Source organism: Triticum aestivum, chromosome 1D (assembly GCF_018294505.1).
Source record: "Triticum aestivum cultivar Chinese Spring chromosome 1D, IWGSC CS RefSeq v2.1, whole genome shotgun sequence".
NCBI classification, from domain to species: domain Eukaryota; kingdom Viridiplantae; phylum Streptophyta; class Magnoliopsida; order Poales; family Poaceae; genus Triticum; species Triticum aestivum.
Window position 1 is genome coordinate 287,372,907 of NC_057796.1, and position 72,089 is coordinate 287,444,995.

Consider the following 72,089-nt stretch of genomic DNA (forward strand, 5'->3'; position numbering starts at 1 on the left):
CAGAGCTCCCCCCGGCAGGGCCTGCTACCGGTAAGGCAAGGCCCCCGGCAGAGTCTGACGCTGGCGAAGCAGAAGTGACGCAACCAAATGAAATAGTGCAGAAGAAGAAGACGATGCAGCACCCGGTTTACTTTGTCAGCTCCCTCTTGCAGGGGGCTAGGTCAAGGTACTCCGGTGTGCAGACATTGCTCTTCGGCCTCCTTATGGCCTCGAGGAAGCTGCGTCATTACTTCCAAGCACACGAAATCACCGTCGTCACCCGCTTCCGGTTGCAAAGGATATTGCATAACCCAGACGCAACCGGGAGGATTGTGGTAACACCCTGGATGTTATTTTCCATTATCGTAACTCCAACTCTTGCCATTTTTGGCTATGTGATATGTTATTTCCTTCGTGGTTGGGTTTTGTCTTTTGTTTTGCATTTTGTTCATGTCATGCATCTCATCTCATAGCATCATGCGCATTGCATCTGCATGTTTTCATAAAGCTTGCATCCGCTCGTAGTTGCCGCTCCTCGCTACCCTCCGTTGCGTTCGTTGACCCTTTCGAGACCAACCGTGTTTTCGGTTCCCTCTTGTCAAACCACCTAACCTCTTGCAGACCCCCTCGCTTGCTCGTACGAAACCTCCCCAAACTCGATCCGGGCGGTCGTGACCAGTGCGTCCGGATCATCTCCAAACATCCCTAAAATATCTTCGGTTCTTTGTTAGACTCCCTTAAGCTATTTATTCTTGACCGCCCGATTATGATCGGACGGACCGATTAGCCACTGACCAAAATCCTCATGCTATATAAACAGATGAAACCCTAGCCCCTAGCTGTCTCATCCACCCTTTCCCTTCGTGCCGCCGCCAACCAACCAACCTCCCCCCTTCTTCCTCGGGATCCTCCCAGATCCATCCCCGACCAGCCTCCACCTTCCTCGGGTTCGTGCCTGATCCAAAATCCTCATCGTTTTCTCCACCCAACCAACCACCGCACCACCGCCCCGCTCCTCCCGTTGCTCGAACCCTCCAGCTGAGCGCCTCCTCCTCACCTCGTCTTCCTCAGGCCAGCTGTGACGCCCCTGATTTGACCGTACACTAATCATGCACGCAAATGTGTACGATCAAGATCAGGGACTCACGGGAAGATATCACAACACAACTCTAAAACATAAATAAGTCATACATGCATCATAATACAAGCTAGGGGCCTCGAGGGCTCGAATACAAGTGCTCGATCACAGACGAGTCAGCGGAAGCAACAATATCTGAGTACAGACATAAGTTAAATAAGTTTGCCTTAAGAAGGCTGGCACAAACTGGGATACAGATCGAACGAGGCGCAGGCCTCCTGCCTGGGATCCTCCTAACTACTCCTGGTCGTCGTCAGCGGACTGCACGTAGTAGTAGGCACCTCCAATGTCATAGGAGTCGTCGTCGACGGTGGCGTCTGGCTCCTAGACTGCAGCATCTGGTTGCGACAACCAGGTAGAAAGGAAAGGGGGAAAAGAGGGAGAGAAGCAACCGTGAGTACTCATCCAAAGTACTCGCAAGCAAGGAACTACACTACATATGCATGGGTATATATGTAAAGGGCCATATCAGTGGACTGAACTGCAGAATGCCAGAATAAGAGGGGGATAGCTAATCCTATCGAAGACTACGCTTCTGGCCACCTCCATCTTGCAGCATGTAGAAGAGAGTAGATGGTAAGTTCACCAAGTAGCATCGCATAGCATAATCCTACCAGGCGATCCCCTCCTCGTCGCCCTGTTAGAGAGCGATCACCGGGTTATATCTGGCACTTGGAAATGTGTATTATTAAGTATCCAGTTCTAGTTGTCATAAGGTCAAGGTACAACTCCGGGTCGTCCTTTTACCGAGGGACACGGCTATTCGAATAGATAAACTTCCCTGCAGGGGTGCACCACATAACCCAACACGCTCGATCCCATTTGGCCGGACACACTTTTCTGGGTCATGCCCGGCCTCGTAAGATCAACATGTCGCAGCCCCACCTAGGCACAACAGAGAGGTCAGCACGCCGATCTAAATCCTATGCGCGCAGGGGTCTGGGCCCATCGCCCATTGCACACCTGCACGTTGCGTACGCGGCCGGAAGCAGACCTAGCCTAGTGGCGTTCCAGTCCAATCCAGCGCGCGCCACTCAGTCGCTGACGTCACGAAGGCTTCAGCTGATACCACGACGCCGGGATACCCATAACTACTCCCGCGTAGATGGTTAGTGCGTATAGACCAAATGGCCAGACTCAGATCAAATACCCAGAACTCGTTAAGCGTGTTATTTGAAGTAACCGCGAATGCCGACCAGGGCCAGGCCCACCTCTCTCCTGGGTGGTCTCAACCTGCCCTGTCGCTCCGCCATAAAGTAACAGTTGGGGGCCGTCGGGAACCCAGGCCCACCTCTACCGGGATGGAGCCACCTGTCCTTTCAGCCCCCTCATCAGAATCACTTGCGGGTACTCAACGAGCCGACCCGACTTTAGTCACCACATGTGTCATGTATAATTGTATATAGTATATGCCCGTGATCACCTCCCGAAGTGATCACGGCCCAGTAGTATAGCATGGCAGACGGACAAGAGTGTAGGGCCACTGATGGAACACTAGCATCCTATACTAAGCAGTAGGATAGCAGGTAAGGGTAACAACTGTAGCAACAAGGATAGGCTATGCATCAGTATAGGATTAACCGAAAGCAATAACATGCTACACTACTCTAATGCAAGCAGTACAGAGAAGAATAGGCGATATCTAGTGATCAAGGGGGGGGGGGCTTGCCTGATTGCTCTGGCAAGAAGGACGTGTCGTCAACACCGTAGTCGAACTGGGGGTCGCCGGCAGTCTCAGGGTCTACCGGAAAGAAGTAACGGAGGGGGAACACAATAAATAATAGAGCAATCAAAGTATCACAAAGCGTAACATGGCAACGCGCGGTGCTAGAGATGACCTAACATAGTAGGAGGTGTTACGGGCGAAGGGGGGAAACATCCGGGAAAGTATCCCCGGTGTTTTGTGTTTTCGGACAGATGAACCGGAGGTGAAATGTTGCAGGTTCACTATGCTAGGGAAGCGTGCGGACGAACGGACTGTGTATTCGGATTTGTCTCGTCGTTCTGAGCAACTTTCATGTACAAAGTTTTTCCATCCGAGCTACGGTTTATTTTATATTAATTTTTAAAGATTTAAATCATTTTTAAAATTTAATAAATTAATTTAATTCGAAGTTTAATTAATGCAGCAACATGACGTCAGCAGTCCACGTTGACCGTTGACCTGGTCAACCTGACAGGTGGGTCCCACCTGTCAGGGGCTGTTAGCTAATTAACAGTAGTTAATTAGGTTAATTAATCTTAATTAGTTGATATTAACAGGATTAATTAAGTTAATTAATTATCTTTATTATTTATTTATTTATTTTTATTATTTATTTTTATTATTTATTTATTTATTTTTATTATTTATTTATTTACTTTTATTAATTATTTTCTTTTAAAACGTTCTAGGCCGTGGGGCCCCCAGGTCAGTGGCACAGGGGCTTTGCGGGTCGGGCGTGCTAGCGGGCGGGCCGTGGGCGCCCGATGGGCGCGAGCGCCAGGCGCGGCTTCACCTGAGCGGGAGCGCCGGCGAGCAGGGTGGCTGCGACGCGGGTGGAGTGCGGCGAGGGAGGCCGGGCGAGCGGTGGCCGGAGTAGCCAGGTTACGCGCGGGTGGGGGGTGGTGATGTGGGACGAGGCCACCGGCGGGCGGCCGCGGCTCGACTGCACCGGCGCGGGGTGGTGAGCGGAACGGGACGCGGGGAAGCAGTGGGGTTGCGGCGGCTGCGCCGGGGTGGCGTGGGTGAGGCACAGGCGAGCGTGGCCGGAGCGCGAGCTCCGTCGCTCGGCCACGGTGATCGGCAGAGGGAAGGGAAGGAGGAGGTCGAGGCTCACGGGGAGGTTGCAGGGCACGGGCAGTGGGGGTCGAGGAGGAGACGGAGTCGGCGCGTCGGCGGCGGGGAGGCAGTCCGGCAGGGACGGTTTGGCGAGGTGGCCGCGGCGGCAGCCGGCGGGGTCGAGCCCCCAAGCCCCGATCCGATCCAGACGAGGGAGGAGCGAGGCGTGCGACGGGGCGGCGCCGGCGACGCCGTCAGGTGAACGAGGACGAGGGCGGGGCCGGCGAGGGGGGCCCCGGCGTAGTGGCCGCGGGGATCGACAGCGGCGTCGGGTCGATGGGATCGGGGGGTTTGCCCCGATCCAGATCGGGCAGAGGAGGGAGAGAGAGGAGTGCGAGGGGGGAATGGGGATCGGGCTAGGGTTCCGGGGGGGGATATGGAGAGGGAGTGGGCCGGCCAGTTGGTTGGGCCAGGCCTGCTGGGCCGGAGCCCGGGGGTTCTTTTTTTTGTTAGTTATTTTTCTGTTTTGTTTCTTTCTTTTTATTTATCTTTCTTTTACTGTTTTACTTTTAGTTTTCTTTTATTTTAGTTTTATAAAAATTATCACTAGCACTTAAATTAATACTTTTAAATATACTATTGCCACATTAATCCTCAACCTAAATTAAAATAGTTTAATATTTTATAAAATTCAAAAGGCATTTATCTTAACATTTAAACCTCTATTTTAATTATTTTGAACACTTAAACATTTTATTAAATTTAGGTTTCTCCACCATTATTATCTATGCAATATTTGGTTCACTCCGAACATTTTAGTTTTAATATTTGAAAACTTTTATTGTTTGCTTGATTTTGAATCAGAATTTGAATCGGTTTCAAACTAACGCGAGATTAGTAACAGAAATCGAGGTGACGTGGCATCATTAACGTGGGATTACTGTAGCCTAATTACCCGGGCGTCACACCAGCCACCAGCAGCAGCTTCAGGCCAGCCCCGCCGCCAAGTCCCTCACGCGATCCCCTGCCTCGTCCTTGCGCTGCCTCCAGGAACCAACCGAGGAAAGAGCCTCGCGCTCGTGTGCGAGCACGCACATGAGCTTCTGCGCCCGTGCCTCGATCCCGCTGCCTCTCCCTCAATCGGACGTCGGCGCCTGCGACCAGCAGACCTAGGCCGGCCTCGCCTCCCTTCTCCTCCTATCCCCTTCCTCCCTTGGTTCCTCTTCTCTTTCTCACTCTAGTATCTCCCGCCCTCTCTGTTCTTCGCAGGAGTATGCCATGGAAGCTGCAAGGAGCTCCAGCCCGCCGGCCACCATCTTCAGTCAGATCCGCCTGGTCCCGGCCATCTTCGTCGACCGCCGGCCATCCCTGCCCGCCTTGCGCGTCGCTGTCGTCGCCTTCGTACCGCAGCCCAAGCCCTGCTCCGCGCCGTGCTACCTCCTTCTGTCGGGAGCAGATAGAGGAAGCTGCCCCTGCCCGTTGACTTCCCACGCCGGCATGTGCGCAAGGGCCGCAAGGCTAGGGGCGCCCAGCTCCTTCCGCTTACCCAGCCAACCAAGGGCCAGCATCGCCATGGCCGCCGGCCTTTGTTTTCCCGCTGTGAGCAACTTCCTCCATAACCGAAGCTTCGATCTTTTCCTAGATCCGTTCTAGCATCTAGAGGTTATTTAGAGTTGCCACTATGTTCCACCGCAAGCATATCAGCTAGCACAGTGGCTAGCGCAGCCTCTATCCATTCGAGGGGTCTGGGGTTCGAGTCCCAGCCACCCCCATTTTTGCTTAGTTTTCCTGTTATTTTGCACTCCCACATCTGCTTGGGGCCAGATCTGCTGCTGGGCTTGCACAGTGCGTTGCATTCGGCCCGTTGCTATTTTTTTGGCGTGCTGCGAATTTCATATTATCCAGTGACTGCCTGTTTTGCAGAAAACTCCCTGTTGTTCATGCATATAATAACTCCAGAACCATGCATCATATGTAAATAACTTTATATGTAAATGGGGTAGAAAAATGCCTAGTTTAACATGGTGTACTTTATTTTGCTGTTTAACAACATTAAAATTATGTTTAGGGCAGAATAGTAGCAAATTCGAAATATGCATATGAGGATTTTCCGGAATTGTTGTTTGTTGTTTCCGGCCTCATTTAAACTTGCCTAGATAGGTATCTTTGTTATGCTTCACCCCTTGCCATGTTTTACAACATTTAATATTGTTGGGTACATAATCGAGAGAGAACTAAATAACTCAATGTGCTGTTTCGTCAATATGCAACTCGTTGCATATTGAGCTCCACTTAATTTGTAGTATTGTTTGTTGCACTTTGCCATGCCATGCACCTTTAAACCGGACATGCATCATCCTTGGTTGTGCATCATGCCATGTTTATGCTTGTGTGTTTACCATGTTGTTTGCTTCTTTCCGATTGTGCTTCTCCTTGATAGTTCCGGTTACGTTGCGTTTGTGAGGATTCGTTCGACTACATTGGTTCGTCTACTTCATGGACTCGTTCTTCTTCCTAGCAGGATTTCAGGCAAGATGACCATACCCTCGAAATCAATTCTATATTTGCTTGCTAGTTGTCCGTTCTATTGCTATGCCGCGCTACCTACCACTTGCTATATCATGCCTCTCATATTGCCATGTCAAGCCTCTAACCATCCTTCCCTAGCAAACCGTTGTTTGGCTATGTTACCGCTTTTGCTCAGCCCCTCTTATAGCGTTGTTAGTTGCAGGTGAAGTTGAAGATTGCTCCATGTTGGAACATGTTTATGTTGGGATATCACAATATCTCTTATTTAATTAATGCATCTATATACTTCGTAAAGGGTGGAAGGCTCGGCCTTATGCCTGGTGTTTTGTTCCACTCTTGCCTCCCTAGGTTCCGTCATACCGGTGTTATGTTCCTTGATTTTGCGTTCCTTACGCGGTTGGGTGTTATGGGAACCCCTTGACAGTTCGCCTTGAATAAAACTCCTCCACCAAGGCCCAACATTGGTTTTACCATTTGCCTAACAACCTATTACCTTTCCCTTGGGAGTAATTAACCCGAGGGTCATCTTTATTTTAGCCCCCCCGGGCCAATGCTTCTCTAAGTGTTGGTCCGAACTAGAGCACCGTGCGGGACCGTCCCTTGGCAACTTGGGTTATGTTGGTCCTGTATGCTTAGCTCATCCGGTTGTGGCCTGAGACAAGATACGCGCGGCTACTATCAGGGTGTCGGCACGTCGGGAGGTCTTGCTGGTCTTGTTTTACCATTGTCAAAATGTCTTGTAAACCGGGATTTCGAGACTGATCGGGTCTTCCCGGGTGAAGGAATATCCTTCGTTGGCCGTGAGAGCTTATAATGGGCTAACTTGGGACACCCCTACAGGGTATAAAGTTTCGAGAGCCGTGCCCGCTGTTATGTGGCAGATGGGAATTTGTTAATGTCCGGTTGTAGAGAATTTGACACTTGACTTAATTAAAATACATCAACCGCGTGTGTAGCCATGATGGTCTCTTCTCGGCGGAGTCCGGGAAGTGAACACGGTTCTTGTGTTATGGTTGTGCGTAAGTAGTTTCAGGATCACTTCTTGATCACTTCTAGCTTCACGCCCGTTGCGTTGCTTCTCTTCTCGCTCTTATTTGCGTATGTTAGCCACCATATTTGCTTAGTGCTTGCTGCAGCTCCACCTCATTACCCCATCCTTCCTATAAGCTTAAATAGTCTTGATCTCGCGGGTGTGAGATTGCTGAGTCCTGGTGACTCATAGATTCTACCAAAACAGTTGCAGGTGCCGACGATATCAGTGCAGGTGACGCAACCGAGCTCAAGTGGGAGTTCGATGAGGAACTTGGTCGTTACTATGTTTCGTTTCCTGATGATCAGTAGTGGAGCCCAGTTGGGACGATTGGGGATCTAGCATTTGGGGTTGTCTTCTTTTATTTCGGTTCCGTACTCGGACCTTGATTGTACTCTGAATGATGTATGTTTAATTTATGTATTGTGTGAAGTGGCGATTGTAAGCCAACTCTTTATCCCATTCTTGTTCATTACATGGGATTGTGTGAAGATGACCCTTCTTGCGACAAAACCACCATGCGGTTATGCCTCCGAGTCTTGCCTCGGCAGGTGGGAGATATAGCCGCATCGTGGGCGTTACAAGTTGGTAATCAGAACCATCCCCGACTTAGGAGCCCCCTGCTTGATCGAATCGCTGGCGTTGTTGAGTCTAGAAAAAAATGTTTTGAGTCTTAGGATTATATATATCAGAGAGTAGGATTCTTTTACTCCTCAGTCCCTTCGTCGCTCTGGTGAGGCCCCCTGACGTAGAAATTTTGACTCTCCTCTCCTCAAATTTCACTAATTTTTTTAGGATCACGCGGGTATCTTGGAATCGTTCCGATGGTTTTGTGACGAGAACATTGTTCTTGGTGCCTCCTGACATTTAGAGGTTGTTGCAGTGTCCCGGGGAGTTGAGCTCCGAGGTGTTGTCGTCACAATTTTATCGTTGCAGTTCTGGAATACCTGAGTTTTTTCGCCGATATCGAAAATCTCTTTTATGCAGTTGTTGGTGAGATTACTTTGACGCCACCCAGTACTGGGGCGGGAGTTCGGGAGTATTGCCATAACTCGTATAATGGATGCTTTCGAAGGTTGAGGTACACGATTTCCGGAGTTTTCTTGGTTATGTGTTGACTGGTGGATACAGCTGGATCTAGGGATTGTTAGTTTGGGTGAGATATATTGCGTCCCGTGTATCCCCAAAACCTGATTGCATAACCAGAAAGTTTCGGGAGTTTATAAGTGGGAATTCAAGTAGCTCCTAGAATATCTTTTCGACGGATGTATGATTTGAGATTGGGGTCCAACATCTAGTGGTTCGCTTTTCACGGTCGATTTACAGTGGTCGCGAGATGTCTTAAAGAATCCTTGGCTATGCCGATTCGGGGACGTCTTGTTTGTCATTCGTGACGTCCGCTGTACGTCGTGCCCGTGGGGCGTCATCACGAACACTTTGGGCGAAATCTCTATCATATGTTTGTTTCCGGCTTATTCTGCGAGCCAATCCTTTGTTTTGTTTTAAGTTGTGGTATTCGAGTTGCTTCATTGTCAGGTGTTGATTCCTTACCTTTCCTAAGCGGTGTTCTCATACTTCTATGTGAATACCAATCCTTCTTGATCATCGAGATTGTCATGCCAATTCTTTTCCAACCGATGTGCTCTTTTTCAAGTGGATCCGATCATTTCAACATTCGCGTGATCAATTCTAAGTTTTCTCAACAGTGTTTGTTTCATCCGTCCCAAGTTGCCTTTGTTTTTCCCGCCCTCCCACCCTTTTCCTTCAGGGACTCCTATTTCTTAATCAAGTATCATTTTATTGATGGGAAGTCTCTCCATTCTTTTCCGTCAATGTTCTTATCCGGTGATTCTCAGGAAGATACTAACGAAGCTTCAAGTGTATCATTCTTCATTCTCGTATTATTTTCCGGTGGATTCAATCCAAGTTGCAGGTGTTGATCTTATCCCCTTCCCTGTTTCAAGTGCTTTCGTATGACGGTGTATCTCTTAATCTTTCACCTCTCGCTATTCATTTGTTCCGGAGTGTTGAAGATATCTCAGGAGATTCGTGTTTTCATTCAAGATCCATTCAAGCTATTTCGAGGTTGTTATCTCATTCAAGCCATTTAATTCAACCGGTGCAATCTCTCTTTTAAATTGTTCAACGGTGTATCTTTTGAGTGGGTCCTAACCCACAGGTCTTTTCCCAGGATCTTACCTGACTCTTCTATTTTTCCAGAGTTATTCTCAAATGCATTTCAAAGTTTGACGTAAGAATGAATTACCATCAGTCAAATGTCTTTCTCCAAGATCTTTCAAATTCTTTTCATCGTTGGTCCAACCTTTATATTTCTCATCCCGGAGTATCTCAACAATTCATGGTGGTGTTTCTCGTCGTCATTCTCGGATCACCGAAGAAGAGTTCCTCTTAAATCCTTACCCGTTCTTCCAAAGATTCATGGTTCTAGCTTGATGCCATCCTCTCAAGTATCTTCGTTCATTTTTTTAATTCTTCCCGGCGTTTCTTTATCTTTTCTTCGTTCATTTTCAATTCTTACAGCGGTTTGTTCAAGATTCCTCTTCCTATGTTCTCATATTAATTTATTCATTGTTTTCAATCCTACCGGTGGTTCGTTGAAGACCTTCTCAAGTTTGCGCTATATCTCTCTCAATCCTTTCTACGAGAATAAGTAGTATGCCAAATCCGTTGCTTGTCATCAATTTAAATTGGTGAAGGATATGCATAACATAATTCTTATTCTTGTTTCATCCAAGTGATTAATTCCTTCTTCCGGAGTTCGTAATGGTATCAATTTCTCAGTTCTAAGTTGTTCATCTCTTCTTTCCGGAGTTTGTTCATCATATCACATTCTCGGTTCGAGATCCTTCATTTTTTTCTTTTCCGGAGTTCCAAGTTTTCTGCATTATCTCATCGCGAAGCTCCATCTATATCATCGCAAGGCTTCACCTTGTGTTCTCAACTTCTCTTCCTTTTATCATCCTTTTATTACCGGAGTTCTTCATCGAGGCTCTACATGGTGGTTCATCAAGGATTCTTTTCATTCTTCAATTTCTCTTCAAGATTTCTCTCGAAGTTATGATCTGCCAAGCTATACTCAAAAATAAACATGGTGCTTAACACATGTTTTGTTTTGGGGAGTTCAAGTATTCTTCATCTTGCATTCCAAAGTGCAATTCTCCTACCTTATCTTTTGAGATGGTGTTATGTCATTGGTGATAATTTCCCTTCGCGTTTCATGAATCACAACTTTTCAAGAGTGAGATATTTAAATCCATCATTTTCTCTTCGCTACAGAGATCTTTTCAACCAATTAATCTCCTTGTTGGAGTTATGTTGGGTTATATTTCACATAAAGCCTTCCATTGGGAATGTTGCTAATTGTGGTGCTTATCAATGATCCAAGTTTTCTCCTATCCTCTCGATGAAAGAAGTTTTCATCCCTTCGTTGATCTCAACCTATCATTGTTTTGTTAGTGGCAGAATTTCACCTCAAGTTTTGAGATGTTTTCCATAAGCCCACAACAAGCTTGTGCTTTCGTTGTTGGTTTTCCAACAACTCCGTTATAACCTTCTTGGAAGGGTGCTTTCCAAGTTCTTTTGTGGCAGAAGTTGGCATTTTCTTCTCCATTCTGTTATTCCAATGATCTATCTTCTATTCTTTCTTCCAGAGGCATTGTGATGTTGCTCTCTTCACTCATCATCTCGAATTTAACCGGAGTGTTGTGTCATCTCTTCCGGAGGCATTGTGACGATCGGGGATCTAGCATTTGGGGTTGTCTTCTTTTATTTCGGTTCCGTACTCGGACCTTGATTGTACTCTGAATGATGTATGTTTAATTTATGTATTGTGGGAAGTGGCGGTTGTAAGCCAACTCTTTATCCCATTCTTGTTCATTACATGGGATTGTGTGAAGATGACCCTTCTTGCGACAAAACCACCATGCGGTTATGCCTCCAAGTCGTGCCTCGACACATGGGAGATATAGCCGCATCGTGGGCGTTACAATTGTGGAATGGGCTTTGGAACTGTCGAGCTTTGGTTTGAAGTTTGAAAGCACTTCGACAATTCAGAGTAGGGTCTTGGCGGAGTTCATTGCGGAATGGACCTCAACGCCCGACGAAGAGATTCAGGAGACCGCTCTCCCCGACAAGGAAACAAGTCGCGACTAGATTATGTACTTTGACGGGGCTTTCTCGCTGCAAGGCGCCGATGCTGGTGTGCTTCTTGTCGCACCCACCGGAGAGCACCTGAAGTATCTACTCCAGATGCACTTTCCCAGGGAGATGTCAACAAACAACACCGCTGAATACGAGGGGTTGCTTGCCGGTCTCAGGATCGCGGCAGACCTCGGAATCAAGAAGATCATCGTCAGGGGTGATTCACAGCTTGTCGTCAAGCAAGTTAACAAAGATTATCAAAGCCCATTGATGGAGGCCTACGTAGATGAAGTGAGGAAGCTGGAAGAGCGTTTTGACGGTATACAAGCGGAGCACGTTCCCCGAGTGGAGAACGGCATCGCCGACTACTTGTCGAAACGCGCTGCCTTCAAATTGCCTGTGGAACCAGGTACTTTTGTGCTTCGATTAACTCAACCATCCGTTGAACCATCGGCAGGGCAGAACAAGCGGAGGAAATCAGGCCCCGGCAAGTACTTTCCCGCCGAGCTCCCAGGAGCCGCCGGCAAAGATGTTGCCGTGGACACTAAGCCTGCCGTGGGGCAGCAGACTCCGGCAGGGCGTCAAGCCCTGGCCGTAGAGACAGCTGCTCCCATGGCAGAGGAAATGCCTTTGGTCCTTGCCGTCGAGCCCCAGGCTCCGGCATGGGCACAACATACCGTCCGATTCCTCCAAACAGGGGAACTCCCTGAGGAGCAGGAAGAAGCGGAGAAAGTAGCCCGTCAGTCTGCCATGTATCAGTTCGTCGACGATGTTCTGTACAGAAAAAGACCAAACGGTGTGAAATTGAAGTGCATTCCCCGGGAGGAAGGACTGGAGCTGTTGGCAGAGATACACGGAGGCATATGTGGCTCCCACATAGGGTCGAGGGCCCTTGCCGGCAAGGCATTCCGCAAGGTTTCTTCTGGCCCACAACCCTCCAGGATGCAACGACACTAGTAACCAAGTGTGAAGCGTGCCAGTTCCATTCGAAGAAACTTCATCAACCAGCTCAAGCTCTCCAAACAACCCCTCTTTCCTGGCCATTCTCGGTCTGGGGGCTCGACATACTCGGCCCCTTTCCCCGTGCTGTCGGGGGCTTTGAGTACTTGTACGTCGCAATCGACAAGTTCACAAAGTGGCCGGAGGTGGAGGCAGTGAGAAAGGTGACAGCACAGTCGGCCGTCAAATTCTTCAAGGGACTAGTCTGCCGTTTGGTGTGCCAAATAGAGTCATCACCGACAACAGCACGCAGTTCACAAGCCGCGCCTTCATGTAGTACATCCAGGACCTCGACAGCAAGGTCTGTTTTGCTTCTGTTGCACACCCACGAAGCAACGGCCAGGCTGAGAGGGCGAATGCTGAAGTATTGCGAGGCCTTCGGACAAGAACTTTTGACAGGCTACACAAGTGCGGACGTCGCTGGATTGATGAATTGCCAGCGGTTCTTTGGTCAATCCGAACGACACCAAATCGTGCCACCGGCCAGACACCTTTCTCCCTCGTTTACAGGGCAGAAGCAGTTCTCCCCACGGAACTCATGTACGGGTCACCTCGAGTGCTCGCTTATGATGAGCTTGAGAAAGAGCAGTTGCGGCAAGATGATGCAACGCTCCTTGAGGAAGATCGTCTTTGGGCGGCTGTGCGAACAGCACGCTACCAGCAAGCCTTGCGCCGCTATCATAGCCACAAGGTTCATGCCAGAATCTTTGAGGAAGGCGACCTTGTTCTTCGGCATGTTCAGTCGGCCAAGAATTCCAACAAGTTGACGCCAAAGTGGGAAGGCCCTTATCGGGTAATACGAGTCACCAGGCCCGACACAGTCTGCTACCTCTTGAGCACTACGTTGGTTTTCCCTTGAAGAGGAAAGGGTGATGCAGTAAAGTAGCATAAGTATTTCCCCCAGTTTTTGAGAACCAAGGTATCAATCCAGTAGGAGACTACGCTCGAGTCCCACACACCTACACAAACAAATAAGAACCTCGCAACCAACGCGATAAAGGGGTTGTCAATCCCTTCATGGTCACTTACGAGAGTGAGATCTGATAGAGATGATAAGATAATATTTTTGGTATTTTTATGATAAAGACTAAAAGTAAAGAAAGCAAAATAAACGGTAATAGAAATAACTTGTTGACAGGAGATTAATATGATGGAAAATAGACCCGGGGGCCATTGGTTTCACTAGTGGCTTCTCTCAAGATAGCATAAGTATTACGGTGGGTAAACGAATTACTGTCGAGCAATTGATAGAATTGAGCATAGTTATGAGAATATCTAGGTATGATCATGTATATAGGCATCACGTCCGTGACAAGTAGACCGAAACGATTCTGCATCTACTACTATTACTCCACACATCGACCGCTATCTAGCATGCATCTAGAGTATTAAGTTCATAAGAACAGAGTAACGCTTTAAGCAAGATGACATGATGTAGAGGGATAAACTCATGAAATATGATATAAACCCCATCTTTTATCCTCGATGGCAACAATACAATACGTGCCTTGCTGCCCCTGCTGTCACTGGGAAAGGACACCGCAAGATTGAACCCAAAGCTAAGCACTTCTCCCATTGCAAGAAAGATAATTCTAGTAGGCCAAACCAGACTGATAATTCGAAGAGACTTGCAAAGATAACCAATCATACATAAAAGAATTCAGAGAAGATTCAAATATTGTTCATAGATAATCTTGATCATAAACCCACAATTCATCGGATCTCAACAAACACACCACAAAAAGAAGAGTTACATCAAATAGGTCTCCAAGAGAATCGAGGAGAACTTTGTATTGAGATCCAAAGAGAGAGAAGAAGCCATCTAGCTAATAACTATGGACCCGAAGGTCTGAGGTAAACTACTCACACATCATCGGAGAGACTATGGTGTTGATGTAGAAGCCCTCCGTGATCAATGCCCCCTATGTCAGGACGCCGGAAAAGGCCCCAAGATGGGATCTCACGGGTACAGAAGTTTGCGGTGGTGGAATTAGGTTTTCGTGGTCGCTTCTGATGGTTTGGGGGTACGTAGGTATATATAGGAGGAAGAAGTAGGTCGGTGGAGCCACGAGGGGCCCAAGGCGCGCCCCCTGCCTCGTGGCCTCCTTGGTGATTTCTTGATGTCCACTCCAAGTCCTCTGGATCACGTTTGTTCCGAAAATCACGTTCCCGAAGGTTTCATTCCGTTTGGACTCCGTTTGATATTCTTTTTCTGCGAAACACTGAAATAGGCAAAAAAACAACAATTTGGGCTGGGCCTCCGGTTAATAGGTTAGTCCCAAAAATAATATAAAAGTATATAATAAAGCCCATTAAACATCCAAAACATAATATATAATAGCATGGAGCAATCAAAAATTATAGATACGTTGGAGACGTATCAAGCATCCCCAAGCTTAATTCCTGCTCGTCCTCGAGTAGGTAAATGATAAAAACAGAATTTTTGATGTGGAATGCGACCTAACATATTCCTTAATGTAATTCTCTTATTTGTGGTATGAATATTCAGATCCAAAAGATTCAATATAAAAGTTTAGTATTGACATAAAAATAATAATACTTCAAGCATACTAACTAAGTAATCATGTCTTCTCAAAATAACATGGCCAAAGAAAGTTATCCCTACAAAATCATATAGTCTGGCTATGCTCTATCTCCATCACACAAAGTATTTTAATTATGCACAACCCCGATGACAAGCCAAGCAATTGTTTCATACTTTTGATGTTCTCAAACTTTTTCAATCTTCACGCAATACATGAGCGTGAGCCATGGACATAGCACTATATGTGGAATAGAATGGTGGTTGTGGAGAAGACAAAAAACGAAGAAGATAGTCTCACATCAACTAGGCGTATCAACGTGCTATGGAGATGCCAATCAATAGATATCAATGTGAGTGAGTAGGGATTGCATGCAATGGATGCACTAGAGCTATAAGTGTATGAAAGCTCAACAAAAGAAACTAAGTGGGTGTGCATCCAACTCGCTTGCTCACGAAGACCTAGGGCATTTTGAGGAAGCCCATCATTGGAATATACAAGCCAAGTTCTATAATGTAAAATTCCCACTAGTATATGAAAATGACAACATAGGAGACTCTCTATCGTGAAGATCATGGTGCTACTTTTGAAGCACAAGTGTGGTAAAAGGATAGTAACATTGTCCCTTCTCTCTTTTTCTCTCATTTTTTATTTATTTGGGCCTTTTCTCTTTTTATGGCCTCTTTTTTATTATTTTTCCTCCGGAGTCTCATCCCGACTTGTGGGGGAATCATAGTCTCCATCATCCTTTCCTCACTTGGGACAATGCTCTAATAATGATGATCATCACACTTTTATTTACTTACAACTCAAGAATTACAACTCAATACTTAGAACAAAAATATGACTCTATGTGAATGCCTCCGGCGGAGTACCGGGATATGCAATGAATCAGGAGTGACATGTATAAAAATTATGAACGGTGGCTTTGCCACAAATACGATGTCAACTACATGATCATGCAAAGCAATATGACAATGATGAAGCGTGTCATAGCAAACGGAACGGTGGTAAGTTGCATGGCAATATATCTCGGAATGGCTATGGAAATGCCATAATAGGTAGGTATGGTGGCTGTTTTGAGGAAGGTATATGGTGGGTGTATGATACCGGCGAAAAGTGCGCGGTATTAGAGAGGCTAGCAATGGTGGAAGGGTGAGAGTGCGTATAATCCATGGACTCAACATTAGTCATAAAGAACTCATATACTTGTTGCAAAAATCTATTAGTTATCGAAACAAAGTATTACTCGCATGCTCCTAGGGGGATTGATTGGTAGTAAAAGACCATCGCTCGTCCCCGACCGCCACTCATAAGGAGGACAATCAATAAATAAATCATGCTCCGACTTCATCACATAACGGTTCACCATACATGCATGCTACGGGAATCACAAACTTTAACACAAGTATTTCTCAAATTCACAACTACTCAACTAGCATGACTCTAATATCACCATCTTCATATCTCGAAACAATTATCAAGCATCAAACTTCTCTTAATATTCAACGCACTTATAAGAAAGTTTTTACTAATCTTGGATGCCTATCATATTAGGCCTACCTTCTCAATTTAAGCAAATTACCATGCTGTTTTGTAGGACTCTCAAAATAATATAAGTGAAGCATGAGAGAACAATAGTTTCTATAAAACAAAACCACCACCATGCTCTAAAAGATATAAGTGAAGCACTAGAGCAAAAACTATATAGCTCAAAAGATATAAGTGAAGCACATAGAGTATTCTAATAAATTCCGAATCATGTGTGTCTCTCTCAAAAAGGTGTGCACAGCAAGGATGATTTTGGTAAACTAAAAAGCAAAGACTCAAATCATACAAGACGCTCCAAGCAAAACACTTATCATGTGGTGAATAAAAATATAGCTCCAAGTAAAGTTACCGATGGACGAGGACAAAAGAGGGGATGCCTTCCGGGGCATCCCCAAGCTTTGTTTTTTTGGTGTCCTTGGATTTAACTTGGGGTGCCTTGGGAATCCCCAAGCTTAGCCTCTTGCCACTCCTTGTTCCATAATCCATCAAATCCTTACCCAAAACTTGAAAACTTCACAACAGAAAACTTAACAGAAAATCTCATGAGCTCCGTTAGCGAAAGAAAACAAAACACCACTTCAAGGTACTGTATTGAACTCATTATTTATTTATATTGGTGTTAAACCTACTGTATTCCAACTTCTCTATGGTTTATAAACTATTTTACTAGCCATATATTCATCAAAATAAGCAAACAACACACGAAAAACAGAATCTGTCAAAAACAGAACAGTCTGTAGTAATCTGTAACTAACGCAAACTTCTGGAACTCAGAAAAATCCAGCAAAATAGTAAGACCTAGATAATTTGTTTATTGATCTACTGCAATTGGAATCAGTATTGCATCACGTTCTGGTGATTTTTAACAATTGTTTTTGTGAACAGAAAGTTTCTGGAATTTTCAGCAAGATCAAGTAACTATCATCCAAGAAGATCCTATATAGGTTTAACTTGGCACAAACACTAATTAAAACATAAAAACAAATCTAACAAGAGGCTAGATGGATTATTTATTCAAAAACATAAAGGAAATATATTGGGTTGTCTCCCAACAAGCGCTTTTCTTTAAAGCCTTTTAGCTAGGCATTAATAATTTTAATGATGCTCGCATAAAAGACAAGAATTGAAGCGCGAAGAGAGCTTCATGAAACACATGAAAAACACATGTAAGTCTAACATACTTCCTATGCATAGGCATCTTATAGAAAAACAAATTATCATAGCAAGAAAAAACTAGCATATGCAAGGAAGCGGAAAGGAACAATAGCAATCTCAACATAATGAGAGGTAATTTAGTAACATGAAAATTTCTATAACCATATTTTCCTCTCTCATAATAATTACATGTAGGATCATAAGAAAATTCAACAATATAGCTATCACATAACATATTCTCAACACGATCCACATGCATGCGAAGTTGACACTCTTCCAAAATAGCGGGATTATCATTAACTAAAGTCATGACCTCTTCAAGCCCACTTTAATCAAAAATACCATAAGATTGAACATTCTCCAAATATGTGGGATCAAAAGTTGACACTCTTCCAAAACCACTTTCAATATTATTGGAATCATTATTATCAATCTCATATTCATCATGGGGCTTAAATAAATTTTCAAGATCATAAGAAGAATCATCCCAATCATGATCATTGCAACAAGTAGTAGACATAGCAAAACTAGCATCCCCAAGCTTAGGGTTTTGCATGTTATTAGCACAATTGACATCAAGAGAATTTATAGTAAAATCATTGCAATCATGCTTTTTATTCAAGGAGCTATCGTGAATCTCTTCGTAAATTTCTTCATCACAATTTTCAGGTTCACGAATTTCAAGCAAAACTTCATAAAGATAATCTAGTGCACAAAACTCACTAGCAATTGGTTCATCATAATTGGATCTCTTAAAAAGATTAGCAAGCGGATGAGGATCCATAGATCTTTTAGCAAGCCAAGATGCAAGCAAAAAGAAGGCACATGGTAACACAAGCGAACAAAAGATCAAACGGAAGAAGGGCGAATAAAACGGCAAAGGTGAAGTGGGGGAGAGGAAAACGAGAGGCAAATGGCAAATAATGTAATGCGAGGGATAAGAGTTTGTGATAGGTACTTGGTATGTCTTGACTTGTGCGTAGAGTCCCCGACAATGGTGCCAGAAATCTTTCTTGCTACCTCTTGAGCACTGCGTTGGTTTTCCCTTGAAGAGGAAAGGGTGATGCAGTAAAGTAGCGTAAGTATTTCCCTCAGTTTTTGAGAACCAAGGTATCAATCCAGTAGGAGACTACGCTCGAGTCCCACACACCTACACAAACAAATAAGAACCTCGCAACCAACGCAATAAAGGGGTTGTCAATCCCTTCACGGTCACTTACGAGAGTGAGATCTGATAGAGATGATAAGATAATATTTTTGGTATTTTTATGATAAAGACTAAAAGTAAAGAAAGCAAAATAAACGGTAATAGAAATAACATGTTGACGGGAGATTAATATGATGGAAAATAGACCCGGGGGCGATAGGTTTCACTAGTGGCTTCTCTCAAGATAGCATAAGTATTACGGTGGGTAAACGAATTACTGTCGAGCAATTGATAGAATTGAGCATAGTTATGAGAATATCTAGGTATGATCATGTATATAGGCATCACGTCCGTGACAAGTAGACCGAAATGATTCTGCATCTACTACTATACTCCACACATCGACCGCTATCCAGCATGCATCTAGAGTATAAAGTTCATAAGAACAGAGTAACGCTTTAAGCAAGATGACATGATGTAGAGGGATAAACTCATGCAATATGATATAAACCCTATCTTTTTATCCTCGATGGCAACAATACAATACATGCCTTGCTGCCCCTGCTGTCACTGGGAAGGGACACCGCAAGATTGAACCCAAAGCTAAGCACTTCTCCCATTGCAAGAAAGATCAATCTAGTAGGCCAAACCAAACTGATAATTCGAAGAGACTTGCAAAAAGATAACCAATCATACATAAAAGAATTCAGAGAAGATTCAAATATTGTTCATAGATAATCTTGATCATAAACCCACAATTCATCGGATCTCGACAAACACACCGCAAAAAGAAGAGTTACATCAAATAGATCTCCAAGAGAATTGAGCAGAACTTTGTATTGAGATCCAAAAGAGAGAAGAAGCCATCTAGCTAATAACTATGGACCCGAAGGTTTGAGGTAAACTACTCACACATCATCGGAGAGACTATGGTGTTGATGTAGAAACCCTGTGTTATCAATGCCCCCTCCGGCAGGACGCCGGAAAAGGCCCCAAGATGGGATCTCATGGGTACAGAAGGTTGCGGTGGTGGAATTAGGTTTTCGTGGTCGCTTCTGATGGTTTGGGGTACGTAGGTATATATAGGAGGAAGAAGTAGGTCGGTGGAGCCACGAGGGGCCCAAGGCGCGCGCCCCTGCCTCGTGGCCTCCTTGGTGATTTCTTGACGTCCACTCCAAGTCCTCTGGATCACGTTTGTTCCGAAAATCACGTTCCCGAAGGTTTCATTCCGTTTGGACTCCGTTTGATATTCTTTTTCTGCGAAACACTGAAATAGGCAAAAAAACAACAATTTGGGCTGGGCCTCCGGTTAATAGGTTAGTCCCAAAAATAATATAAAAGTATATAATAAAGCCCATTAAACATCCACATAATATATAATAGCATGGAGCAATCAAAAATTATAGATACGTTGGAGACGTATCACAGTCCGCCTGGAGACCGAAGATGGTATTCCAGTGAGCAACTCCTGGAACATCGAACATCTTCACAAGTTTTACCCATAAGGCACGTTTGCCGGGCTCCCCGGCAAACCACCTTTTGTGCAAGTCTTGCCGGCAAGGCATGTAACCCTTTGTACAAAGCCAGGCGCAGACCCTGAGCATAAATAAATGAAGCACTGGCGCCCTAAGTTTTAGCATGCATGCTAGGTTGAGTATCTCTCTGTGTTAGGGTTGATAGTGCTTGGCTAACCCTTAGCATAGAGGTCGAGTATGCATCTCTCTGTTCCTTCCCGTCCTTTTTGGTTTGCAGGGTTCGTGGACATTTTCTGCTGAGCTATTTTGGAAGAAAGAGAACAGGCCGACGCCCCGACCCCGACAGGCCAAGGTTGCCGGGGGCTGCGGGTCCAAGGATCCGATCACGACAAGCCAAGGTTGCCGGGGGCTGCGACATCGGATAATTCTTCCCCCCCCCCACTTTGTGCCTCCATATGAAACTTGAACGTACGAGACTTCACTCGCTCTCATACCATCTTGCTCCCTCTGTCCCGTGTCCGAAAACCTCACTTTTGGGCCGGAACTTGGTTGTAGTGCGATGGGAAGGGGACGAGCGAAGGGCCTAATCCTACTCGGCCCCTACCTCCACCAAGGGCGTGAGTGTAGCCGAGCTATAGAGCAGGAAGATGGCAAGGCCTGTTGCCGGGGTATAGTGTTTATCTTAAGATAACGAGGACTCGTTCCTTGGTGTGGCCCTCGCCCACGAGCAAACAAAACCCGGCAAACACCCTTCTCCTCATTAATACGTTGCTAACAAGTACAATTCGTACGGAATGCATACATGAGCAAGGGGGTTACAAGATTTAAATCTTACAAAGGCCCGTAGGCTTAAAAACTAAAAAGAGATAAGATACCCATAATCCCTTTCTTGTCCCTCTCCTCAGGAAACGGAACAAGATGGCGGAAGGGCAAAAGGAGTGCCTAGGCGAGGTACGAGCAGCAGAAGACACCAAAAGAGCATCCCGGCGGCCGTCCAGAAGAGGGCTGGTGATGATGGTGCCAGGAGAAGAGCTGAAAGATGAGGCAGCGGGCCGGCAATACGCGATGAAGGTGTCGGTGCCCGCGTACTCCGACTTGACGGCCCGCCGACCGCCTTCTTCGTCTTCCCCGGCCTTCCCATGCCAACCGCCCAAGGAGGCGACCCCGAGAAGTTCAAGCAGCTGGCGATGTAGATGATGGTGCTGCCGGAGTCTCCCGGGGACGGTGTGTCCGACGCCTTGTCGGACCCGTCATCCTCCCGCCTGCTACCCTCGTCGTCGCTGTCCTCCTCGTCACTCTCGCCCGAAGAGGAGCTTTCGCCATCAGTCGAGCTCTCTGCACAGCACCCTAGCATGTGCCCCGAGCGCCCGAAGACCTTGACGGAGAGCAGGTCGTTCTCTGCTAGCTTGAAGTAGAGGACGTGCCCATCCATCAAGCAATGGGCGCGTGCGAAGGTTTTCGAGCCCCGGCGAAGGAGCATCACTTGAGGGGCGGTGAACCCTGTGTTCACCCACATGTCGCCATGGCAGCACCCCTTCATGTGAAGCCTCAGCCGCGGTGGCTGGTCGATCTCCAGCACCCTCGCGAACGCCCGGGGAAGACGAAGGCGGCGGTGCAGCGGCCCATGCAGCTGCAGGATAAACTCGAGCGCCGGGTCCCCGACGTGACCACTCGGCGAAGCAGGAGGAGTTGGCGGGGGAGATGGCGACGGAGATGGAGACGACGCAGGCATCCCCCTTCCACGGCCACCTCTGCCTCGGCCACCTCTGCCTCGACCGCCTCACCGACCGCGGCCCCGTCCAGCGGCCCCGCCTCGAGCATGGCCTTCACCTTGAGCATCTAGCTCTTCCTTGACCGCCGCAGCTCTCTGGCGGGAGGAGGACCTGGTCGCCTCCACAGAAGAACGGCCACGACCACTCCCTCTCGCCATGACCGTGGGTGGGGATGGAGACAAAGGGGAGACGCAGGGAGATGCTCTTCCTCCTACCCCTGATTTCCCTTTTTTATAGTTGGGAAGGAGAGGCCGAAAGACTAGCCTTACGCCCCTGAAGAGCCCGCTCGAATCCGGCTCATTAAAGTGGCAGCAGGCGAGGCCATCGACCGCCCTCCCCGCCCAATCGAAGACACATGAGTATCGGCCCCCGCGCGCCTTCCCATATTCTATGCGTCTGTCACCTACCCGCGCTGTGCATGCGGCGTACGTGGCGTAAGGAGCAGGCATAGTGGGAAACGTGGAACGACGGTTCCAAGAAGGAAAGAGTAAATGAGCGGCGGCTCCATCGTTTCGAGGGAACACGCAAGCCGCCTCTTTACTATTCGCCATGGATGACGCAAGCATGCTGCGGTCATTCCGCACATGATCCCCACGTCACGCACGACCCCCACGTCGCGCATTCAATGCGGGTCGTGGGGAAGCGTGACGGGCGAGGGAATTACCGCAGTAAAACTCTGCCCCGCGTGCCTGCGCACCATTCTGGGCCCGGCCCAACAACGCATTGCGCTTATGTGTGGCCCAGGCCCGGGGGCTCCTGTCGGTGTACAAAAGTAGGGGCTCTCCTTTTGTACCCCTTTACTTGTGCACAGGCAATCAGAGCCACACCTGCGGCCACACTAAGGAGGGCAGAGGAGGGAAGCAAAACCACAAGACAACCAGAGCAACGCCAAGACCAGAGACACAAAGAGCAAGAGGGCGAGGTGGACTCTCCCGGCAAAATCCTTGCCGGGGCGGCCTCCGCAGCCCTGGCAAGAGCCTTGCCGGGGCAACTTGCCCAACGCCATCAGAGCGCGCCACCCTTGAGCCCAAGGGTTCCAACACCCTCAACCACATTGGAACCAAGGCTCGGGAGGCACCTCCATGGTGACATGCAGATCTTTATGAAGGTCATAAGCACACAAGATCAGATGAGGGCCAAAAGACGATGATCCTCGGCAAGATCCTTGCCGAGGAAATCCACGAGACCCCCGGCAAGATCCTTGCCGGGGACGACCGCAATGCCACGGCAAGACCCTTGCCGAGGACACCTGCGGGGCTACTGCCAGGCCCACATCTGCCAAGACTCCACCACCGTTCCCATACAGCTGCCAGCTCAACCAGCTGGGCAGACACCTGTGTGGCGACGCGCGGCCTCCAGGCCAACTTAGCAAGCACCTGCGTGGTGGCATGCAGATCTTCACGAAGACTCTGCCACTGTGCCAGCCTAGCAGCCAGCCAACGTGGCACTACAACGCCTCATCAGCTTGGACGCGCGTTCGAGCCAGGTGAGGCGGCGACAGCTGGGACGAGCTTCCTTGCCGTCCCCGATAAAGCAAGAAGGGCACGTCGGCAGCGCATTAAATGCGTTTGTCCAACGGTGCCAGAGGATAGACTTAACCACTGTATGCCTTTCCACCTCCTGTGTGCCACTGTGGCGACCCCTTTTGACTATAAAAGGAGGCCTAAGGCATACTGGAGAAGGATTCAGATCTTTTGGACTACACACACACCACAGCTAGTTCGAGAGCTCAAGAACACTCAAATATACACCAAAGCAGGAGTAGGGTATTAAGCATCTTTGCGGCCCGAACCTGGGTAAACGATCTTTGTCCTGACTACTAGACCCGCTCTTTGCACAACTCTGCGCCCGCCAACCGTAGAAGGGATCCCAGCGATTCCATAGGTGTCGTTTCCAGCGACAGTGCCACCGATTAGAACTATTTGGTCTCATCGAGTTGCAGCAACTTCAAGTGGTTTTGCATCTCTGTGCACCGAGCTGTTCCACTTGGCGCCACCGATAGCTACTGGGTATATATATGTCACGACCCGTCGTTTGGAAATTTCTTCAAACTCTCGTGCCCGCGCCCCCCATTGCTGCCGACCTTTGTCTCCGGGTCATCGCCGTCTCCACCTGTGCGCCGTCATCGCAGGTCTCCGCCGCCGTCAATGGGAATCGCCTCCGCCGTTGCCGCCCTAGTGAGGCATCACTGAATTAGGGTATGTTCGAGCCTTTTGTGCAAATTCTTTTATCCGATTCAATGCACAAAGTTATTGCCTGTATTCTTGCCACGATTGAAAACTTCCTATCCACAAAAAATTCCTTTAGATTAGATTTGATGCAAAATCTTAGGGTTAGGTTTCCGCCGAGCTCATCTCGGACCGACGAAATGAAGTTTTCGGTCCCACCGATTAGCCCTGGCCATTGCACTAAGTACAACTCGGTCTGACCGAAATGTAGTGATTGGTGAGACCGAAAGCAATTTCTCAGTGAACCCTAGCATCTCAGAGTCACCGAACTGCAACTCGGTCTGACCAAAACTGCATGTTTAGACCCTGTTAAGTGCTTCGGTGTCACCGAGATTGTCATATCGGTAGCTTCGAAGTGCTTTCTGCAGAAAACTAAAGTTGAGATTTTGACTCAATTTTTGCAAAAAACAGCTGTCTTTTGTGATGCTCATCCTCTCTACCCATATCCATCTATTCACAAGACCAGTTGCAAAGATGTCTGAGGCTTCTGACAGTCAGAACAGATCAGAGGAGCAAGTCAACCTCAGTTAGGGCACTAGTCCCAGCAACAACTATGATGATGGCAGTAGGAGCACTCCTGCCAACTTGCCTAAGGCTTCTACCAGACAGAGGAAGAAGAGGAATTCTGATAGTGAGGATGAAGATTTTGTGATTGAGGAAGAAGTGACTTCCAAGAAGAAAGTGGTCAAGAAAGAGTATGTTGGTGGTGCTGCCACAAAGCTAGGCCTTCAGAAGGAAGCTCCTGCTAGAAGAGCTCCCATGTCAAATTTGAGCCAGTCAACTGTGCCTCAAGAAACCATGAAGTTCACCCTTGAACAATCTGATGATGAGGTTGGAGATGGAAATAAAAAGAAGAGGGCCAGGACAACCACTGCTAAGGTTTTTGGCAAACCTTCCATGAGGGAAGAAGAGGAGGAGGAGGAGGAAGCTGTTGCATGATACGTCTCTGACGTATCTATTATTTATGAAGTATTCATGCCATGTTTACAACAATTTTATAAGGTTTTGGTATGATTTGATTAGAACTAACCCGGACTAAGCTGTTTTCAGCAGAACTACCGTGGTGTCGTTTTTTGTGCAGAAATAAAAGTTCTCGGAATGGGCTGAAAATTTACGGTGATTTTTTATGGATAAAAAGAGAACCCCGAAGCACAAGAGGTGGACAAGAAGCTTCACGAGGAAGCGGCAAGGGTGGAGGACGCCCCCTAGGGCGCGCCCCCTGGCTTGCCGCTGCCTCGTGGACCTCCTTGACGTGAGACCGATGCCAAAAGTTCCTATAAATACCAAAACCTCCAGAAAGAAACCTAGATCGGAAGTTCCACCGCCGCAAGCCTCTGTAGCCACGAAAAATCAATCTAGGCCCTCTCTGGCACCCTGCCAGAGGGGGCCATCATTACCGGAGGCCATGGAGGAGGAAGCCGGAGGGGGCCATCATCACCATGGAGGCAAGGACCAGAGGGAGAACCTCTCCCCATCTAGGGGGGAGGCCATGGAGGAGGAAGCACAAGGGGGAGACCCTCTCCCCCTCTCTCTCGGTGGCGCCAGAGTGCCGCCAGGGGAAACATCACCGAGGTGATCGTCTTCATCAACATCACCATCTTCATCACCTTCCTCATCTCTTTTAAGCGGTCCACTCTCCCGCACCCTGCTGTAATCCCCTACTTGAACATGGTGCTTTATGCCACATATTATGATCCAATGATGTGTTGCCATCCTATGATATTCTGAGTAGATTTGTTTTGTCTTTGGGTTGATTGATGATCTAGATTGGTTTGAGTTGTATGTTTTATTTTGGTGCTGTCCTATGGTGCCTTCCGTGCCGCGCACACGTGAAGGATTCCCATTGTAGGGTGTTGCAATATGTTCATGATTCGCTTATAGTGGGTTGCTAGAGTGACATAAGCTTAAACCCGAGTAAGGGGGTTGCTGCGTATGGGATAAAGGGGACTTGATACTTTAATGCTATTGTTGGGTTTTACCTTAATGATCTTTGTAAGTGCATCTAGTGCCCCTTAGTGATTTTGGTGTATTGAAGACTTATTGGTTAAGGGACTAATGCGTTTGTGAGTGTACATAGGTCTATAAGTCTATGAGGAGTTTGATATTTACAGAGAAAGTCGACCCCTAAAAATGAATATCTTCAACTGAAGACTTTGGCTTTCTGAAGACTTTGAAAGTAAAGAAATTGGTGTGACAGTGAAGACTTGATATTCATGCGAGGATTATGAAGCCTGAAGACTTTTGTTTTCGTAGTTTCATTTTCTCTTTCTTGAGTCATAGGAAACACCGTACTGTTATAGGGGGTCGAGGTAAAACTAAGAAAAAGTTTCCAAGTGATGCTCATCTCAAAATCCCATACCTACCAATCCTTTCGAGTGAAGCCATTGGAAATCTCATACAGTTCAGTCAATTTCTTCAGTGATAGAGACGAAGATCTTCTGGTCTCTGAGGAATTTGTTCTGACTGAGGAGTTAGGAATTCGCCACCGCGGATTGCCTACAAGTGAGGAACATGATAGCCCTGAGGAATTTGATACTCAAATATCTGACCGTTGCTGTGCTATGCGCCAGCTGCCCCAAAATATCTACCCACCTAACAGTCATATCATTGAAGGGCATTTATGTCTTATCATGTCGGGCTGCTCCCTAGGCTATAAATAGCCGCCCCTACAACCACTAGTTGGTTGGCTGCTCCAAGAGAAACTGACACTAGTCATTGAGAGCATCCCATCCTCCGAGGACTTTGAGCGAAAATCGTCAAGTGAGGAAAACCCAAACCGAAACACCTCCAAACCCAAAGTGATTGAGCATCACTGAAGAGATTGTTCCTGTGTGGAACCGATGCTGCTTGTTACCTTTGAGGACTGTGCATCCTCCAGACGGTTAGGCGTCATGGTCTAGAGCATCCAAGAGGAAATTGTGGATGGCCGAGTGACCGAGTTTGTGAAGGTTTGGAAGTCACCTGAAGACTTACCACGAGTGATTGGGCGAGGTCTGTGTGACCTTATCTCAAGGAGAATACGGTGAGGACTGTGTGTCCTCAAGTTTAAATACCTAGCCGCTCCAACCAGACGTACGACTGTCACAACAGTTGGAACTGGTCTTCCAAATCACTGTCTTCACCGAGCTACTGGTTCTATTTCCTCAACCCTTCCATTTCCTCATTCATATGCTGAAGTACTTAATCGTTACTGTTTGAAGACTTTGACTGAAGACGTTCTCAATTTCCTCAATCCTATTTCTTCAGTCAGTTTGTCTTCAGCCTGCCTATCCTGTGTTTATGCTACTTGTACTCTGTGCTTGTTTTCATTTCATCATGATGACTATGCTACTGCTCTGTTATGCTTGCATCTGAGTACTTATTCCGCTGCTAGTTGTTCGTGACTTTGGAATTTCCTCACCTTGAAATTCCTCAGTGACGAATTTGTAAAAATCGCCTATTCACCCCCCTCTAGTCGATATAACGCACTTTCAATTGGTATCAGAGCAAGGTACTCCCTTGTTCTGTGTGATTTTGGTTTAACCGCCTGGAGTTTTAGTTATGTTGACCGCAGGAATGAAGACAGTGACATGCCCCATCTTTGACGGTCATGATTATCCCAAGTGGAAGGCCATGATGAAGAAGTGCCTCATGGCGATGAACAGCGAACCGTGGACTATCACTGAGATTGGTCTTATCGATCTATGCAAGATGGCGCAGGCTGAGGATATTCGCACGTACACTCTACTTAACCTCAAGGCAAAGGACATCATCTGCTCCTGTTTGTCCCAAAATCAGTTTAGGAACATTATGCATCTCAGCCATGCGAAGCTTATCTGGGACCGACTTTCTGAGGTCTATGAAGGTCATCGAACTCGTCATGATCCCTGGTTTGAGGATTTCAAGGAATCGCTTATGGCGATGACTTTCGATCCAGAATCATGATCCTCTGCACCATGCCTTATGGAAAAAGGTGCCAAGGTAACTGAATACTACCTATCTGAGTCTAGTGATGATGAATCTGGTGATGAATTTGGACCCAGCTATACCAAACTTGCTTCCCTTGCCACTAAACAACAAAGAACTCTGGAAAAAGTTCAAAACATGCTTGATGAAAGCAATGATATGTTGGGTTTTCAATCTGCTGCTGCTTTCAATCTGCTGCTGCTTCCCTTCAATCATGAGAGCTCTATCTACCAACTCCTGGTAGTTGTTGAAGGTTGCTACCATCAACTGCATGCTCAGCTCATCATTCAGTCCTTCCAGAAACTTCTCCTGCTTGGCTGCATCTGTAGCAACGTCATCTGGGGCATAACGTGCTAGTTTACTAAAGTCCTCCACATACTGGCCTACGGTGCGTCCTCCCTGGCGTAAGTTGCAAAACTCACGCTTCTTCATGGCCATAGCTCCTGCTGAAACATGGGCGGTACGAAAAGCTTGCTGAAACTGGTCCCATGTGACAGTGTCAATAGGGTGTGTGGCTCTGTAATTCTCCCACCATGATGCTGCGGGTCCATCAAGTTGATGTGCGGCAAAACGCACTCTTTCCGCATCTGTGCATCCTGCAGTGGTCAACTCCCTTCCAACTTTGCGGAGCCAATAATCTGCAACAATCGGCTCGGTGCTACTAGAATACACCGGCGGATTCAGTCTAAGGAAACGGGTTAAGTGATCAACAGGTGGTGGAGGTGGTGGGTTGTTGTTGTTGTTGTTCCCCTGATTCTGATTCTGGACTAGTAACTGCATCAACGCATTCTGCTGCTGGATCAACTGGGTGAGCTCTGGCGGGAAAGCAAATCCGGTGTCACGTCTCGGAGGCATCTGAGGGTTTTAGAAAAGATGAGAAGTCATAATAGAATGAGGTCTAGAGAGAAAACACTACCCATATGCACATGAGACAAAAGCAAACAATATCACTCAATCAATTCAAACAAGGGCATACAATCGATCTAACTATCGTTACAAAGTGCTCGGACTATACTATATACATGGGGTATACTACCACTGATATGGTGGTCTACTAGAAATTTTGATCGGTCAAAGACTCCATGATATCTGCTCCAGCTTCATCAGCAAAGTCATCTTCACTGGGGTCTGAGTCGGTGTCGTCGATGATGATGTAGTTATCCGGGCAAGTGCAATCATCGTCTTCTCCTCCTGGTGCTGGGTCTCCCATGAATACTCCGATCTTCTTCACCAGGTCGTCATTCTTCTCCAATAACGTGGCTATCTCCTCCTCATATCCATCGCGTGTAGACTTGAGTTCTTCCTCCAGCTCCGTGATCTTGGTCAATGCCTTCTTCAGATCCGTCATGCCTGCACACATCTGGTTCTCCTGGCGACGAATGTGCTGGTTTAACTCCTGGATGAAAGCTGCAATTGATCTATCCTTCTTGGTGCTGATCATCTCCCATTGCTCATCTCGGCGCCCACAAATCTGGTAGATAGTATCCTTAAGCTCCTTGTGGTAAACTTCTCCATTGCGTCCCATGGTAATGTGGGCTGCCATGCTCCTTCCTAGATTCCAGGTTGGTGCATCAAAGGAAAACTCTATGGGCTCAATGACGGGCATGAACGTCCTTCCTGGTACTTGAACTTGAATCAACCAACGCTCCTCTTCTGGTAGTGTGGCGTTGTAGGTTCTGGTGAAGCTTGGAATTCCGATGTTCAGGTATCTAGTTACTTCCTTCAAGTGGCTTCCAAAGGGTGTATCCTCATCTGGTTGCATGAACTTGTTCCTTGCATCCGCCATCCTAAAAGAGTAGAAAATGGAGAGGAGTCATAAATGAGAAGAGAGTAGTGATCTATGGTTTAAGCTTAGTGGTCGTGTCCTATAGTCAGCGTGTGCTCTGATACCATCTTGTAGCGACCAGACCTCAGATGGTCAAGTCTCTGTGCATCAGTGTCATCCCTGGATCAGTAATGCTGACACGCACAGTACTCGAAGGATTTATAACAGAGTAGCAATCACACACTTATTACATCGAATGTCTCCAAAAGAGAACTTATTACAATAAATATGGCTTAAGGCCATCTAATAACGATAACAGCGGAAGGCTTGGAAGATAAGTGAGTCCATCAACTCCAACGGCATCACTGAGTATAGAACCATGACCTAAGGCACCTTACTCGTCGTCTGAAAAGTCTGCAACATGAAACGTTGCAGCCCAAAAACGGGTCAGCACATGGAATATGCTGGCAATGTAACACATAGAGAGTAATGAACAGAATAATGCTATACTACATGCATATATGGCTGGTAGAAGGCTCTATGGTTACAGTTTTGCGAAAAGCCAATTTTTCCCTACTGCAAAGGAATAAATTTTATTTAACTATCATGGTGGTTGTTAAACATTGAGAATGGTTGACAGCATTCTCAATCCCAATTAAGTATCATCATCAAAACCCAACAAAATTAATGAAAGTAACATGATGAGATTCACATGAAAATCCAGATACTAGATACTCAAGTTGTCCATAACCGGGGACACGGCTAACCATGATTAGATTGTACACTCTGCAGAGGTTTGCGCACTTTTCCCCACAAGACTCGATCTCCTCTGTTGGGATTCTCACACTTCATGGTGTTTGAGAAACGGATGATCGAGACACAGTCTTTCAGAAGCGTTAACTCTCTACTCCGGGTAGACAGTACCACCTACATCCCCTACATCTGCTAGTCTACCTCTTCAAGAGCTCACACAACCTACTCAACTATGCTAGAGCCCATAATAGCTTGTGGCTGCACACGAAGTTTCTAGCATGAATAATCTCATGATCCCTTTGAGCCTGGGTGGCGGTCCAAAAGAAAAACAGGCAATCCTGGAATACCCAGGTACCTCAATCCACCCAGATGTGTGTTTTAGTTTCCACCTTAAGTTTAACCATTAATTAACAATCTCACATCTGTCATGGTAACACTCAAACACAATCCACGTCTACTAGCATAGCATAACAATATAAGCAAACGTAGAAGTAACTCCCAAGGGTTTGATAATAAACAGGGCAATAGGTACTACCTCATCTACTTCCCAGAACCCACAATTTAATTAGATCCTAATCAAGCAATGTTTGAGGGTTGATCTAATGCAATAAAACTGGGTAGTAAAAGTGGTATGATCAAAGTGTTACTTGCCTTGCTGATGATCCGGGAAACCTAGCGATTCGAAGTAGCAAGTGGCGCACTCCGGGTACTATATCGCAAACAAACAAGAATACAATAAGTACTCATCTAATGCATAGGTAAAACTCAAATAAGAGATTTAACCAGAAAGTTCAACTTAAGAACTCTGGTTTGCAAAAAGAATCAAATCAAACGAAGCAACAAAATCAAACGGCGAAAGAAACAAGCTTCATTTACTAATCTGGACCTAAGTCAAATTTTACCGAAGCAAAAACTTGTTTGAGTTTGTTAAACGGAAAGAGGGCTTCGAGACGAAACTCTAGGCGCTTGAATCGCCTAATTCCGATAAACGAGCGAAAAGAAAAACGAAAACGAAAAACAGATCAGAAATCGCGATCTGGAATAATCGCGGAAAATCCGAGAAAAAGAAAACTGACGAACAGTTTAACGAACGGGCGTTCGTTAACTGTAACTAAACGAAGAACGCGTTCGTTAAAACGAATGAACGAGCGAACGCTCGCTAAATAAGAAAACCGAAACAAAACGAATCCGGTCTAAAAAACCTAGGGTTTACAAAAAAACCAAACCGGGTTTAAAAAAAACCGGACCGGGCGGCGGGCGGCGGTGTACCTCCGGCGAGGCGCTCCGGCGGGGCGGGGAGGCTCCGGCGGGGTGGCGAGGGGGTGCGGGGCTCCGGCGGGGTGGCGAGGGGGCGGCGGGGCTGCGGCGGCGGCGGCGGGGCTGCGGCGGCGGCGCGGGTGGCGGGGCGAGTCGAGGTGGCGGGGTGAGGGGGGCGGCGGCGCTATTTAAGAGGGGGGTGGCGGCTTGGAGGAGGGGGCAAGGCGGCGGGGAGGAGTCCCGGCCGGACTCAGCGTGCGGCGGTGGGGCGGCTGCGGTCTCCGCGCGGGAGACGGCGGCGCGGGAGCTGGGCCGGCTCGGCTGGGCTTCGGCCCAGTCGGGCGCACGGTTTTTTAAACAATTCCGCCGAAACTAAAAAAAATAAAAAAAATAAAATTCTAAAAATACCAAAATAAAATTTCACTGTCTAAATAAAATATTTAGAACGAAATGAACATTTTCTTGGCCCTAAATGCAATTTTGAAAAAATGTGCAATTTTTTCTAAATTCAAATAAAATAGCCAAAACACCAAATAAAATAAAATATGATTTTTTTATTAAATCCTCAATATTTCTTATTTTTGGGAAAGTCATTTTATTCCCTCTCTCTTATTTTTATAAATGAAATAATTGAAGATAAAATAAATAAAATCAAATGATCCTATTTTCAAAATTCAAGAAAACTCAAATATGAAAATAACGAAATCCCCAACTCTCTCCGTGGGTCCTTGAGTTGTGTAGAATTTCTAGGATCAGACCAAAATGCAAATAAAATATGATATGCAATGATGCTCTATGTATAACATTCCAAATTGAAAATTTGGGATGTTGCAGTAGTATCCCAAAACCTCATGGGTTGCTGCAAAGGGACATCCCGTAGATCCGTCCACTTTATCTGGCTTTACATGTGAATCTTCATATTCTTCTGGTGAGTCATTTGACTCCAACTATAAACTGTTCAAAAATTAGAATGGTGAAGTATTTGCTAGATATGTTGGCACTAACTGCAGGAATGGTCCCCTATGAAGAAAATCTGGGTTCCCAAAAGGTGCTTGAAAGTCTTCGGGTGAATGTCATCATGACACCACCTGTGAAGAATAGGAACCCCAGATCAAATTCTTCATATGGACCAAAGTCTTCATATGGATCCAAGTCCTCATATGTACCAAATTTCTCACGTGGATCAAATTCCTCATATGGATCAAAATCCTCATATGAACATCATCGTGCTAACACCTCTGTTTCGTAGGGAAAGACTAAGGGCTATGAATATGTGCATTATTCTTCAAATCATTATGTTCATAAATCCTCGAAGAATTTCTGTACTTATTCATATGCTTACTCTAACCCCTCTTCTGTGAAACGAAGTGGACTGGCTTCTATGCCACCTTTCTCATATGGAGCTCGCAGAATGATGAACTCTTTGCCACCCTCTAGATGTGGGTGGTGAAGAACAAGAACTAATCTCTTATGCAGGGTCAGGTCTCCAGACGAACTTGAACGTCTAAAGAATTTGCTGGAAACCTGAATACGCTTGAAAGGACGGAAGCTAATCATGAAGAAATGAATTTTCATTTCTCACGTCCTCATACACTACTGGAATTAGCTAATTTGCCGTCTGCCAAGTGTTTACCGTCCGCTAGCTGATGGCAAAGAAGGTCTTTGCCGTCCTCTTGCAGAAAACGGACGGCAAAGAGTAGGCAGATGGCAAAGAACGGTCTTTGCCGCCAGCTAGCGGACGGCAAAGAATCTTTGACGTCAGCTAGCAGACGGCAAAGAGGGTGGTGGTCCCCACTAACGAGCTGATTAAAAAACTTAACGTCCCCCCTCTTTGCCGTCAGCTAGAGGACGACAAAGAGGAAAAAAGCTGACGGCAAAGGTTTGGCGGACGGCAAAGAACTAACCTACCTAACGGCGAGACCCACCCCGCCCTGGATCCATCTCTCTGTTTCTCTCCTCTCTCCTCCCCGAGCCACCACGCCGCCGCCCCGCCGCCCGCCGCCGCCCCCACCCCGTGCCGCCGCCCCCGCCACCCACCGCCACCCCCACCAGCCGCCCCCACCCTGCTGCCATCCCCGCCACCCACCAGCCGCCCCTGCCACCCGCCGCCACCCCCACCACACGCCGCCCCCGCCACCCGCCGCCGCCCCCTGCCGCCCCCCCGCCACCCGCCGCCGCCCACCCCATGAGTTATTTTTTTTTTCTTTTTTTTGCTGTTTAATTGTTAGTGTTAGGTTTAGTGCTAGACATATATGTGTTAGTGTTAGATTTAGTGCATGGGTTTTAGATAATTAGTCATATAATTAAAAGAAGTAGAAAAAGATGAAAAAAGAAGAAGAAGAAAAGAAGAATATGTAGAAGGGGAAGAAGAAGAAGAAGAAGAGGAGGGGAGAAGAAGAAGAAGAAAGTGTAGGAGAAGAAGAGGAGGGGAGAAGAAGAAGAAGAAAGTGTAGGAGAAGAAGAGGAGGGGAGAAGAAGAAGAAGAAAGTGTAGGTGTAGGAGAAGAAGAGGAGGGGAGAAGAAGAAGAAAAGAACAATATGTAGAAGGTGCTCTTTGGACCGCCACCCGCCGCCGCCCCCGCCACCAGCCACCCGCCGCCACCCCCACCACCCGCCGCCACCACCCGCCCACCCATCGCCTCTCGCCCCGACCACCCGCCGCCCCCTTGCCCCGTCGCCCCACCACCCGCCGCCGCCCCGTCGCCTCGCACCCCTCCCTTGCGGCGCCCCTTCCACGCCGGCCAGCCGCCCCCTCCCCTCCCCTGCGTGGCCGTCCCCGCCCCATCCCGCCGCGGCCTCCCTCTCCACCGGGCCGCCGCCGCGGCCTCCCCCTTCACCGGGCCGCCGCGGGGCGGGGACGGGCGCCGCGGTATTCAATTTTTTAATGTTGTACTTGATGATGATACATAAGTGATATACATATTATTATTCATGTCGGTATTTTTTTTATGTTGTACTAATTTCGTTTACTCTTTGTCATGGCAGGTGTTGAAAGATGGTGGGCGCTGGTCGGGAGCGCTCCGAGGCCCCTTCTTCGTCGGTGCGTGGTGGGAGGTCTTCCATTCCACACGCACCTCTCCGCCGAGCGTTGCTGGACAGTATGGCGACACCGCCGGGCCCTTCTTCGTCGACAGCGGCGCCCAGCAGCGGACGAGGTAAGGGAGGGAAGAAGAGAGGAGTTGGAGCACGTGGTCGCGGGAGAGGAGGTAGGGTGACTGCTAGGGCGCCTTCCTCGCCGCCACCCCCAGCTGTTTCACCCGAGCACGTGACTGCTAGGGTGGACTCGTCCGAGGAGGAGGCTACACAGACTCCAGTCCACAAGCCTTCGGCCCACAAGCCTCGGGTCGACGGGCCTTCGGCCCACGAGCCTTGGGTCAACGCGCCTTCGGCCCACGAGACCCCGGAGGAGCACACGTCTGGATGGGGTACCTGGCCGGATGAGCCTTAGGGGCTGAGTGGCCATGCTGATGATGGCGGGGAGCCGACTGATATTGAGGAGGAGGGGGCACCGTCTACCAGCGTGGTTGTACACGGTTCCCGTCCGGGCCGGCGACCCGCGAGCAGAGGTGGTTGATTTTCCCTGATGGGGAGAGGTAAGTGCATTTAATCCTTTTGTACCTTCTGCATTCATGTTTCTTCAAATATCTAATGTGTTGGCCTTGTCATGCTGTAGGGGTTGGGACCACCATCATAGTGTCCGCCGGCCCAACTCCGTCCTTCGAGTGCTTTGCCGGCAAAACTTCCCGGGGTTTGTCACGTTGCCTGTGAGGGTCGGCTTCCAGAGCTTGGATTGAGCTGGGAGCACTACTTGGCTGCCCCGGCCCCGCCGGGTGAGATTATCGACGGTGTCTTGTGCGACACGAGGGCAGATGTGGTGATCAGAAAGTTCTGGGTAATTTCTCCTTTACACAATTAAAAATCTTCAACTAGCTACTTATTAATTGTACTAATCAATATTGTCTCATTTGATTGCAGACATTCTACAGGTGTGAGGAGGGATACGAGGAGGAGGCGGAAAATGTTATCGAGAACGTCTGCAAGCACCTACTACAGAACTTACGGCACGAGGCTCGGGTGCAGGCTGTTCGAGACTACTACGCCTTGCGTGGTATCAAGAAGCCCAAGCCGGCGTGCCGCGATAAGTTCCTGAGTATGGAGTAGTACATGAAGGTAATTCTTAAGGCCTTGTACTTACTTCCTTCATTTAGTAATTCATAGCCGTAGCGCTCAAGTTTCTATTTGCTAACTTAGGCGCCTCCGAGATGGTGTGCGGCTCGGATGGATTGTTGGGAGGTGTTGGTCAATGAGTGTTGCTCAAAAGAATGGCTAGCCGTCCACAACGCGGCCAAGGACAAACGTGCCCAAATGGAAGGTGTGCCACACCATCAAGGCAGCTCCAACTTATATCAGTTCGGGCGGAACTGGGTATGTGGTTTGCTTCATGATTCATGCAATTCATTCATCATGCTAGCTTGAGCCCTTTAATTACTAATTTACTTTGTTTCTCTCTTTCAGGCACGCTACAATAAGGCGGATAAGGTGCCAGAGGTGTACGACCTGTATGCCATGGCCCACACTGCCTCTTTCAAGAAAGTCAAGGCATTCTCTCCATCTGACCTCGATGATGCAAACAACTTCACCAACATCTCCTCCCACGACAAGCTCGTGAAATATAGAGATGAGGGGAAGGCGAGGAAAGGGGAGGACTTTAACCTGAGCCAGGGTCCCATTGATCCAGAGCTGGTGATGATATCTGGTGGCGGGAGGTCCCATGGCTCCATAGCCATTGGAGATGGACTTATCCGTTGTCCTAGCACTCTCCCGGAGATCAAGGCGCGCCAGTCGAGCTCCGCTCCTGAGATAAGGCCTCGTGAACGGCCAGTCCAACTCGCCATCAAGGTTAGTTATACGTACTCAGTTATCTTTCTCCATTACATTGTCTGTGCTTCCATCAATGATTACAAATGGTAACGAGGAGTGGTGTTGCAGGCTGCTATACAGAGTGAGAGAGATAGAACGAAGAAACTTCTGGCGGAGGCGGCGGAGAGGCAACGGGAGTTGGAGGAGAGGACGACAACGATGTTGGAGGAGGAGAGGGCATGGAATGACATGCATGCAAGGGCCATGTACGAGCTCCTTGTGGTAAGTTTCTTCTGCAGATTAGCCAAACATTCATGTAGTGTTTGTCTCATTACTAACTAGTATGACTGAGTCGTCAAAACCAAATGTGCAGTCTGTGTGCGAGAAGACCGGTCAGCCCGCTCCGCCGATGCCAGTGATTGCTCCTAGGACCACGGTGAGTTTAATTTGAATGGACATTACTTGCTAGTCTTAACATTTGAGTGTCATCATGCTAACGAGACATTGGAAATGATCTTTGTTGCAGCGTAACTCCAGACAAGCATCGCATGATCCTTCTCCAGCTACCGGCACGAGCCTGCCCGCTCCTACACCTCCATGATCATGGTAAGTTTCTCTAGTGTTTGATTAACAAATGCATAAAGACCTAGACTTAGCCTTATTTCCTCCAAAATGCTTACCACAATGACCTAGACTTAGCTTTATTTCCTCCAAAATGACTTAATAAGCTTACTGACCTCCAAAACCATCCATTTTACCTAAGTTAGCTCTAAAACGATCTATACTTAGCTTTGTTTCCTCCAAAATGACCAAAGTTAGATCTAATATGCTTATTTAACTAGGTTTGCTCAATAATGACATGTACTTAGCTTACTTATGTCAAAAATGGCATAATTAGCTTAGTTAGCTCATAAACGATCCATTTTACCTAAGTTAGTTCTAAAATGATCCATTTTACCTTAGTTAGCTCATAAACGATCCATTTTACCCAAGTTAGCTCTAAAATGACCCATTTTACCTTACTTAGCTCATAAATGATCCATTTTACCCAAGTTAGCTCTAAAATGACCCATTTTACCTTACTTAGCTCATAAATGATCCATCTTACCTAGGTTAGCTCTAAAATGATGCATTTTACCTAAGTTAGCTCATAAGCGATCCATTTCACCTAGGTTAGCTCATAAACGATCCATTTCACCTAAGTTAGCTCACAAACGATCAATTTCACCTAAATTAGCTCATAAATGTCATATATTCTTCTTCTTCTTCTTCTTCTTCTTCTAATCTTCTTCTTCTAACTTCCTTATTTCCCATTTTGTAGAATTCATTCGCTTCACGATAGCTAGCATAGATGGAGTGCTTTTTTGGATGAACTATGTTTCTTTTGTATCGATGAACTATGTTTCTTTTGTATCGATGAACTATGCATGTATGGTAGGATGACACTATTATAATATGTATGGTTGGATGCATGTATGTGGAACTTGCTATGTATGGTTGATGGAACTATGCATGTATGATGAAATTATATGTGTTGGATATCTCATATGTTTGCTGTGAACTTGCCATGTGAAAAATATATATGTATCATCTATTTGCTGTGAAAATGGTTGGGTATAAGAAAAAACAGAAAAAAGAGGCAATGCAGGCTCTTTGCCGTCTGCCACCGATGACAACGGGCTCTTTGCCGTCTGCGGCGGACGGCAAACAAGCCACGTGGCGACCACCTGTGCTTCCTGGCAGCTGACCCATTTGGTCAGTTTGCCCACAGTGGCAGACGGCAAGGCTTGAGGCTCTTTGCCGTCAGCCACGGACGGCAAAGATTGCCGTTAGCCACCTAACGGACTAACAGTGAATTTATTGTCGTCGGCTTTCTTTGCCGTCTGCCGCTGATGGCAAAGGCCCCTTTGCCGTCCGCTTCAAAAAGCAGACGACAAAGAAGCTCTTCACCGTAGCCTACTTTGCCGGAGCCTTTTGCCATCCGCGGCAGACGGCAAAGGCCTTTGCCGTCCGCCATCCTTGCCTTTGCCGTCTACCGTGGCAGACGGCAAAGTAGCTGATTCCTATAGTGATACTGTTACATTTGTTCTACTGCCTGATGAAATTGATCTAATGAGTTTGATGTCATATTCTTCACTGATGATGTATATGAGTTCGTAAGATGCACTAATTCATCTGCAGGATGATCAACCCAAAGCTACTGAGTAGGTCCTCGACAGTGGATGTACAAATCACATGACTGGTGACAAGAACTTATTGATGGACACTGCTTTATCTCCATCGTACCTGAAGCATATCACCTATGCTGACAAAGGCAAAAGCAAGGCATTGGGTCTAGGTAGGGTTGCGATCTCAAAGGATCGACACATGGACAAAGTCATGCTTGTCGAGTCCTTAGGATTCAACCTCATGTGTGTCTCAATGCTCTGTGATCTTGATATGGTTTTTGTCTTTGGCAAGTATTGTTGTGTTGTGATCATGGAAGCTGACCATTCCAAAGTCTTTGAAGGCTTTAGGAGAGGAGACTTGTATATTGTTGATTTCTCTACAGGACCACAACCTGCTACATGTCTTCTTGCAAAAGCTTCAGAAGGCTGGCTATGGCATCGACGACTTGGTCATGCTGGCATGAGGAACTTGCACACGCTCGTTAAGAAGAAGCATGTCATTGGCATCAAGGGTGTCAAATTCCTCAAGGATCACCTATGTGGAGCTTGTGAAGCTAGAAAGATGACCAATGCCAAGCATCCCTCAAAGACTATCATGACTACCACTCGTCCATTTGAATTGCTTCACATGGATATCTTTGGCCCTACTCATTATGCCACATTCACTAATGCTGCATCTTTATATGGCTTTGTTATTGTTGATGACTATTCTCGTTACACATGGGTGCATATCATCACTTAGAAAACTGAAGTGCAGGAAGTCTTCAAACGATTTTCCTCGAGGGCTTCAACCAACTTTGGTGTGAAGATCCAGCACATCAGAAGTGACAATGGGACCGAGTTCAAGAATACTGGTCTTGATGACTATCTTGATGAGCTTGTATTACTCACGAGTTATCTGCTCCTTATACTCCTCAGCAGAATGGCGTCGTGGAGCGCAAGAACATGACTCTTGTTGAGATGGCTTGCACTATGCTTGATGAATACAAGACGCCTCGTCACTTTTGGCCTGAGGCAATTGATACTGCGTGCCACATCATCAACAGGGTATATCTTCACGAATTCTTCAAAAAGACCTCATATGAACTCCTCACTGACAAGAAACCCAATGTAAGTTATTTCAAAGTCTTCGGTGCTAAATGTTGGATTAGAGATCCTCATCACAATTCTAAATTTGCACCGAAAGCACATGAAAGTTTTATGCTTGGTTACGGAAAGGACTCGCACACCTACAGATCTTAAACACCATTCATCACAAGGTTGTTGAAACTGTAGATGTGCGGCTCGATGAGACTAATGTCTCGCAAAGAGAGCACCTACCTCCTGGGCTAGATGAAATGTCACCTGAGGAATCCATCAAGTTCAAGGCTACTGAGGATGTCATTCCTACCGAAGAATCTGCTGAAGAAGTCATTCTAGAACGAGAAGAACATTATGCTGGTGCACCTGAGGAAAATGGCTCTGAAGAAAATGCTGAGCCAACTCAACGTCGTCAACCCGCTCATCCTCGCGTTGCAAATGAAGTGCAGATCAAGAAAATCATCAGCGACATCAACGCACCAGGTCCTCTCACACGCTCAAAGGCTTCGCTTTTTTCTAACTTTTGTGGGCACTTTGCTTTTGTCTCTATCACAGAGCCCACCAAAGTAGATGAGGCATTTCTGGAGCCTGAGTGGATTCAAGCGATACAAGAGGAATTACATCAGTTCGACCTCAACAATGTCTGGGAACTTGTCAAGCGACTAGACCCACGCAAGCATAATATCATCGGCACCAAATGGATCTACCGCAACAAGCAAGATGAAAATGGCCTTGTGGTGAGGAATAAGGCACGGCTTGTAGCTCAAGGCTACACATAGGTTGAAGGAATTGATTTTGACCAAACTTTTGCACCTGTTGCTAGACTTGAGGCTATTCGCATGTTGCTTGCTTATGCTAACCATCATAATATCATCTTATATCAAATGGATGTGAAAAGTGCATTCCTCAATGGTAAGCTTGATGAAGAAGTATATGTTGCTCAACCCCCAGGTTTTGAAGATCCAAAGCATCCTGACAAAGTCTTCACACTCAATAAGGCCCTCTATGGCCTCAAGCAGGCCCCTCAGGTGTGGTATGATACTTTGAAGGAATTCCTCATGAAGAAAGGCTTCAAACCCGGTTCACTTGACCCAACTCTTTTCACCAAAACCTATGATGATGAATTATTCGTGTGCCAAATTTATGTTGATGATATTATCTTTGGCTGTACTGACCAACGTTACAGTGACGAATTTGCCTATATGATGAGTGAGGAATATCAAATGTCTATGATGGGAGAATTGAAATTCTTCTTAGGTGTTCAAATTCGTCAACAGCGCAACGGTATCTTCCTATCTCAGGAGAGATACCTCAAGGATGTGTTGAGGAAATTCGGCATGCAAGATTGCAAATGCGTCAAAATCCCTATGCCCACAAATGGCCATCTATGCATTGATGAAAATGGTATTGACTTCGATCAAAAGGTATACCGCTCCATGATTGGCTCCTTATTGTATCTATATGCATCTAGGCCAGATATTATGCTTAGTGTTTGCATGTATCGGATTTCAGGTTCCGGCAAAACCCTTAAGGTTCAAACTCTGGGGTGCGCGCGAAGATCTCTCCCTCACAGATCACGCCCTCACATGCTTCGCGATCTCTAGGCTAGCTCGACGAACTCACAACACAAGGGACACAAGATTTATACTGGTTCGGGCCACCGTTGTGGTGTAATACCCTACTCCAGTGTGTGGTGGTGGATTGCCTCTTGGGCTGAGGGTGAACAGTACAAGGGGAAGAACAGCCTCCTGCGGAGAGGTGTTCTTGTGCTTGGTGAGCTTGAGGGTGAGGATTGCTCAAGATGAGATTGAGCTGTCTCTGAATGAGTTGCCTCCTACGGTGGTGGCTAGTCCTATTTATAGAGGCCCTGGTCCTCTTCCCAAATATTGAGCGGGAAGGGAGCTAACAACGGCCAATTTGAAAGGGGACAGCTGGTACAGCTTATCCTGACAAAAGTAGTCTTCGCCTGCCAAAAGGCTCTGGTGGTTACGCCGTCTTAGGCTCCACGGTGACCTCCGTCTTGCCGTCCTGCTGGTCTTGGTCTCGTTGCACCGATATGGAAACCTTTGCTTGACGCCTCGGTAATCCTCGCCTGTGCTTGGCCCCTTAGCACCAAAGGGGAAACAAGGACACTATGCGCGCTAGCGCCCGCCTGGCCTTGGTCGTCATGGCTCACGTCACTGGAACCTCACGAGGTTTGCCTTGCCTTGATCTCTCTGCCCCTCGCGAGCCAGCCTGGTGAGGCCGCTCCCGAGGAGGTCTTGTGTCGTCCGCCTTGCGAGGCTTGGCCCCTCGCGAGGGTCTTGAATGCTTGTTGATGAAGATGGGCCATACGGGCCTGCTCGCAGAGCCACGTCGTGGGCCGTAGGCAGGCAAGTCTGGGGACCCCCGTTCCCAGAACACCGACAATAGCCCCCGGGCCCAAGGCGCGCTCGGACTTGGCTTCGAGGCGAAGCCAAAGGGCAAGTGCGGAGCGTCGCGGGCCCCAACACCTGCGGCCTCTGTCGACGCGTGGCTGATGATTGGCCGTGGGCGTCTCCGCTTCCCCATGCTACCTCAGCAACTGCCCGACTGTCAAAAGGTTGGCACAGACAGTGCTTGCCTTCATTGCTCCCTTCCGTCTTGCTCCAGATCCCCTTTCTCGCTCCTTGCTGCCGAAATCTCCAGATCTACTCCCGTCCCCTTCCGCACCGGCGACTAATGGCGCCCCGGAAGGTCAAGCCTGCCTCGTCGCCAGCCTGGTACGAGCCGGCTCTCGACGCTCCCAACATCTCGGAGAAGAGCCTCGCCGCCACTCGCCTGCTGGTGGCGGGGGAGAGCAACGTGAGGGGGAAGACTGAGCTCTGGGCTGGTTCCGCTGTGCCGGAGCCCGAGGGAAGCACCTTCTTTCCCTTCTTCACGAGCAGCATCATGGCGGGGCTGGTTCCCCCCTTCTCTGACTTCTTCTATGAGGTCCTCGGCCACTACGGGCTGCAGGCGCTGCATCTTCATCCCAACTCCATCATTCTCTTGTCGATCTTCGCGTACTACTGCGAGGCGTATCTCGGCGTGATGCCGTTCGTGGCTCTTCTGCGCCACTTCTTCTTCCTCCGCGTCAACGAGGGTCATACCTCCGGGTGTGCCAACTTCATCGCGGCAGGCAAGGCCAACTCGATCTCGAAGACCGGGAAGAAGGCCGACAACTTCAGGGCCAAGTGGGTTATGATGGACGCTAAGTGCGTCCATCCGCGCTTGGTGCTGTCGACGGGGATGCCCCAGTCCGACAAGGGGTGGTGTTGCGTGAAGCTTACTGATGAGCGGGCGACGTTGGTGTTGGAGCAGATGAACGTCGACCTGAAGCCGGGCAACGCGAAGGCGGCAAAAGTGACAGGGGCCACGCTCTTGAGGGAATTCTTGATGCTGCGTGTTGCCCCGCTTCAGGCACGTGCGCGCCCCCTGTGGCGGCTCGGGGATGAAGGGGACAAGGTTCGCCTAAGCCCGGAAGCCTTGCCTGACGATGAGCTGGCTGCAGCTCTGCGCCTCTTGGTCGGGGACGACCAAGAGTACCCACCGAGCGCCTTCGTTCCCTTGTTCCGCCACAAGGACTGGGAGCAGGTCGTGGCCGCCAGGCCTACCTTCGATGGGTGCGGGCTGGTGCCGCCTGCGCCCTCCAGAGCCCCTGCGGCGCCCCCGCCGGTGGAGCTGTCTTCCGATGAGTCCCGCGAGGAGGAAGAAGGGGAGGGCGAGGAGCACGACTCGGAGGTGACCCCCGAGGGGGTGGGGGAGACCTCCCCCTTGAGCAAGGCCGACATCCTCCGCACCCTGCCGGATGACGACGAGGTCGGCACCCGCCAGGAGAAGGGGGAGCTGCCAGTTATCCCAACGAGGGGCAGGTCATCGCTGGTCTCTCGAGATGTTACTCCCGCCTTGACGCCGCCTGAAGCTCCCGGAGTCCGCGCGCCCACTCCTCAGGCTTCGAAGCTCTCAGGCTTCAAGCTTACCAAGCGGAGGGTGGACTACGCTGCGGTGGACCAGTAAGTGCTCGAGCTTCGTCTTGTTCTTGCTTATACTGCTGCTTCCTGATGTCCATCCTTGGTTGACCAGGCCACCGTTTGCGTCGAAGAAGAGGAAGGGGGATGCAGCGGCCACGCCTGGGACTGAACCATCTGCAGTGGCCGCACCCCCCTCCGCGAAGAAAGGAAACGACAACACTCGCACCTCCCCGGCCCGGTCGCCCTCACGAGGCCAGGAGGGGCGTCGTCGGGAGGAGTCAGCCCCCGAGTCCCCGCTGGCTCCGGAAGTGCTGCTGTCCGGCTCGGCTGCTGAGGTCCCAAAGGCTCAGGAGCCCTTAGTTTCTTAGGCCCTGGTGATGACGTCGCCTCCTCCTGTTGCGCCAGTGATTCCAGGTCCCTCTGTTTCTCCTGATGTCTTGGAGCGCGCCCTTTGGGAGATGGCCCAGCTGCGAGAAGATCTCCTGGGCACAGACTCGCGCCTAGTAGCCGGGCGCCTGGAGCTGGTCTCCAGCTGGCTTCATTCCGACGTGTCCGTACGAGCGACACTGAGCCAAGCCGTGGCGGCCCTTGAAAAGGAGAAGCAAGCCACCGCCGAAGCTGCAGCTACTCGTGAAGTCGCGCTGAAGGATGCCGAAGCCGCCCAGGATCACTGCCGGGCGCTGGAGGCCGAACTGAAGAATCTGCGCGATCTGCGCGCGGAAGAAGCTCGTGGCCGCCAGGCGGAGGAGGAGAAGATGAGGGCCCGGGAGGACGCCATCAAGGATCGCGATGCTGAGCTGGGGGAGCTGGCGAAGGCGCAGGCCGCGGAACGCAGCCGGCTGAAGGAGCTGGAGCGGAAGGTGGAGGCGAGGGAGGTCGATCTTGACGCCAAGGCGAAGGTCCTGGCTGAAGACCGCGAGGCCTTCGCGCTTCTCAAGAATAGGTCCCGCACGGCGCTGAAGGCGCTCTACGAGAAGGGCCTGGAAAGGCCGCTGACCACCGACGAGGACGGCCCCGCCAAGCTGCTTCCCTACTTGGTTGACGCGCTCGAGGAGGTCGTGATCGGCATCGGTCCCATGGCAGAGGAAGAGGCCCGCGTTCTTTCCTTAGCCGCGCTGACGCGGGTCTTCAGCCACCTCCATCTTCGCGACCCTTCCACCCGCCTTGACGAGCTGCTGGAGCCTGTGGATGAGGAGCGTTGTGCGGCCGCTGCCATAGCCGTGAAGGGCCAGGTGGAGGCCCTACTGAAGAAGTTCTGTGGCTTCGCTCTCGCGCCTTCGACCGGCGGTGCAGGTGGAGGCGATGCCACCAAGGAAGGAGCACCTCTTGTGGGCGACGGCGGTGTCCAGGGGTGACCTGCGGCTGCTTTCCTGTTTTATTCCTGCAACATGCATCATGCCTCGTGGAGGCATTTAAACTTGTGTTTGGTATTTGGGTGAACAATATGGCTTGTAATATTTGCTTTGAGATTTTGCGATTTTCTTCCTATTTGCTTTACGTTCTGCATCGGCAGAGCCCGGCCCCGCGCATACCTCAGCCACCGTTGGGTCATCCGGAGACCAGGACGAGTCCAAGGAGTGAGGGGCTACGTGACCAGTTAGGCCGCTGAGTCGCGATGCTCAGGAGTCCCCCTTGATGCGCAAACAACTTATAGGAAGGAGACGCGGGGATAGGTTTAGTGTTCTACGTCAGCAGAGCCCGGCCCCGCACATACCTTGACCGCCGTTGGGCCGACCGGAGACCAGGATGGACCCAAGGAGTGAGGGGCTACGTGACCAGTTAGGCTCCTGAGTCACGATGCTCAGGAGTCCCCCTTGACGTGCAAACAACCTTCATACCTTTTCCCTCGCCAAGGCTCGGCTTGGGAGGGGCGCGCGACGACCAGGTCCGGGGGACCTGGTTGGGTGGCGTACGCTTGGGCGTGACCCGAGCGCAGCCCCCGTGCCAGCCCCCTCGCGCGACTCTCCCGAGGGGAGGTGTTGCGGTGAGGCCGGACACTGAGCTCAGGGGCTCCCTGAGGTTGATGTGGCCGTGGGGCCGCCCTCAGTTGTTTATCACCAGCGCGGAGCATAGCGCTTCCGCACTTGCACGGGCATAGCCGCTCCTCGGCGGTGTCGACGGCCATCGCGGAACATGGTGCTTTCACTGGTACGTGGGAGGGAACTCCCTACTACGGAGAGCCCCCGGGGCGTGTACAACCCCGCCCTGACACGTGGCTTGCACGGCAGGGCTAGACGAGGTGTGTCTGGGCACTCGTGAGCTAGCGCGGGACTCACGAGGCCCTACCTCAAGGCGGGTTGCGCCTAGTCTTGGTTCTTGTTCGCTGTGTTGGTCCTGCGAGGTGGTCAGACAACCTGTGCCGAACGAATCTCCTAAGGTTATCGCGTGAGAAGGCCAAGCACCAACGGCCCCAGGAGGTGACGTGAACGGGGCCGGCCTGCCCGACAGAGCTCAGCCATTGGAGTTATCAACGCTGCAGGGATGGGCCCGAGCACATACGCCATGCCTAACCCTCTCACGCGAAGGGTCCTGAAGAAAGACGACCGGCGCGCGGCTCCCGCAGTGGGTGACAATCGAGCAGGTGATAGTCATAGATAGATTAAGCATGGAAAGCAAGCTGGCTCAGGTAAATGTAGGGAAGATACATGCCACTGGGTCAGGCCTGAGCGGCTTGGGGATGATGCAGCCTGAGGGGCGCCCCCAGCAAGGTAAGCTAACGACATAAAAAAGAGGATACATGCCACAGGGACGGACCCACGCGGCCTGGGAATGATGCAGCCCGAGGGGCGCTCCCAGCTAAATGAACTTTGAAAATGTCACCTGGTTCTATTGTTGAAGAAATGTTGAGGCAGCTGAAGATGCGTGGCGAAGGGGTTGCTCCTCATGAGCCACCGGGACCCTGACCCTCAGGAGGCTCTGGGGGTCCAGGCGGTTCCTTGAGGACCGTCTCCATCTCCGTCAGGACGGCGCGGTGCCTGGCCTCCTGAGCCGCCAAGTTGCGCTGCAAGTTGCGCTGAAAGGCGGACGCCACGCTCGGCAGGCCGAACGGCATGCAAACGTAGTTGTGAGGTGGGCCCTCGCAACATCCCACGCGTGAAGGCCAGAAGGGCTCCTGAGACGCGGCCCTGTTGAGTCCTGGGACGTCGATGCAGACGCGTAGCCCGGCATCCTCGCCTGGATGGGGAGCTGCGCCAGGTGAGCGGCGACCGCCACGCATGGCTCTTGCGTCTTGCAGATCCTGAGTGGTCTTGGTGATGAACTCCTGAGCGGTGGGCGTTCCTTGCCCTGTGTCCTCCTGAGGGAAACGTGCCACGAAGCACGCCTCCAAGTGGTGCCCGAGCGACTCCCTCGTGATGTTGGCGAGGTCTGAGGCCCTGCAGAAGAGAGCCCCCGAGCCCTGCCCAAGGAGGGCGCAGGGCGCGCCTTCCTATGCGAGGGAGGGAGGCGCCCCAGGTGCGGGCAGTGATCCTGACGAGGTACCACTCGCGACGCCACCCTCCTGAGGTCCTGCACGGAGTAGCTTCTTCTTCTTCTTGGGGAGAACCTCATGAGGGTATCGAGCTGCGCTGTTGTCGGGTCTTTGATTGATGCTGCTTGGAAGGCGCGCTCGAGGGAGCACACCGCATCTCTTTCTTCGCAGGGGACTGTGATGATCCCGCTGCTCCCTGGCATCTTGAGGACGTTGTAGCCGTGGTGCGTCACCGCCATGAACTTTGCCAGGGCTGGATACCCGAGGCTGGCATTGTACGGCAGACGGATGTGTGCGACGTCGAAGTCGATGAGTTCGGTGCGGTAGTTGTTGCGTTCTCCGAAGGTGACAGGGAGGCGGACCTGCCCTATCAGTGTGGTGGAACCGTCGATCACTCTTGAGAAAGGCTTGGTAGGCTGAAGCTGGTCGTAGGGCACTTGAAGGTTGTCAAACGTGTCGACGGATAAGACGTTGAGTCCTGCGCCACCGTCGATGAGGGTCTTGGTGACTTGTACGTTGTTGATGATGGGTGAACAAAGCATTGGGATAGCGCCAGCAGTAGCCACGCACTTGAGCTGATCTGCCGAACTGAAAGTGATGGCGCACTTGGACCACCTGAGCGGGCGAGTGGCCTCGATCTTGGGGAGGACTACGTTCACCTCGCGAGCAAACTGCATGAAGATGCGCTGTGAGGCTGGGGCTTGAGCTCCGCCCAAGATGCAGGCGATAGCACGCGGCTCCTGGAAGCCCCCAGCCCCCTCGTCTTGATGGTGGTCATCGTTCCTTCTTGGTGGGGGTGGCAGCGGAGGAAGCCCAACATTGCCCTGAGGACGGTCCTCGCGAGGCTAATCCCTCCAGGCACCCTCGCGAGGCTGATCCTGCCAGTAGTCCTCACGAGGCCGGTCGCGCCACTCCTGGCGTGGGCCACGGTCGTCCCAGCGTCCTCCGCCACGTCCTCCTCCTCGGCCATAGCCCCGGTCGTTGCGCTCGGGGCGTCGACCGAAGCGTCCATCGCGAATGGCCCTGAGCTCCTGACAATCGTTGGTGTTGTGGCTATGCACGTTGTGGAAGGCGGAGAACAGTCGACTGCTCTTGGATGACTTGGGCTGGTCCGGGCCGCGCTTCGTGTCTGGCTCTGCCGTGAGTACGGCTAATCCCTTGCGCTTCACGTCCTTGGCCTTGGCTTTTTTCTCCTCCAGGTCGGCAACTGTGAGCTCGAGAAGGGAAAGGTGCCCTTCCTCAGCCCTTGCATACTTGGTCGCCAGGTTGAACAGCTCCAGGGACGTGCACAGCTCCTCATGGATGGCGAGCTCCTCCTTCATCTTGACGTCGCGGACGCCATCGGAGAACGCCGAGATGATGGCCTCGTCCGTCACCTTGGGGATCTTGAGACGAACGTTGTTGAAGTGCTGGATGTACTTCTGGAGGGTCTCTCCTGGTTGTTGCTTGACGCGGCGTAGATCACCTGCGGCCGGGGGGCGGTCGCGAGTGCCCTGGAAGTTGGCGACGAAGCGGTCGCGCATCTCGTCCCAAGAGGAGATCGAGCCTGGAGGCAGGTTCAGGAGCCACGAACGAGCGCCGTCTTTGAGCGCCATGGGGAACCAGTTCGCCATGACTTTATCATCGCCATTGGCTGCCTCGATGCTCAGCTCGTAGAGCTGCAAGAACTCCGCGGGGTCGGGGGTGCCATCGTAACGAGGAGGCAGATCCGGCTTGAACTTGCCCGGCCAGGCGATGCTACGCAGCTCGGGGGCGAAGGCGCGGCAACCGGCCGTGGTCACCGGGGCCCGTCTTGGAGGTGGAGCTTGGTCTTGGTGCCCGCGCGCCGCCACGGCGAACGGCGCAGGGCCCTGCCGCAGCAAGCGATCCTGATGTGGCGGTGCGGGGAGCGGTGGAGCGTTCTCTTGCGGGAGAGGGACATCTTGGCAGCTTCCTTCTTCGCGCACGGGCGCCGGACGCGGTGGGTCGCTCCGCGGAGCCGTGCACCTTGGCGCCAGGGCGTCGTCTTGGTGCAGAGGTGGTGGAGGTGCTCTGTGAGCTACGTCGCCTATAGCTGGTGGTGGATGAGGCAGCGAGAGGGACGGCACAGGGGAGCCCCCTGCGGCGCTGACAAGCTCGGCGATGCGTTCCAGCCAGTCCTCGTAGAGGTCGTCGATGGGGCGGTAGCGTAGGAGTTCGCGCGCCATGCAAAGCGCGGCCTGCGCGTCCGTGGGAGCGCGACGGGCATGGGACGATGAGCCGGTCGGGGTCAGCGATGGAGTGGCGGTGCGGCCGTCACGCCGCATGATAACCCACAAGTATAGGGGATCGCAACAGTTTTCGAGGGTAGAGTATTCAACCCAAATTTGTTGATTCGACACAAGGGGAGCCAAAGAATATTCTCAAGTATTAGCAGTTGAGTTGTCAATTCAACCACACCTAGATAACTTAATATCTGCAGCAAAGTTTTTAGTAGCAAAATAGTATGATAGTAGTGATAACGGTAGCAAAAGTAATATTTTTGGGTTTTGTAGTAATTGTAATAGTAGCAACGGAAAAGTAAATAAGCGAAGAACAATATGTGAAAAGCTCGTAGGCATTGGATCGGTGATGGAGAATTATGTCGGATGCGGTTCATCATGTAACAGTTATAACATCGGGTGACACAGAACTAGCTCCAATTCATCAATGTAATGTAGGCATGTATTCCAAATATAGTCATAGGTGCTTATGGAAAAGAACTTGCATGACATCTTTTGTCCTACCCTCCCGTGGCAGAGGGGTCCTATTGGAAACTAAGGGATATTAAGGCCTCCTTTTAATATAGTACCAGACCAAAGCATTAACACATAGTGAATACATGAACTCCTCAAACTATGGTCATCACCGGGAGTGGTCCCGATTATTGTCACTTTGGGGTTGCCGGATCATAACACATAGTAGGTGACTATAGACTTGCAAGATAGGATCAAGAACTCACATATATTCATGAACACATAACAGGTTCAGATCTGAAATCATGGCACTCGGGCCGTAGTGACAAGCATTAAGCATAGCAACATGAATCTCAGAACATAGTGGATACTAGGGATCAAACTCTAACAAAACTAACTCGATTACATGATAAATCTCATCCAACCCATCACCGTCCAGCAAGCCTACGATGAAATTACTCACGCACGGCGGTGAGCATCATGAAATTGGTGATGGAGGATGGTTGATGTTGACGATGGCGATGGATTCCCCTCTCCGGAGCCCCGAACGGACTCCAGATCAGCCCTCCCGAGAGAGATTAGGGCTTGGCGGCGGCTCCGTATCGTAAAACGCGATGAATCCTTCTCTCTGATTTTTTCTCCCCGAACGTGAATATATAGAGTTGGAGTTGAGGTCGGTGGAGTCCAGGGGGCCCACGAGGCAGGGGCGCGCCTCCCACCCTCGTGGACAGGGTGTGGGCCCCTGGCCTTGATTCTTTCGCCAATATTTTTTATTATTTCCAAAAATAATCTCCATGAAGTTTCAGGTCATTCCGAGAACTTTTGTTTCTGCACAAAAATAACACCATGGCAATTCTGCTGAAAACAGCGTCAGTCCGGGTTAGTTCCATTCAAATCATGCAAGTTAGAGTCCAAAACAAGGGCAAAAGTGTTTGGAAAAGTAGATACGACGGAGACATATCAACTCCCCAAGCTTAAACCTTTGCTTGTCCTCAAGCAATTCAGTTGATAAACTGAAAGTGATAAAGAAAAACTTTTACAAACTCTGTTTGCTCTTGTTGTTGTAAATATGTAAAGCCAACATTCAAGTTTTCAGCAAAGATTATGAACTAACCATATTCACAATAACACTTAGGTCTCATGTTTACTCATATCAATGGCATAATCAACTAGCGAGCAATAATAATAAATCTCGGATGACAACACTTTCTCAAAATAATCATAATATGATATAACAAGATGGTATCTCGCTAGCCCTTTCTGAGACCGCAAAACATAAATGCAGAGCACCTTTAAAGATCAAGGATTGACTAAACATTGTAATTCATGGTAAAAGAGATCCAGTCATAGTCATACCCAATATAAATTAATAGTAATGGATGCAAATGACAGCGGTGCTCTCCAGCTGGTGATTTTTAATAAGAAGGTGATGACTCATCATAAAAGTAAATGGATAGGCCCTTCGCAGAGGGAAGCAGGGATTTGTAGAGGTGCCAGAGCTCGATTTTTGAAATAAAGATAAATAATATTTTGAGTGGCATACTTTCATTGTCAACATAACAACCGAGAGATGGCGATATCTTCCATGCTACACACATTATAGGCGGTTCCCAAGCAGAATGGTAAAGTTTATACTCCCCCACCACCAACAAGCATCAATCCATGGCTTGCTCGAAACAACGAGTGCCTCCAACTAACAACAGCCCTGGGGGAGTTTTGTTTGCAATTATTTTGATTTGGTTTGCTTAAAGCATGGGACTGGGCATCCCCGTGAGCATCCATTTTCTCGTGAATGAGGAGCGGAGTCCACTCCTCTTGAGAATAACCCGCCTAGCATGGAAGATACAGACAACCCTAGTTGATACATGAGCTATTCGAGCATACAAAACAGAATTTCATTTGAAGGTTTGGAGTTTGGCACATACAAATTTACTTGGAACGGCATGTAGATACCGCATATAGGAAGGTATGGTGGACTCATATGGAATAACTTTGGGGTTTAAGGGATTGGATGCACAAGCAGTATTCCCGCTTAGTACAAGTGAAGGCTAGAAAAAGACTGGGAAGCGACCAGCTAGAGAGCGACAACAGTCATGAAAATGCATTAAAATTAATAAACATTGAGTGCAATTATGAGTAGGATATAATCCACCATGAACATAAATATCGTGAAGGCTATGTTGATTTTGTTTCAACTACATGTGTGAACATGTGCCAAGTCAAGTCACTTGAATCATTCAAAGGAGGATACACCCCACTATACCACATGACAACCATTTTAATAGCATGTTGGCACGCAAGATAAACCATTATAAACTCCTAGCTAATTAAGCATGGCATAAGCAACTATAATCTCTAATTGTCATTGCAAACATGTTTATTCATAATAGGCTGAATCAGGAACGATGAACTAATCATATTTACAAAAACAAGAGAGGTCGAGTTCATACCAGCTTCTCTCATCTCAATCAGCTCATCATATATCGTCATAATTGCCTTTCACTTGCACGACCGAATGATGTGTATAATAATAATAGTGCACGTGCATTGGACTAAGCTGGAATCTGCAAGCATGTGATAAACGGGAGAAGACAAGGCAATATGGGCTCTTGGTTAAATCAACAATAATGCATATAAGAGCCACTTTAACAATTTCATTATGGTCTTCTCCTATCGACCCCCAAAGAAAAGAAATGAAACTATTTACACGGGAAAGCTCCCAACAAACAAAAGAAGAATGGGAAATCTTTTTGGGTTTTCTTTTAATTATTACTACCACAGCAAGAAAGTAAACTAGCTAAAAGCTACAACTAATTTTATTTTATTTTTTCTTAAGGTTTATCAAACACACAAGAAGAAAGCATAAAAAGGAAAATAAACTAGCATGGATATTACAGTGAAAAATCATGAGCACCGACAACTAGCAGTGAGTGTGTGAACATAAATGTAATGTCGGTGGGAAATACGTACTCCCCCAAGCTTAGGCTTTTGGCCTAAGTTGGTCTATGCCCACGGCCGGCCTGGCGGATATCCAAAGTTGTAGTTGGGTTCGTACTGAGATGCAGCGGCTATTGCATCGTGGGCTGCTGCTTGGAGGCGAGCTGTCTCAGTCCTCCTCTCGTACTCGTTTGCCTCCTCCCTGGTTATAACATGTCTCCCTTTTGCCTGAAAGTCAAAGAAAGTAGGAGCAGGGAGAGCGGCGTGATAGGTGCGTCGTCTGTCAATGATTAGTCGGTACTGGAGGAACTGATCATTCCTCTCAACAAACTGATGACGAACCATATCCTCATAATCTAAATAAACAGGAGGCAACTCAATATCATACTCACGTATGGGTATATCAAGAAAATTAGCTAGACGGGTTGCATAAATTCCACCAAAGAAATCTCCATTAATTCTATTATTATGCAGCCTACGTGCAACAATCGCTCCCAAATTATAATGTTTATCTCCTAATACAGCACTCCTAAGAACACTGAGGTCAGGGACACACATGTAACATGCTTCATCCTTACCATTTATGCACCTACCTATGAAGAGAGCAAAATAATGTATAGCAGGAAAATGAATGCTCCCTATGGTAGCTTGTGTTATATCTCTAGACTCCCCCACAGTTATACTAGCAAGAAAATCTCTGAACCCAGATTTGCGAGGCTCACTAGTGCTACCCCATTGTGGAAGTTTGCAAGCAGTATTAAAATCCTCTAAGTCCATAGTATAAGAATTTTCATAAAGATCAAACAAGACAGTTTGAGAATTGCGTGAAGATGAAAATTCAAACCTTCTCACAAAGGAATCAGTGAGATAGTGGTACTGACGACACCTATCTGCCTTGAAGCTCACAAGATTAGCGTTACGCACATAAGCGTTAAATTCTTCCTTGATTCCTGCTCGATCCATAAAGTCCTCTGACGGCCATTCACAAGCCCGCACTTGAGCTTCCCTCGGTGGTTCATCGTCCACATCGCGTATTGCGAGCCTGGGCCCTTGCTTCCTTGAAGGACCACCTTGGTACATTTTCCTAAACATATTTCTTCCTCTGAAAAATTTCTGAAAAGTTTAGTAACTCAAAATAAAAGTGAACCAAACTCAACAAAATTGATAGCAACTACTCCCATAAGTGCCTAGAGACTATATTATGCATTATAACTACTTGGGACCAAATAAATTTGACATGCAAGCTCAAGAGCAGGGTCACATAAGCAGCAAAAATTTGCAATGAATAAAGCACTAGAACAAAAACTAATTGGACCATTGGAGGAGTCACATACCAAAGAACAATCTCCCAAAGCAGTTTTGTGAGTGGAGCTTTGAGCAAGGAGATCGAAAATCACAACAAAATGAGCTAGAACTCGTGCTTGAGCTGGGTGATGATTTTTTGGGGAGGAAGAAGGAGTGTGTGGGTGCAGGAATAAGTGGAAGGGAGCCACCATGGGCCCACAAGGCAGGGGGGCGTGCCCGGGGGGGTGGGCGCGCCCTGGACCCTCGTGGCCAGGTGCTTGCTCCCCCTGCTGTGTTCTCAGTGCCAGATATTCTAAAATATTCCAGAAAAAATCATATTTCAATTTCGGGGCATTTGGAGAACTTTTATTTTTGGGGTATTTTTTCATTGCACGGATAATTCAGAAAACAGACAGAATATACTATTTTTGCTTTATTTCAACTAAATAACAGAAAGTAAAAGGAGGGTACAAAAGGTTGTGCTTTCTAACTTCATCCATCTCATGCTCATCAAAAGGAATCCACTAACAAGGTTGATCATGTCTTGTTAATAAACTCATTCCGAATAACATGGAACTGGAGAAATTTCGAATAACACTATGTTACCTCAACGGGGATATGCACATCCCCAACATTAAGAATATCATATCTCTTTTTGACAGTAGGAAGAGGAAATTCAAAACCTCCTATGGTAATCGATGAGAATTTTCCAATAGAATTGATACTGTGGACTTGAGGTTGTTTCCTCGGAAAGTGTACCGTATGCTCATTACCATTAACATGAAAAGTGACATTGCCTTTGTTGCAATCAATAACAGCCCCTACAGTATTCAAAAATGGTCTTCCAAGAATAATAGACATACTATCGTCCTCGGGAATATCAAGAATAACAAAGTCCGTTAAAATAGTGACATTTGCAACCACAACAGGCACATCCTCACAAATACCGACAGGTATAGCAGTTGATTTATCGGCCATTTGCAAAGATATTTCAGCAGGTGTCAACTTATTCAAATCAAGTCTACGATATAAAGAGAGAGGCATAACACTAACACCAGCTCCAAGATCACATAAAGCAGTTCCAACATAGTTTCTTTTAAGGGAGCATGATATAGTTGGTACTCCTGGATCTCCTAGTTTCTCTGGTATTCCACCCTTAAAAGTATAATTAGCAAGCATGGTGGAAATTTCAGCTTCCGGTATCTTCCTCTTATTAGCAACAATATCTTTCATATACTTGGCATAAGGATTCATTTTAATCATATCAGTCAAACGCATACGCAAGAAGATAGGTCTAATCATTTCAGCAAAGCGCTCAAAATCTTCATCATCCTTTTTCTTGGATGGTTTGGGAGGAAAAGGCATGGGTTTCTGAACCCAAGGTTCTCGTTCTTTACTGTGTTTCCTAGCAACAAAGTCTCTTTTATCATAACGTTGATTCTTTGATTGTGGGTTATCAAGATCAACAGCAGGTTCAATCTCTACATCATTGTTATTGCTAGGTTGAGCATCAACATGAACATCATTATTGACATTATCACTAGGTTCATGTTCATTACCAGATTGTGTTTCAGCATCAGAGATAGAAATATCATTGGGATTCTCAGGTGTGTCAACAACAGGTTCACTAGAAGCATGCAAAGTCCTATCATTTTTCTTTTTCTTTCTCTTAGAAGGACTAGGTGCATCAACATTATTTCTCTAAGAATCCTGCTCAATTCTCTTAGGGTGGCCCTCAGGATACAAAGGTTCCTGAGTCACTTTACCCCCTCTAGTTGCAACTCTAACAGCAAAATCATTATTCTTACTATTCAATTCATTGAGCAAATCATTCTGAGCTTTAAGTACTTGTTCAACTTGAGTGGTAACCATAGAAGCATGTTTACTAATGAGTTTAAGTTCACCTTTAACTCTAGACATATAATCACTCAAGTGTTCAATCATATAAGCATTGCGTTTTAATTCTCTACCAAAATAAGCATTGGAGTTTTCTTGCTTAACCATAAAATTATCAAACTCATCCAAACATTGGCTAGCAAACTTAGTAGGAGGGATTTCAGCTTTATCATATCTATAGAGAGAATTTACCTTTACTACCTGTGTCGGGTTATCAAGACCATGTGTTTCTACAACAGGCGGTAAATTAAGACCACGTATTTCTTCAACAGGAGGTAAATTCTTAACATCTTCAGCTTTTATACCTTTTTCTTTCATAGATTTCTTTGCCTCTTGCATATCTTCAGGACTAAGAAATAGAATACCCCTTTTCTTCGGAGTTGGCTTAGGAGTTGGTTCAGGAAGTGTCCAATTGTTTTCATTTGTCAACATATTATTCAATAGAATTTCAGCTTCATCAATAGTTCTTTCCCTGAAAACACAACCAGCACAACTATCCAGGTGGTCTTTGGAAGCATCGGTTAGTCCATTATAGAAGATATCAAGTATTTCATTTTTCTTGAGAGGATGATCAGGCAAAGCATTAAGTAATTGGAGAAGCCTCCCCCAAGCTTGTGGGAGACTCTCTTCTTCAATTTGCACAAAATTATATATATCCCTTAAAGCAGCTTGTTTCTTATGAGCTGGGAAATATTTAGGAGAGAAGTAATAAATCATATTCTGGGGACTACACACACAACCAGGATCAAGAGAATTAAACCATATTTTAGCATCACCCTTTAATGAGAACAGAAATATTTTAAGGATATAATAGTAGCGAGTTTTCTCATCATTAGTGAACAGGGTGGCTATATCATTTAATTTAGTAAGATGTGCCACAACAGTTTCAGATTCATAGTCATAAAAGGATCAGATTCAACCAAAGTAATTATATCAGGGTCGACAGAGAATTCATAATCCTTATCAGTAACAAAGATAGGTGAAGTAGCATAAGCAGGATCATATTTCATTCTAGCATTCAGAGATTTTTGTTTCAGCTTAGCCAATAATTTCTTAAGATCACTTCTATCATTGCAAGCAAGAAAGTCTCTAGGAGTTTCTTCATCCATAACATAACCCTCAGGCACAACAGGCAATTCATATCTAGGGGGAGAATCTTCATCATCACTTTCATCAATATTATCAGTTTCAATAATTTCATTCTCTCTAGCCCTAGCAAGTTCTTCATCCAGAAATTCACCTAGTGGCACAGTAGTATCAAGCATAGAAGTAGTTTCATCATAAGTATCATGCATAGTGGAAGTGGCATCATCAATAACATGCGACATATCAGAATTAATAGCAGAAGCAGGTTTAGGTGTCGCAAGCTTACTCAACACAGAAGGTGAATCAAGTGCAGAGCTAGATGGGAGTTCCTTACCTCCCCTCGTAGTAGAGGGATAAATTTTAGTTTTCTCGTCTTTCAAGTTCTTCATAGTGACCGGCAGATATAAATCCCAAGTGACTCAAAGAATAGAGCTATGCTCCCCGGCAACGGCGCGAGAAAATAGTCTTGATAACCCACAAGTATAGGGGATCACAACAGTTCTCAAGGGTAGAGTATTCAACCCAAATTTATTGATTCGACACAAGGGGAGCCAAAGAATATTCTCAAGTATTAGCAGTTGAGTTATCAATTCAACCACACCTGGATAACTTAATATCTGCAGCAAAGTTTTTAGTAGCAAAGTAGTATGATAGTAGTGATAACGGTAGCAAAAGTAATATTTTTGGGTTTTGTAGTAATTGTAACAGTAGCAACGGAAAAGTAAATAAGCGAAGAACAATATGTGAAAAGCTCGTAGGCATTGGATCGGTGATGGAGAATTATGTCGGATGCGGTTCATCATGTAACAGTTATAACATAGGGTGACACAGAACTAGCTCCAATTCATCAATGTAATGTAGGCATGTATTCCAAATATAGTCATACATGCTTATGGAAAAGAATTTGCATGACATCTTTTGTCCTACCCTCCCGTTGCAATGGGGTCCTATTGGAAACTAAGGGATATTAAGGCCTCCTTTTAATAGAGTACCGGACCAAAGCATTAACACATAGTGAATACATGAACTCCTCAAACTATGGTCATCACCGGGAGTGATCCCGATTATTGTCACTTCGGGGTTGCCGGATCATAACAGATAGTAGGTGACTATAGACTTGCAAGATAGGATCAAGAACTCACATATATTCATGAAAACATAAAGGTTCAGATCTGAAATCATGGCACTCGGGCCCTAGTGACAAGCATTAAGCATAGCAAAGTCATAGCAACATCAATCTCAGAACATAGTGGATACTAGGGATCAAACCCTAACAAAACTAACTGGATTACAAGATAAATCTCATCCAACCCATCACCGTCCAGCAATCCTACGATGAAATTACTCATGCACGACAGTGAGCATCATGAAATTGGTGATGGAGGATGGTTGATGATGACGATGGCGACGGATTCCCCTCTCCGGAGACCCGAGCGGACTCTAGATCAGCCCTCCCGAGAGAGATTAGGGCTTGGCGGCTGCTCCGTATCGTAAAACGCGATGAATCCTTCTCTCTGATTTTTTTCTCCCCGAACGTGAATATATAGAGTTGGAGTTGAGGTCGGTGGAGCTCCAGGGGGCCCATGAAGCAGGAGGGCGCGCCCAGGGGGGCAAGCTCGCCTCCCGCCCTCGTGGACAGGGTGTGGGCCCCGTGGCCTTGATTCTTTTGCCAGTATTTTTTATTATTTCCAAAAATAATCTCCGTGAAGTTTCAGGTCATTCTGAGAACTTTTGTTTCTGCACAAAAATAACACCATGGCAATTCTGCTGAAAACATCGTCAGTCCGGGTTAGTTCCATTCAAATCATGCAAGTTAGAGTCCAAAACAAGGGAAAAAGTGTTTGGAAAAGTAGATACGATGGAGACGTATCACCGCACCGGGGGGTGCAGCGAGGAGGCTTGCTGCTCGTTCCCCGCCGGGCCGGTGGCGGCGTTGGCGGCGGGTGATGGAGAACGGCGAGGTGGCCCACCGACGGGAGCCGTCTGGGCGACGCGGGTGGCAAGGGCAGCCCTGTGCTCAGCGCGGGCTCGGAGGGCGTCCGCCATGGAGATGACGAAGCAACGGGGCGTGGAGCGATGGATGGAAAGCTTCGGCGCACCCCTACCTAGCACGCCAAATGTCGGATTTCGGGTTCCGGCAAAACCCTTAAGGTTCGAACTCTGGGGTGCGCGCGAAGATCTGTCCCTCAAAGATCACGCCCTCACACGCTTCGCGATCTCTAGGCTAGCTCGACGAACTTGCAACACAAGGGACACAAGATTTATACTGGTTCGGGCCACCGTTGTGGTGTAATACCCTACTCCACTGTGTGGTGGTGGATTGCCTCTTGGGCTGAGGGTGAACAGTACAAGAGGAAGAACAGCCTCCTGAGGAGAGGTGTTCTTGTGCTTGGTGAGCTTGAGGGTGAGGATTGCTCAAGATGAGATCGAGCTGTCTCTGAATGAGTTGCCTCTTACGGTGGTGGCTAGTCCTATTTATAGAGGCCCCAGTCCTCTTCCCAAATATTGAGCGGGAAGGGAGCTAACAACGGCCAATTTGAAAGGGGACAGCTAGTACAGCTTATCCTGACAAAAGTAGTCTTCGCCTGCCAAAAGGCTCTAGTGGTGACGCCGTCTTGGGCTCCACGGTGTCCTCCGTCTTGCCGTCCTACTAGTCTTGGTCTCGTTGCACCAATATGGAAACCTTTGCTTGACGCCTCGGTACTCCTCGCCTGTGCTTGCCCCCTTAGCACCAAAGGGGAAACAAGGACACTGTGCGCACCGGCGCCCACCTGGCCTTGGTCGTCATGGCTCACGTCACGGGAACCTCGCGAGGTTTACCTTGCCTTGATATCTCCGCCCCTCGCGAGCCGGCCTGGTGAGGCCACTCCCGAGGAGGTCTTGTGTCGTCTGCCTCGCGAGGCTTGGCCCCTTGCGAGGGTCTTGAATGCTTGTTGATGAAGATGGGCCGTACGGGCCTGCTCGCAGAGCCACACTGTGGGCCGCAGGCAGGCAAGTCTGGGGACCCCCGTTCCCAGAACGCCGACAGCATGTATGCCCGTTTTCAAGCTACACCAAAGGAATCACACCATAAGGCTGTGAAGCATATTCTTCGATATCTAGCTCACACTCCAACACTTGGATTATGGTATCCCAAGGGATCGGCTTTTGATCTCATTGGATATTCTGACTCTGACTATGCTAGTGATCGTGTCGACCGCAAGTCAACATCAGGCACATGCCATTTCCTCGGACGATCCTTGGTATGTTGGTCCTCAAAGAAACAGAACTGCGTATCACTATCTACTGCTGAAGCTGAGTACATTGATGCTGGTTCGTGCTGTGCTCAATTCCTATGGATGAAGCAAACCCTCAAAGACTACAGCATCAATGTGAAGAATGTGCCTCTCTACTGTGACAATGAGAGTGCCATCAAGATTGCTCATCACCCAGTTCAGCACTCGAAGACAAAGCACATCCAGATTCGTCATCATTTTCTTCGAGATCATATGTTGAAGGGCGATATCTCTATTGAGCACGTGAAGACTGAAGAACAGCTAGCCGATATCTTCACAAAGCACTTGGATGAGAAGTGATTTAGCAAGTTGCGGTGTGAGCTAAATATCTTAGAATCTTCGAATGTTCTTTGAAAAGGACGCACATCCTAACACTTATGCAAAATTGATGACTTAGAAGTGCAACACACGAAGTAATGTTTTTCTTCAATCAATGAAGGCTAACCCTCTAAGTGTGAAGAAATTAACAAAGAATTTGATTCTCAGAGCCCTACGACAATTGTATGCGGCATTTGAAATCATCATTCTTATACGGTGGGTCACGCCACCAACAAAACTTGAAAATCTTCAATTTGATTTTTTCTTCAGTTTTTGAAATTCCTTTGTTGTTCAAATTCTTCAACTTTGCAGAGTCTTCATTTTTTCTGTCGTTGTTCTTCATTGACTATATGTATATTTGAGTTTTCCATCCTCTACAACATTCACTTATTGTTATTTCGTCAAGTTGATTTTTCTGCTAAGTGAATGTGATCGGACCCTTCCCCCTCTATGCTAAACTCAACCCAATCTGTTCACAAATTCTTCATGTGCGTTCTATTTGAAACCCGTTCAAAATCTTCACTGTGTCCTTGTCAGCTGAAGAATTTGCGAACGAAAAATATTCTTATCTAAATTCTCAGCTTCTGCCGCTCAAACCGTTCCACATCCCATGATGAGACTATTCTATGCACCCACGATCTCACACGATCTCCACCTCACAGTACGTGGGTGGCACATGTCGCTAGTATGAGAAGGGTCAGGGGCACGTTCGTCAATTTTCTTCGGACGAGCATTTTTTCACCTCGGCTATAAATTCCCCTCACCCTCCTCAGTCCGCATTTACCCCGCTCGACCTCACTCCCCTCGCTCGAGCTCTCTGACCTAGCGCCGCCGCTACTTCCATTGTCGCCGGTGAGGAAGAGCTTCACTGCCTCGACCTCGTCACCGTCGTACTCGCGCCGACCGTGGAAATGTTCACGCCGCCGCTGCCGTAGCTGTCTTCCGCCGCCAAGTTAGGGCGTGGAAGATCTGAACGGACGAACTTCTCCACTTCCACTCTCAGTTCGTTGTGTTCTTCGTCAAGGGTAAATAAAAGTTATTTTCACTGCCCTTGTTGATTCTAATGATTTCCACAAAATCTTCAAAAGGTGTTTATTCTTCAACTTCCACACTCATAAACACCACACATGCATCTGTTCTTGATTTGTTTCTCTAAGCAATGTTTTTCCTTAAGATTGCTCAATTGTGTGGATTTTCAATATATACAACTCTAGAACCTAAGTCAAAGACCGCTTAGTGAAATTCCTCAAGACACTCCTGGTCAAATTCCTCAAACTTGATTCTTTTGAAAAACTTCTGAGAACGCATATGACCTCTCCAAATTCCTCACACCTATACTTTGTTCACAGGTACACATGTCCGCTGCTGAATTAGGTTCTCATCAACTTAACTCATTTGCAGCGTTCCTCAAAGACAAATTTCATACCTCGTTAGAAAATTCCATTGTGCAAAATCCTCAGCTGAAGAAAATGGCTGATGGCAAGAAACCTCAGAAGGGAGGCAAGAGACCAGAAGTGAATACTGCTTTTGAGATACCTGATGATATCTATGAAGAATACTGTACGCCGGATGAAGCCAAACATGGCAAAGAGAACAAAAATCAGTGCAAGGTGCGCATTCAGAGGATAGAGAGGAGATGGGCACGGGAATGGAGGGAGTACAGATATGTAACTCCAAAATACATGAAGAAATTCGCTTTACACCCTCCTTGTCCAAGACCTCCATTGGCACTTGGCCAAATTGCTGATCCCACTAGCCTCAAGCGCAGTGAGGACTATCTAGATGAATGGGCCAAGCGGCAAGCCAAGTTGACCAAAATGGCCAAAGAAGCAGTGAGGAAATTCAACGAAGATTCTGCTGCTGCCGCAGCTGAGGCCTCTGCTAGCAAGCCCAAGAAGGGTATGCCCAAGAAGCCTGCCCACAAGCCTAGTTCCTCAGCAATGCCCTCACGGCCAAGCTCATCAAAGCCCTCACGGCATATTCCTCAAGCAGCATCAGTTCCCACTGTTGCAAAACCTTCAGCTGCTGCTGCAAAGTCTTCGGCACGTGCGCATCTCGCCTCTTGCCAAAGGACCACCGGTATCTCCATTGCTTCTGGAGCGTCAGCAAGTTCTTCAGCTCCTCCTCAGTCCTCAAAAGGCCCAACTTTGCTGAAGGCAAAGGCTACTGCTGGATGAGGCACAAGGCCAAGTCCTCACAAGAAGCAGGTTGCCTTCCATGTGCCATCCAGTGAAGATGAAGCTGATGACGAGGAATTAGCAGAAATCATCAGAGGCAGACAACAAAGGGCCGCTAGAGCCAAAGGCAGCAATGTGCCACTGCTGCTAGATCCCATGTTGATCCTTGATTTCATTGATGTCTGGCACAAGGACCCCAACACTCCTATGCCCGACTTCAATCTCACACCTGGCCAAAGTCACATGTTGACTGCCTTCATAGGCAAAGAAAAATGGAAGTTTGAAAAGGCCAGGCAACTGAAGAAAGCTCAGTACAAGAAAGAGCGATTTATGAAGAAAAATGTTGTCAAGATGACCCCTGATGAACTTGTGACCATGCAGACTGAGATCAAAGCACTCAGTGATGAATTTGACGCATACCGTGTAGATTGGCTAGGAGCCAAAGTCAGATTCGTCAGAATGGCGACGGGATTCACTTCAAATGTTGCAACCCCAACGCAACATGAAATTCCTCAGGCTGAAGCATCTGCACAGCCTACTGAAGAACATGCAAGCACAGCTGATGAAAATCAGGCTGTTTATGATTCTGAAAGCACCAGGGCTGATGAAGAAATTCCAGTCACTGAAGAAACTGCTAGGGCAACCTCTAGTGTTGCGCTTGAAGAACAAGTTAGGCCAGTTGAAGCATCTGCTACTGTGCGTGAAGAAACTGAATAAGCCAGGGCAACTGCATCAGTTGTGCCTGAAGAAACTGCACTTATTTCCTTTGCTCCTCCTGCTCAGACGACAAGCATCAACCTTCCTTCTGCATCAGAAGCAAAGAAAACCAAGGCTGCGGAGCGAGCAACTGTGAAGAAAAGGAAAGCATCTGCCTCCTTAGAGTCTTCAGCTCCAAAAAAGTGAAGACTTTGATGAGCTCCTATGCAAATCCCATAGATGTTGTTCCTATATCAAGCATGCCATCAAAGGAGATTGTTCCCTTTGGTGAGGAATATGTGATTCCAAGTGAATCAGATGAAGAAGATCCTTCTGCTGCCACGTCAGACAGATTGATGAAGAAATTGAAGTGGACCATATCACTTCAACTCCACTGGTGTCCTCGCCCATGCCTCAGTTCACTACTAAAGAGGCCGGCGTTGAAGAAATAGATGAGGAAGATGAAGATGTGGATATTAGGTCTACAACTCCGATTCCGAATGATGACTACTGGGAAAGTCATCACCCAAATTCACCACTCTACACCCCTCTGCAACAGATTCCTCAGTCCCCTGTTCACACAGAAGAAATTCACACGGGCTCTGAAGAACATCAAGCTTCTCTTCTCACTATTCCTGAAGAAGTTCCAGGCACTAGAGCTGATGATAATGCTGCCGAAGAAATGGAGACCCAGGCTACTGATAATGACATAGCACCTGAAATTCCTCAGCCTGCAGCTCCAGAGTCTGTGATTCAAGAGGCTGTGATGACTTCAACTGCTAATCCTCATCCCAAGCCACAGAATCCTCATTCCAAGAAGCAGAAGTTCAAGGCCGAAAACTTCTTCAAAGAGCACATTTTCTTCACTGACTACAATCCTTATGACCCTGCTCGTCTTCGACGCAAGTGTTTCTGGACTGCTAGCCAGATGAACTTCTATTCCTCGCTGCTGTTTGATAAGGACAAGATCTTTGACCATGAGCAAATTCCTCATGTGGACATGGAGTCTCTACCTTGCTTCACCCCACTCCTCAGTGTTATTCATGACGCTGGGCTGCTCAATTTCTGCACCGACATCTGCGACTGGAATGAAGAAGTCATTCTTCAATTCTATGCTATGTTGCACATCACAGGCCATGTTGAAGATGTGAATTCATGGGTATTGGACCGGATGACAGAAAATACTCACTACAAAGCACCGGCCTCTGAATTACTTCATGTCGTCCCAGTCAGTCCTCCCGTTGAAGGTGCAAGGCTCATCTATGCTGACCCTAAACTCTCAGATCATGTGATGCAAGTGCGGATGAAGCCTGGCCAAGCTCCAAGGACCAAATTCCTCGCCAAGGAATTGCTCTATGTGCTAAGGACTGTGTACAGGATATTGACCAAAACCCTTAGTCCTATCAAGGGCCACAACTCTGATGAAGAAGAGGTTGTTGGCATCATGAAGAATCTGCTTTTCAACATCATACATGGTACTCCTATCAACTACCATGATTTCTTCATGAGGACTTTGGCAAATGTCGCTCTGTCACCGTTTGAATTGAAGCCTTACGCTCCCTGAATTATGAGATTCATCAAATCAAGGTCTTCAATCAACTACAAGGCTGACGTTCTAAATCATCACAGCTACTTGCCCCCAATCGAGGTCCTCGAACGACCTATTTCCTCAGCTGATGAGAAGGGCAAGGCTGCTGTTATTGATGAAGGCACTCGTCCATTGGATGGACAGTTTCGCAAAGCTGCATCCTACTCCACCAATGATGACTCTGCCACACATGACACTGCCGCAAATGCTTGAAAGCAATTTCCTCAAGCCACTGCTCCGCGTGTGATGACTGATCGTGAGCTTCTCCTTAGTCTTCATCAGAAGGTCGATCGCAACCACGGGTCAAGCGACAGTTTGGTTCAATTCTTCAGAATATGACAATCACGCAAAACACTTTGAAGAAGAACCATTACTATCTGCATGAAGTGTTTGATCGCACCTGGCTTGTATTGTCTCACATCTACGGTGATGAAGATCTCAAGCAAATGGGCTTCAAGCAGGACTTTGACTGGTCTCAGCCACCTTCGAAGAAATTGGAGAAGGTCAAAGTTCCTCATATGGTGGCCAGCTCATATTCTTCATCGCGCGAGACTGATGAACATGAAGACTTGAATGACACTGCGGCAGGCCCTACATCAACTGACGACCGCAACAACGCTGGCGCTCCTCCATCGACATCATGATGATATTCTTCAGGGGCGTTATTCCTCATTTTCGTCCCTTTTGGTCATTCGATGACAAAGGGTGAGAAATTTGAGTTAGTCTTCAAGCGGGTCTATGTATATGGGCATTTTTTTGCTAAGTTACAACTCTCGTTCTTCTGAAGATTTTTGTTGGATCGAGTTGTAAACTTAAGTCTATGGTGGTCTGATACTTTTGCAGTGTTTTCTGCATGCTATTTCCTCAGACATGTTAATGCATGCATGCTGAATTACATCAGTCACCATATTTCATCATGCATTTCAAATTCGTCATATCATATGTTACATGCATGTATGAATTACAAGATATAGGGGGAGATCTCCATGATATTACTCTACAATGTGCATTTGCTCTTCAAAGCAAATTCCTCACATATGCACATCTTTAGGGGGAGTTCTTCTATATCTTGCAATCAATTTCCTAAATATCAGTATCTACACTTCATATGTTTATCCCCGTTGAAAACTTAACCTATATTGTCATCAATCACCAAAAGTGGGGAGATTGTAAGTGCATCTAGTGCCCCTTAGAGATTTTGGTGTATTGAAGACTTATAGGTTAAGGGACTAATGCGTTTGTGAGTGTACACAGGTCTATAAGTCTATGAGGAGTTTGATATTTACAGAGAAAGTTGACCCCTAAAAATGAATATCTTCAACTGAAGACTTTGGCTTTCTGAGGACTTTGAAATTAAAGAAATTGGCGTGACCGTGAAGACTTGATATTCATGCGAGGATTATGAAGCGTGAAGACTTTTGTTTTCGTAGTTTCATTTTCTCTTTCTTGAGTCATAGGAAACACCGTACTGTTAAAGGGGGTCGAGGTAAAACTAAGGAAAAGTTTCCAAGTGATGCTCATCTCAAAATCCCACACCTACCAATCCTTTCGAGTGAAGCCATTGGAAATCTCATATGTTCAGTCAATTTCTTCAGTGACAGAGACGAAGATCTCTGGTCTCTGAGGAATTTGTTCTGACTGAGGAGTTAGGAATTTGCCAGTGTGGGTTGCCTACAAGTGAGGAACATGATAGCCCCGAGGAATTTGATACTCAAATATCCGACCGTTGCTGTGCTATGCGCCAGCTGTCCCAAAATATCTACCCACCTAACGGTCATATCATTGAAGGGCATTTATGTCTTATCATGTCGTGCCGCTCCCTAGGCTATAAATAGCCCCCCCTACAACCACTAGCTGGTTGGCTGCTCCGAGAGAAACTGACACTAGTCATTGAGAGCATCCCATTCTCCGAGGACTTTTAGCGAAAATCATCAAGTGAGGAAAACCCGAACCCAAACATCTACAAACCCAAAGTGATTGAGCATCACTGAAGAGATTGTTCCTGTGTGGAATCGACGCTTGTTACCTTTGAGGACTGTGCATCCTCCAGACGGTTAGGCGTCATGGTCTAGAGCATCCAAGAGGAAATTGTGGATCGCTGAGTGACCGAGTTTGTGAAGGTTTGGAAGTCACCTGAAGACTTACCACAAGTGATTGGGCGAGGTCTGTGCGACCTTAGCTCAAGGAGAATACAATGAGGACTGTGTGTCCGGGACTGTGTGTCCTCAGTTTTAAATACCTAGCCGCTTCAACTAGATGTACGACTGTCACAACAGTTGGAACTGGTCTACCAAATCACTGTCTTCACCGAGCTACTGGTTCTATTTCCTCAACCCTTCCATTTCCTCATTCATATGCTGAAGTACTTGATCGTTACTGTTTGAAGACTTTGACTGAAGACCTTCTCAATTTCCTCAATCTTGTTTCTTCAGTCAGTTTGTCTTCAGCCTGCTTATCCTATGTTTACGCTACTTGTACTCTGTGCTTGTTTTCATTTCATCATGATGACTATGCTACTGCTCTGTTATGCTTGCATCTGAGTACTTATTCCGCTGCTAGTTGTTCGTGACTTACGAATTTCCTCACCTTGAAATTCCTCAGTGACGAATTTGTAAAAATCGCCTATTCACCTACCCTCTAGTCGATATAATGCACTTTCAATCTTTAGTAGTTGCGGATGCTTGCTATAGTTCAATCATAAGTGCATATGATCCAAGTAGAGAAAGTATGTTAGCTTATGCCTCTCCGTCATATAAAATTGCAATAATGACTATCGATCTTGTTAACAATTGCCTAGGATAATTCTGCACACCGATCCATCATTATTCCACACTCGCTACTTATAACATATAGTAATATATTCTAACTTTATGCTAACAACACCTATTTTTATATTTTAGTTCTCTGTTATCATGAAAAGCTATCCTCTTCATACCCACAACGTAGTTTTATTTCTCTTTTCTAGATGGAAGCAAACGTTCGGTGTACGTAGAGTTGTATCAGTGGCAGATAGGAGTTGAGAGAGTATTGATCTTACCTTTAGCTCCTTGTGGGTTCGACACTCCATACTTATCACTTCCACCTTTGGAAATTTCTATGATGATTCCTTGCACTTGGGGATTATCAAGCTCTTTTCTGGCACCGTTGCCGGGGAGCAATAGCGTGGGGTTCATATTCTCGTGTGTGCTTGTTTGCTTTCTTCACTAAGTAGTTTTCCTTTCCTTTTTCTTGTTTTCTTTAGTTCTGGGTGAAACATACACAAAAATTTTTAATTATGAAAATACAAAAAAATTACATGCCTCTTATGCGTAAAAACTTTTTCAAAAAGAGAAGTGATTGGAAGGTTATGCATTGAAGAACTGAGGTTCGACCTTGAACACTTGTGTTCATGCTCATGGAAACAATGTAGAATTTTTCATGGAAGTTTCTCAGAAATAAGTATCCCCTTGTATATACTCATTGTATTATAAAAATAATGTGGCAAGGTTTGGCTTTAGAATTTTTAAATTGCTTGTTTGGTGTGTGCAGCAGAAAAAATAGAAACTTTTGTTGTAGTAATTGAATTTACATTTTTTACTAGAGCATGATAAAATCTTGAAATTTTTACACAACACTGCTATGCAAATTGTTTATTTTTTCCTAAATTTTTTATAATTTTTGGAGTTACATAAGTATATGAAGGTTCCAGATTACTACGGACTATCATGTTTTTGACAGATTCTGTTTTCTATGTGTTATTCGCTTATTTTGATGAACCTATGAGTTGTATCGGGGGGTATGAACCATGGTGAAGTTGGAATATCAATACAGTAGATGTAATGCTAATATGAAATTGGAATGAGCTTACAACAGCACCTAAAAGTAGTGATTTGCTTTGTTATACTAAAGGATCTCACAAGGTTTTTTGTTAAGTTTTGTGTGGATGAAGTGTTCGAAGATCGAAGAGTTATCGATATGAGAAGAATAAGGAGACGCAAGAGTTCAAGCTTGGGGATGCCCAAGGCACCCCAAGTAAATATTTCAAGGATACTCAAGCATCTAAGCTTGGGGACGCCCCAGTTGGCATTCCATCTTTCTTCTTCAACAATTATCGGTATACCTCGGTTTTTGTTTTGTTCACTTGATATGTGTCTTTTGTGGTTTTTTTCTTTTCCTTTATGCACCATGCTAGTATGAGATAGTCCTTCAATGATTTATAGAATGCTTCATGTGCTTCACTTAAATCTTTTGGGTATGGCTTTATATAGTTTTGGTATGATTTGATTAGAACTAACCCGGACTGATGTTGTTTTCAGCAGAACTACCGTGGTGCCGTTTTTTGTGCAGAAATAAAAGTTCTCGGAATGGGCTGAAAATTTAAGGTGATTTTTTATGGATCAAAAGAGAACCCCGAAGCACAAGAGTTGGACCAGAAGCTTCACAAAGAAGCGGTAAGGGTGGAAGGCGCCCCCCAGGGCGCGCCCCCTGGCTTGTCGCTGCCTCGTGGACCCCCTTGACATGAGGCCGACGCAAAAAATTCCTATAAATACCAAAACCCCCAGAAAGAAACCTAGATCGGAAGTTCCGCCACTGTAGGCCTCTGTAAATCAATCTAGGCCCTCTCTGGCACCCTGACGGAGGGGGCCATCGTCACCGGAGGCCATGGAGGAGGAAGCCGGAGGGGGCCATCATCACCATGGAGGCCAAGGACCAGAGGGAGAACCTCTCCCCATCTAGGGGGGAGGCCATGGAGGAGGAAGCACAAGGGGGAGACCCTCTCCCCCTCTCTCTCGGTGGCGCCGGAGTGCCGCTGGGGGAACCATCACTGCGGTAATCGTCTTCATCAACATCACCATCTTCATCACCTTCCTCATCTCTGATACGTCTCCAACGTATCTATAATTTTTGATTGTTCCATGTTGTTATATTATCATTCTTGGATGTTTTACAATCATTTTATAGCAACTTTATATCATTTTTTGGGACTAACCTATTGACATAGTGCCCAGTGCCAGTTGTTGTTTTTTGCTTGTTTTTTACTTCGTAGAAAATCAATACCAAATGGAGTCCAAACACACCGAAACTTTTTGGAGAATTTCTCTGGGCCAGAAGACACAGGATGGGCCAAAGAAGTACCAGAAGGGTGCCCCGAGGGGGGCACAACCCACCTGGGCGCGCCCGGTGGCCCATGCGCGCCCTAGTGGGTTGTGCCCACCTCGGTGGCCTCCCGCACCGCCTCTATTCTCTATAAATACACTACAGGAAACAGCTACTTTGCCGTCTGCCATGGCGGACGGCAAAGGCTCGAAAGGCGGACGGCAAAGACCTTTGCCGTCAGCCGCGGACGGCAAAAGGCTCCGGCAAAGAAGGCTACGGTAAACAGCTGCTTTGCCGTCTGCTTCCTGGCGGCGGACGGCAAAGGCTCTTTGCCGTCCGCGGCGGACGGCAAAGAGGGCGGACGGCAATAATTGCGCTGTCAGTCCGTTAAGTGGCTAACGGCAGACCTTTGCCGTCCGCCGCAGACGGCAAAGAGCCTTTGGTCTTTGCCGTCCGCCTTATGATGTCATGTACACGTCACTAGATGGCAGGTTCTTTGCCGTCTGCCACTGATGGCAAAGTGCAGGTTCTTTGCCGTCTGCCACGGACGGCAAAGTCTTTGCCGTCTGCCACTGTAGGCAAACTGACCAAATGGGTCAGCTCCCAGGAAGCACAGTTGGCTGCCACGTGGCTTCTTTGCCGTCCGCGGCAGACGGCAAAGGCTCTTTGCCGTCGGTGGCACACGGCAAAGAGCCTGCATATTGTCTGTTTTTTCTGTTTTTTATTAAATCCCACAATTTGCAGCACATATCACATATATAAGTTTCATATCCAGCACATATCCAACACATATCTAGCACATATCACATATCACATATCCAGCACATATCACATATCACATATCCAGCACATATCACATATCACATCAGTTTCATCCATACACATTGTTCATACATAAGGAAGTTCCATCCATACACATTGTTCCATCCATATATATATTACAATGCAAAGTGTCATGAAGATAGCAAGCTAGATACAATGCAAAGTTTCATCAAAGGCACTCCATCATAGCAAGCTAGCTTCCATCAAGTGAATGAAATCTGCAAAATGGTAAATAAGAAAGTTAGAAATAGGTGACTAGAACAAGAAGAAGACTAGAACAAGAAGTATATGTCATTTATGAGCTAACTTAGGTGAAATGGATCATATATGAGCTAACTAAGTTGAAATGGGTTGTTTATGAGCTAACTTAGTTGAAATGGATCATATATGAGCTAACTAAGTTGAAATGGGTTGTTTATGAGCTAACTTAGTTGAAATGGATCATTTATGAGCTAACTTAGTTGAAATGGGTCGTTTATGAGCTAACTAAGGTGAAGGGCATCGT